Here is a 71,612-nt window from a genome sequence, read left to right on the forward strand (position 1 = left end):
CACAAACCGTTTATGACTTCAATGATCCCGACGTCACATCAGGAGAGTGACGGGGAAGCACGGCTGTCACTCAGTTCCCGTGTCTGTATGTATTTTTGTTTTTGCTAAATAATCTATATTATTTAATTCAACTATATTATAAGCCCCCCCCCCTCCCATTTTTTCCTAACTGCTTTTAATGCCATTCAGAGTCGGAGGGCAAGCGCTCGAGGACCAGCTACACCCGCTACCAGACCCTGGAGCTGGAGAAGGAGTTCCACTTCAACCGCTACCTGAGCCGCCGCAGGCGCATCGAGATCGCGCACAGCCTGTGTCTGAACGAGCGGCAGATCAAGATCTGGTTCCAGAACAGGAGAATGAAGTGGAAGAAGGACTCGAAGATCAAAGTCAAGGAATAATTACATCATCAGCAACAACGACGACGACAACAAAAAGAAACAAAAAAACAAACAAACAGAAAACCGGTGCACCGAAAGTGGCGCAGCACGATTGCGCTGCGCACTGCTGAGCGCCGGAGAGCCGCGTGACCTCCGGTTGAACCGCGGGCAGCAGTGACATCATGACTCCGCTCCGCGCGCTTCATCACCAATTACGTGTCACTCGCTGCAGTTTTGGGGACCTCATTTATCGAATAGCGCTCACTGTGATCAATCGGTTTGCATTTCTAAATTAATTTGCTGCCCCGCGCGATGATAACCTCACTTTGCTGCAGGAAGGGGGCGCGAGGTGGTGGTGGTGGGATGGGGGGGGGGGGGGTCTGAGTCCTTGGAGCTGCAGAGCTTCGACCACGCGGTGCTGTGAGAGGCTGCAATGCGACTCATAATGTGGGCTTTTTAATTAGCGTAAGAGTAGCGGCGCCTGGCTGACCTCCTGCATCATCTCCAACTCTTCATATCATCATCATCGTCATCATCATCATCATCATCATCATCATCGTAGGTTAACGGGCTCGCGCAGCCATCCTCGCGCTCCCTGATCTCTCTCTTTCTTTTGAAGTATTTTACTGAGCAGACAAACTGCGTGGTGCGTTCAGTGTCTTTGTGCGTGAACCCCAGGAAGGCATCACCCACGCTGTCTGTGTTAACTTCTGTGTGTAAACCATTATGTATATTTCAGTGTGTGTGTGTGTGTGTGTGTGTGTGTGCGCGCGCGCGCGTGTGTGTTTGATAGTATTTTAATGTGCAATTAAGCCCCTTTTTTTGCCCCCCTTGTAAACATCAGGTGGTTTACACAGTAGCTGATCGGTGGCCTGTTTGTTGACTGTAACCAATAAAGACTCGTGATTAAAGGAAAGAAACTTCAGCTTCTTTGTCCGTACATTTTTCTTGACTGAATTAAACCGTTTAGAACCTGCTGGATTTATAAGTTTTCTTCTATTTCGCCTCGTTTGTAGCCTGACGGGCTCCGCAGTTTAAGGCCCTCATAAAACTTTATTGGCCTCTCTTCCACCAGCGTTTCCTGTTTTGTCAGGAAGGAAGGAAGAGACATCCTCGCCTGTGATAACAACACAACATGGATGCTCTGGTTTCCTGCGGTCGCGGGCTGACGCGCCACCTCCTCTGGTGCCATATGGCCACTCCAGGACTCCGCCGCGCTCCGGCCGCCTCGCGGTGTGGTTTCAACAACAATACCCGCCATCAGAGGCCCAGGCCAACCCGTGTCTGTGTGTCTGCTGCTGCAGTTGAAGAATTTCCACGACGCGCGATAGAAAATAAAAACACACTCACCTCGTAAACGGCTTCTAAAACTCTCCCCGGGCTCGCAGAGGCGGCCAGCGCGGCGTCCACTGCCCCTGCGCTCTCAGGGGCCTAAAATATACGTGGACAATGTATCGAATCCCTTTTTGTGTGTCTTTCTTTTAGGGTATTTTAAAGTTTACAAGGTTACATATGCCAATTGCCCCAAGCAGGGCCTGTGAATGGTGCTTAGGGAGCACGTGGTGTCATTTAAGTGGGTTTTATGGCCTGGAAGAGCTGACAAACCTTCGATATATACACATCATATATAATCTTAACTGTCCGGAATCGCAGCTGCTGGCTTCCCCTTATCTGGGGGAGGAAAGGGCTTTGTGGCAGTGACGGTGCAGTACCTTTCTCTGGACTCTGGAGTCGGCTGGTGCGGAGCTCTGGGAGCTGTGGCAGTAAGTTGCTTTAACTTTGCCCACTAACGGGCCCGCAACTGCGCCATTATTAGCGCTTTGGCAATGTCTCTTGATTTTGTCTGGATGGGACTCTGAGTGCATGTTGTCACGCTGGAATTAATTGTTTATCGACAAGAATATTCATTTAGCTCACAGCATTATTTTCAAATAAAATATCAGACAAATTTGGTTGTTTTGTTTGGGGTTTTTGTGTTATTTGATTCGTTCCGGGGGTTTTCGGCAGTGTCGAACATTCTTTCAGCTATTTTTTTTCATTCTTATATTTGTAGCCATTTTAAATGTCAGGAAACAACGTGAGGACTTTGTGTTTCGATGCCTCTCAACGCGTTTTCAACGGGGCAACAGCCGGTTTTGTTCCCGCAGGTTGTCGTGCTTGTTGCTCCTGTCGGTCGAGAAAATCACAAATTATGAGAAAGGAAAAGTGACTGTGAGGGAAACGCAGAGCCAGACAGAGAGATCAGAAATGAGACATTCACCCCACCTCCCTGCTCTTCTCTAACACACACACACACACACACACACACACACACACACACACACACACACACGTTTGTAAAGTTATTCACATTCTCAGTTTTAAAGTTTGCACCGTTGACTCGAATTCAGTAGGACGACGAAAGTGTTGAAAATTAAATATTTGTTCGGGGAGATGCACGTGTTGTCATGTGGGTTGAAATATGGCGCGCATCCATAAACTGGCTATAAAATACAAGCCCTCCTGATTTAAACGCTCCATCTCAGTGTTTCACCTTGACACGAGGCTGTGGTGCTGGTGCTGCTGGTGCTGCTGGTGCTGCTGGGATCGTGCCTGAGCTGAGCGACAGCTTTGATTCACAGGAACTTGATATTGACATCTCTTTCTCTCTCTCTCTCTCTCACACACAGACACAGACACAGACACACACACACACACACACACACACACACACACACACACACACACACACTCATATACAGAAGACAACGTGGACGCAGTTCAGAGGTGGAACTGTTTTTCTCCTCATTCCTCCGGCGAGCCCGCGTCCAAGCGACGTTTTTCACATTAATTCTCGGTCACGTTGTCCAGGTTCCACTGAGCTGCTGAGACGATTATCAGCTCACACGGGCGTTTTTATCTCTCAGGGAAGATTTCAGCTTGTAAATGCACCTCTGTTGTCATCAAGGTGCGCGGACCTCCAGGTCAACAATCGTGATCGTGCTCGGTTCATTGTCGCGGCTGCGGAGGTCAGAATTGGTGCAGTTTGAACTGCGCCATCTTGTCACCCCGGCACGTCCTTGCTCGGTGCCCTCCGAGCTCCCCGAGCTGCGTATTTGGGTTACAGCTACAGGTTTCAGGTGCATGCTGATCCATGATGCACCTCCAATAGGGGGCAGTGTGTAACACGCTCCTGTGGGGACGGCGCGTCCAGGCCCGGCCAGGATTTGTCCCCTTTTTTAATCTCACCTTTATATTTTATTTGTTCAGGATTTTTTTTTGTGTGTTTTTGAGCGTCTACATTTACCAGAGGGAGAAATCTGTCATCATAAATTCTGAGTACTGAGATTTTAAAAAAGCTCTCAAATGAGAGCTCTTGTTTTTCCTCTGCAAACGGACAAAAAAAAACCTACAATCCGTGCTGCGGCTGATGGGAAACTCACGGCTTCCTGGCTCTCATTACATTCATATTAATACGTTAGAGTGGCTGTGGAAAGTGTCAGCAGTGACGTCACTAACCACCTGAAAGTGAAAGAGTGCAATGATGCTTCTTCACTGCCATGTTGTTGTGCTCCTTTCTCTGACCTGTGACGCTGGCGGTCATCCCTCAACCTCCAGAGGTCATTTCCGGGTGAGCACAGACTTCCCTTTGTCTCAGCCCGAATAACAAGCACAAAGTCCAATTCCATCGTTTTCCAGCCGGATTTTATTGACAATGTGAAGACAAAGTCGTGATTTTTTTTTCGTGGTCTGTCTCTCTCCCCTCAGCCACCTTTAGCTCAGGGACTTCTATTCATAGAATATTTAGCCTGCAGGAAAAAACAAAACGCTCTCAGATTGAGTTTGGCTGTCTGAAACTGACCCGTCCTGGATGCGCGTCCTCGGTCCCAGGTCTGCTGGAGCCCCCACATGTCCACGCGTTTCTAGGACAATCTTCCCCCAATTAGCCGGATTCATCAGAGGAGGCGGGAGGGCAGAAGGAGCCGGCAGAAACGTTGGCATGGCCTCGACAACAACCGCAGACTTTCGATTTAGTTTTTTGTTTTTCACAGAATTTGTTGATGAATAATCTTGATTCATCTCTCTGTGTTTTTGTTAGTTGATTCAGAGCAGAGTTTAGTTCTCTGCCCGGCCGGAACCCTGTTTGTGGTGGGCTCTGCTGGTCTGGATCCTGCTGGCTGTTTCTGATATACCGCTTCTCTCACGGGTGTAAAACGGAGAGACCGAACTATTCGGAACCTCTCCCAGAACCCGCAGCGCTGGCAGCTAATCTGCAAAAAAATGAATTAAATTTAAAAAATAATTAAAAAAATAAACATAAAGTCCTGGTCCGTGAATTAAATTCTGTAAAAGTCATAAAACTGTTTCCTCTGTCAGCAGCGGAGTTTTTAGGAAATTCCTGCCGGAATCGTTGAGGCGTCACCAGACGAGCGGAAGCAGACAGAAACCAAAACCTCTGTTTCATTTCGAATGTTTCCGCTTTTATTACCGTTGAATACAAGAATAGTTTTAGAACATCGAATGATCTTAAACAAATGTAAACTGACGCCAGTCTGCACTTTATCTGTTGCTTCCATTCAAAAAAAAATATTAGTTGGATTATGAAGGCGATCATCGTTCATTTCAGGATTTTTGAAACTTTGAACTTTGGTGATTAAAAATCACTTCTTTGTCCTTTTTTCTTTTTCTACTGGAACCTTTTTTTTGCAGTTGTGGTAGAATATTTACTGGAGCGTGTGTGATCTATTGTGTCCTTCTTTTGTCTCTATTTTCCAGATGTGTCTTCCGTTGACGGGAACCGGGGGTCTCGTGGATATCCCCCCCCCCCCCCTCCCACGCGTATGCGAGCCTGAGGAGGGACACGGCAGACCAGCAGCTGGAACCACCTCTGGTACTGATGCACCCACTCACAGCCCAGCTGGTCCCCACTTCTGTCAAACTAGCATCAGGTTTAAGCCCCCAGTTGTCACTCACTGAACCCTGAAAAAACTACAACTGAACCCTAAAAAACTACAACAGAACTCCAAAAACTACAACTGGAGCCTATAAACTACAACTGAACCCTAAAAAAAACTACAACAGAACTCCAAAAACTAACAACTGGAGCCCCGAGCAGGATTTAGCTGCAGCTCCACCAGGAACTGGCCCGGATGTTCTCATCCACCAACCTGCCTGCACTTCATTATAACTTTTTATTTGAACTGGACGTTCCAGTTTAATGTTATGAGACTCTGGGGGGGGGGGGGGGGGGGCAGGCGATTATGTTAAGGGTTTGATTAAAAGCGCATCCTTTCATCAGGGAGCGCAGTTTTGCTCCATCCAGGTCAGGCCCCTCCTCATTTTTGCGCCAGATTTATCTTGTTTCCATGTTTGCGCGTGAACAGGTTTGTGCCGCTGCTTATCAATTCCTCAAATGAACAAATGAAACATCAAATTAATCCGCCGGAGGGCCTCATTTTTTTCACTCCTACATTATAACTAGTTATTGAACCGGGTCCGCGATCTGAAAGCCATTTGTGGGGAGGAAGAATTCATCGCTGTCGCTCCATCAATAATCCTGGCAGTGAACCATCAGCGGAACGCGAGGGGTGAACCGCGGGTCAGCCTGTCTAACTCCTATTAAAATGCGCAAGGCGCGAGAGGGAGGATGCGGCTGCTGCAACAACCGCTACATGGGTGCACAACAAATAGCGCATATTTAGATGAACGCGCCGCGTGACTTGGATTTTTCTGCGGCTGCTCGCTGGCGCGGGGCGCGAGGGCTGCTAACTGAATCTATCACCTTGATGCTGCATGCAGATCTGAAGACCCCCCCCACACACACACACACACACACACACACACACCCGCGCGCGTTTCCACTGTAATCAATTCCATTGATTCACAATCTGAGCGTGTTTGCTGGTTTTAATAACCCCCCCCCTCCAAAAAAAAAGGCGGTCACGTGTCTGATATTGCATTTTTCATCCCAGGCTTTTCTCATTAGCTTCCAGGGTGGCAGGAAGAAAGGTTACGGAGCGGTCAGTATGGTAATGGCGGGCAGGAGAAATGCTCGGGAACAATAGAAACTTATTTTTCATCAGCGCTGTCACGCCACCCCTTTGTGCCCCGCGTGTTTGTGACTGAATATTCATATAAGAGCCACCTCAAAGGCAGAGGCTGGGACCCTCTTTATTCTTTGCACAGTGTGTGTGTGTGTGTGTGTGTGTGTGTGTGTGTGTGTGTGTGTGTGTGTGTGTGTGTGTGTGTGTGTGTGTGTGTGCAGTCATACGCTCTCTGCGTAATTCTGAAGAAAGTAGAGCAGGATTTGTGTTTCGGTGACCTTGCATGCTTTGTATTTCCTCTCTGCTGCAACCTTCATATTTCCTCGTCCTCGGTGCCTCCTCACCATAACCTGCGTGCTAATGCCGAGAGATCCCTCCGCTGTCTAACCCAACGCCTTAGTTGTCTATATGTACCCTGTAGAACCGAATTTGTGTGAAGTACAAACAATCGCAAATCCGTCTCTACAGGAATACATGGGCAACTGAAATACCTCGCCAGCTCCTGGACCCCTGCTTCTCCTCCCCGCACGTCTCCGTGTAGCTCCTCCTGTCACCACACACACACACACACACACACACACACACACACACACACACACACACACACACACACACAAACACACACACACACACACACACACAAACACACACACGGCGGTGATATACACATCCAGGCTCTATGAAATAACATTGTCACAAAGTGTATTCATAGTTCAGACAGCCATATTGTGTGGGTAGGCCACAGAGAGCAATGTATGCAGAGTGTGGCCACTGTGTGTAAGACCCTGTAAAACACGTTAGGAACCAGCGGTCGTTTAAAAGTGACTGATTTACGGCTTTTATTGCTCTATAAAACGCTTCTAACATCCTCGCCAGGGGTAATAGAAATGTCATGCGCATTCTGTGCAAACAGGACAGCCAGAAATGTGCCATTTCACGGCTTTTTAAAGCACATTATGCAACTATTCTTAGAGTATAAAAATAACCATTATCATGATTATCATTAGTACTAGTAGTATTTGTATTAGTAGTAGTAGTATTACTGCAATTGATATATTTGATGATAATTACCCTGCAGATATCAGTGAGGAAATCATCTTTAAAAAAACAAACAAACCTCTATGTGAATTAAGACTAAACCCAAAGCAGCAGGCGTGAGGATGCAGGGAGGCCCCGGGCCACCAGGGACTCAGCCTCTCCCTGCACCCAGCTGATCCTCAGACAGGAGAGGAGAGTGAGCAGCGCATGACAAGTTCACACAGCCTGGCTGTGTCCCTCACCAGCAGACCTCAGGCAGGATCAGCCTGCAACCTCTGCAGGAGGGGCGGGACTCCCCAAAGGTAGCCAGGCCCAGGTTGGTGTTTGTCATCTCCTCCATGTGTTCTGAGTAGGTGGGAGAGAGTAGCTTGGAGTGCTGGAGCAGGTCTGTTTATTCATGTGCTCTTGGTTGCAGATGCTCCTCTCATCTGTGATTCCGACCGTTTGCATCGTGGCCATGTGCTTTTATTTTGGTCTTATTTGTGCCAAGAAAGGATTTTTCAAATGAGAAGAGTTCAACACTGATCTGAGCCAATAAAATAAGATGCTAAAAGCAAAGAATTTGATGCCCTGCAAATGCTTTTTTGTGTTTTTTTTATTGCTTTTTTCTTCTTGTGTGCGGCAGAAATGGGGAAATACTCATTTTTTAAAATAATTTCACTGTTCTAAAGACTTTTATCCTTTAATCGTCTTTGCATGAGCACAAATTCAGTGATTCAACTTTTAAAGTAACCTGCGCTCACGCCAGCAGACAAACTTTGCCTCTGCATCAGTGAGTGGCTCTTTGTTGGCCAGTACACAAGCAGGTTCTGTCTGCTGATGCGTCCAGTCAACCAGCACGTCAGTATACACAGGCTTGTGTTCGTTGTTGGCTCTGGCGTTTGTGGTTGTTTGGGACATGCGTGAGGGAGCAGCCGCTGACACCTCCACCTGAGTCAAACATCTCAGTGCCCCAATAGCAGAAGAGTTCTGCTTCTGTTCCGTAACGCAGCTGTGGACTCTGATGTGACCTCACTAGTTCCACCGCCGCCTGCTCTGTGACTTCATCGTGATGCTAACCTGCGCAGTCCTCAGGCTAGTGACACCTCAGCTTGCTGGCCTGTGACATCATAGTTTTGTCTGTTCAGCTGGTCACAACAGAATCAGCAGACGCTGTTTGCTCGGTGATGTCACAAGGCTCACGCAACTGGAGGACACATTAAGAAGCTTGAGTGTTTTGTACACTGGAGTACTGCAGTTTTGTTTTCCTGCCTGATGCTGAATTAAAAAAAGCTTTTAAGGGAAGTCCAGAGCAAACACAAGCTCAGGCGAGTCACAGATCTCATCAGTCAGGGAGAGCAGGCAGCTGGACTCTGGCTGTCAACCTTCCCCCAACGTTACTAATGATCAGGCCTGGTGTCACCACGCCACTCAAACACGCCATAAACCCTTAAGATATTTTTTTTTAAAATCCGCTTTATTGGCGGAGTTTGTGTCAACGAAGAGACATGATGCTAAAAACTCAGGTGAGTAAATACAAATATGAGTAGAAGAAGCCAGGGCAACGATGTTGGGATGAATACTAGCAGGTACTGAGGCAGGCGGATGCGCGTGGAGAGTTTGTAGTATTTGTACCACGCCGCTGGCTGAGCCAAGGGTGGCGTCCTGAGAGGAGCTGCTCTGGAGTCTGTCTCTTTCAGCAGCAACACCAGCCCAAGCAGCTCTGAGTGTATTAATGGATTGTAATCTGAGGTGCTGCTGGTGAAGCCTGTGCCTTCATTAATTAGCTGATAGCCTTTACATGCAGGCTAGCAAAGTGATTGGTTTGCTATTGTTGCACCTTATCCTTGGCAAATCAGCTATTGTCCTTTTGAATAATTGAAACTGGGGGATTCTTCTTCTTTTTTTTTTGCCTGTTTTATTTCTTTTTCCTTGCTCAGCAACTAGCTACTAGTTTTGTCCCCAAGATCAATGGCTTTGGTAACACAACCAGAGAGAGAGAGAGAGAGAGAGAGAGGGAGGGAAGGAGGGAGAGAGAGGGTGAGTGAGTGAGTGAGTGAGAGAGTGAGAGAGAGAGAGAGTGAGAGAGAGAGAGAGAGAGAGAGAGAGAGAGAGAGAGAGATTGTGCCCACAATGGCGACTGTAGGTATTCTCAACACCTCTGGTTCCTTATCCGGGAACTACCTCTCCCTCTCCTATTGGACCATTGGGTCACGTGGTAAAAGTAACTTTACAGGGCTGCTCGCAAGTAGGAGGGCTTTATGGAGCAGAAAAACGACAAAGCTAGAAAAATTATTTTCCACTCCAGAAATTAATGATCATGAGCTCGTATTTGATGGAGTCTAACTACATTGATCCGAAATTTCCTCCATGCGAGGAATATTCGCAAAACAACTACATCCCTGAGCACAGTCCAGAATATTACAGCCGCGCGAGGGACCCTGGCTACCAGCATCACCATCAGGAGTTATATCCACCGCGGGCGAGCTACCAGGAGCGCCAGTATAACTGTGCAAGCATCCCCGAACCCGACACACCGAGGGGACATGGAATATCCCACTCTGCGCACCTGCTGACAGGAAAAGGGCAACCTGCTTCATGTGAAACCCCTCAGTTGTCCATGTCCCCCGCCACCCCACCGGCCGCCACCTCCGCCTGCAACCAAGCCACCCCGGAGCATCCAAACAGCACAGCCTCCTCTAAGCAGCCCGTGGTGTATCCATGGATGAAGAAAATTCACGTCAGCACTGGTAGGCAACCTGTGTGTTTATGTTCCTGCACTCCTCATGCTCCTCTCTTCCTTTCCCTCCCTTTATCAGTCCCTCTGACTCCCATCTCGTTGCCAGCCCCTGCTCCGATTGCAGGGAAGCCTTTGAAATGGCACAATTGAGGCGGATTTACGACTCGGCATTGGTAATTACACCCACCATAAATTTTATAGCCGAGGTATACTCAGGGCAGCCGTATCACCATGTGGCTTCTGCTGTTATGTATTGCGCGATAGAGAGAGAGAGAGAGGGGGAGAGAGAGAGAGAGAGAGAGAGAGAGGGGGGAGAAATGAATAAGAAAAAAAGAGCTTTGTAATCTTGCATTAATAATTTAGCTCATAGTTGGGTGTGAGTGTCCTCTCATTACGCGGAGAAGTTCTTAAGTTCCCATTTGAATTTCTCCAACAGCTAAACATTCATATGACATAAATCTTCCCAGCCATACCAGGCCATTCTTGTTTACCCCTCCTTTTCCTCCTTCTCTGTCTGCCTTTCTCTCCACTTCTTTTTTTTTTCCTCCCCAGTGAACTCGGGTTACAATGGGACGGAGCCCAAGCGGTCTAGGACAGCATACACCCGCCAGCAAGTCTTAGAATTGGAGAAGGAATTCCACTATAACCGGTATTTAACTCGGCGGAGGCGCATCGAGATCGCCCACACCCTGGTGCTCTCCGAGCGACAGATTAAAATCTGGTTTCAGAACCGCAGGATGAAATGGAAAAAGGATCACAGGCTCCCGAACACCAAAGTGAGATCCTCATCCTCCGGGTCAAACACAAGCTCGGCGGCCGGCGCTGTAGCCGCTGCCTCGGCCACTAACAATGGGGCCCCCGACGAACTCACCGGAGCACAACATGGCGAGGATATTACCAGGTTATAAGCCAGCGAGCGAGACTGGGGTAGACAAAGAACTGGTTATTTATAGAACAATTATATATTTTGTTTTGGTAGCTATTGTGCGGGTTCCTTTCAGTCCAAAGTTATATAAAATGCATGTTATATAGCATGGATTACTGCGAATACCGATGAATTATTTTTACGTGACACAGGGTTTAATTTATTTGAAGCTCAATTAAAATAATGTTTTTTCTTAATTAAAAAAGGTTTTAATGAAGGAAAAAAGTAGAAAAAAAATATACATTTTATCAAAATGTTATTGTGGGCCTTTCTTTTTGCCCTGCTGGTGAAATGCACAATCTATTTATTTCAAACAACACTGGAAGGAAATCACTATAATAATAATAATAATAATAATAATAATAATAATAATGATAATAATTATTTTTGGTATTAAAAAAACCTGCAACACACCTTTGATCTTGAACTTGTATGTTTAGGATAATAATGTGTGGATTACCTCGTGTATTTCAGAATCAGATTCTTTCTCTTTTTAATTTACAGTTTTTAGTTTTGTGGTGTTGATGTTGTGTTTTAGGCCGTTAAAAAGCAGATTATTGTGAAATGCAATAAACGGAGTTTAGTGTACTTGTGCTAATCATATTGGTCAATAAAACAGTGAGTGTCTACTAGTTTTACACGCGCTTGGTCGAGCTTCATTACAGCTAAAATAAGGTTTGCTGCTGTGTATTTGGCCACGTGGAGGGAAAAAAAACACACGCGTGAATATTTGAACGTTTGATTGAAGCAACAAGAACCAGTGTGTTTTTAGGCTTCTTAAAAAAAACACAATCCTGCAGTTTATTCCCGCTTCTTTAATTATCTCCCTGTGTGTGTGTGTGTGTGTGTGTGTGTGTGTGTGTGTGTGTGTGTGTGTGTGTGTGTGTGTGTGTGTGTGTGTGTGTATGTGTTAAAGCCCCCCTCATAATAGACTGAAGTCATTTCTAGAAGCTGAGGTGTCGCGGGTCGCGCCGTGGTGGGTTTCAATGACGCTGCTGCGGCGGAGCCACGAGGCCTGCGACGCCACGGCCGCGTGCGTGTTGCTCATTGTTGAGAAAAATAGTCTTTGCCATTTCTATAATATTCGTCGTGTTAACTTGGTCCTCGCTACACCCCCCCCCCCCCACACACACACACACAGACACACAATTGTAGATGAAAGAGATAAACTGAAGGCGTGGGTTGCAGGTTCGAATGCCGTGGCGCGTCACGTGGGGTCAGCAGCAGCTCGCGGGCCTTTGCTGGAGTTTTTCACTCATTTGGGGGTTGAAACTTGCATCTTTGGGCGATTTGCCTGCAGAGTGCAGCAGCTCTCGAGAAAACAACCACAGTTTCAATAAATAAATAAATAGATAAATAAAAGGGGGCTAAACTCCTCAATGCAACGTCATCGTGCGCGTGTTTCTGTCTGAGAGGACCAACCGTGGACCTGCTGGGGCTCAAACCCTGGCTGCCGCTCCCAGAGATGCTCGTCTCCCTCTGTGGAGGACAGAAGGACTCACCCAAAGACACGCAAGAATTTGATAGATTATTGGAGGTGTGACATGAATAGAATATCAAATGCCTCGCGTCGTGGGGGGGCGAGGGGGCCACAAAGAGAAGAGGTATTCTCCCCCATCCATCTTTCAGTGCCCAGCTTTGTGTCGGGCTCTGCTCACAGCTCCGGCAACAGACAGTTTTGACAACAAATATTATGTAGCAGACCAGATCATATTCCACTCTTACGGACGTGTGCGTGCGTGCGCGTGTGTGCTCGAGTGAGTGAGCCGCTCAAATTAGAGCAAAAAACGGTTGGAGGTGCATCTGGCGGAGGCTTCAGGGTGCTGAATGGTGAGACGGCGCTGAGAAATGAATCCGCGGCCCTTTATGTCTCCGGACAGGTTGGAGAAATTAATGTCCTCGCCGGAGTCGCAGCGTCCCTCCGCGCGCTTTCTCGGCCCTGTCGCCTCCATGTCGCGAGGCTGAAAAGGTACTTTATTGAAGTTTGGGGGGGCGAGGTGGGAGAAGGCCGAGTTCACCTCGAGGACACATTTTCTGTCCCATTAGGCTCATTTCAGTCTGGATGGCCTGGACCCCTCCAACCCTGTGACCCGTCTCTCTCTGTCTCTCTCTGTCTCTGTCTCTGTCTGTCTCTCTCTCTCTCTCTCTCTCTCTCTCTCTCTCTCTCTCCCCCCCCCCCCAAGTGTCCCCTTGGCCTCGGGCTTCTTTGTGGTTCTTTTTTGTTTTTTTCCCTGCGTGTGCTGCGCCCTTTGTGACCCGGGACAGTGTTGGACTCTCGCCCCGTCGCCTCCTCTACCCACAGGACGTAGAAACGCTGCGTCTCTGCGTGTTGAGGTGGCCAAACTGAAATGAGTGGCAATTTCCGGTTGATTGAGGCAGTGACGGTGTTGTGTGACGGCTCTGGGTCCGAGGAGTTATTATTTTTAAACGAATTCGTGTATTTTTGTTCATCTGGTCTGTGAAAACAGCTGTACTTCCAACTGTTTACGTCCGTAAAAGTGCTGGGTTGCATTCGTCCTACTGCGCCATGAGGCGCTGTAAACAGTGCAGTCACGTGACCTGTGTTAGACTCGGCCTCGGGCAGCGTTCCCAGTCAGAGGTAAGGTGCCCAGTCAGCACTGGTCCGGTCGGTTTCGGACACGCAGGGAAACCCCGGAAACGTTTTTGTAAAACTTAAAGCCACAGCCCACTTCCCCTCCCAGGACGAGTCCTGCTGCCGCCCTCAGTTGGATGAAGGAATTCTTGGTACAGAAACAAAGAATCATTTTTTTGATTAAAAAAAAAAGGCCATAATGAGAGCGAGGTTCCCGCCTGGAACCCAGGTGAGCGTCCCCTCTGGTTGAGTTCTACCAACTGAAAAGTTTGGAGAACTCAAAAGATCCACGGTTTATGTTGCCCCCCCCCCCCCCGTAACGCCACACTGCGTTCATTAAAGCAGGTGGGATTGAGTTAATATAAATTAGCTTTAAGAGGTGATTTGACCTCAGCTAATGGGGGGTACACCGGAAACGTAACAAACAATGAAGGGTTTTTGATGTGGTGACGTCACCTCAGCTAACAGCCACGAAATCCAGACTTGGGATCAGCTCTTACCTGTCGGGGGGGGGGTCAACACAGAGCTTCCGTGACTAACAGCTCCTCCAATCAGTCCCTGGAGTTCCACACGGACTGTTTGGAGCTCCCGCTGCTCCCTGAGAGCTCCTGGCTGAGGCTCTGGTGGCTCCGAACCCGGCTTCTATCTGACACTCGCAGTTGCTTCTCTGTTTGAATTCCTCAGCTCAACTGGTTCTTCTGAGGAGTGGATCACGCACGACTTTCCGTTCACATTGCTGCGTGTGATTTATGAGCACCTCAGGCAAGAACTCTTGCTAAATATACATATACATATATATATATATATATATATATATATATATATATATATATATATATGTACACACACACACACACACACACACACACACACACACACACACACACACACACACGTAATCGATTCAGAAAACAGCCGTTCACATGCTTGAACAGGAGCAGGAGAGGCACCAGCCGCTCAGGTTCTAGTTTGGTGACACACTCAGCTCAGGGCTCAGGTGAGTCCTCGTCAACCGGTGTGTGATGAAAGCTGCGGGGCCGGGACATTGTTCTCATGCGGTGTGTGTGTGTGTGTGGAAGTGTGTAAACGGCAGCCGTGGCAGCTGCCTAGAGGCTGAGAGTTGAATCAGGGGTCACGCTGCTATTTTCCAGCGACACACAGGCTCGCTCCCCTCGCATTGACCAGCAGTGGGTGTGTCATAAATCCGTAAATCTCTCTGCCGTCCGCTCACTCTGGGGAGCAGATGCACCATGTCTTTTCTTCTTCTTTTTCTTTCTGTGACTCGTGTGTGTGTGTGTGTGTGTGTGTGTGTGTGTGTGTGTGTGTGTGTGTGTGTGTGTGTGTGTTTGTGTGTGTGTGAGAGAGAGAGTCAAATTAATTTGCATAAAACTAGATTTTAAAACTCCATCAGACGCGTTCAACAGATTTACTGTCAGCGCTGGCAAACATTTGAATCAGAGCAGCTCCAACACACAGATGTCCCAGTGCACTTCAACATCTCATCACGCAGGAAATGATAGCCCGGATAAACTTCCCGGGAATATAATGTCACCATAACACCGCAATGACAAATATTTAATTAGTCTGTTGGCTGCGTTTGAGAGGACACATGAAATTCCAGTCGCTGTGCTGCTGGAGGTGTCACCGGGGGTGCGCGCAGCTCCTGGTTCTTCACTTTTCATTCGTAAAACTGGTGTGATTATCGGAGGCTGGATCCACCAGGAAGTCGTCTGTTTTCGTGGATGGGATTCTTGTAATTATTTGTGTTTCGGGCAGTCGCTGCTGCTGCTGAAAGAGCCAAGATCCTGGAGGAACCTGAGAGGTTCTTGGCTGAACCCGGGCAGGAACCTCTGATCCTGGAGGAACCTGAGAGGTTCTTGGCTGAACCCGGGCAGGAACCTCTGATCCTGGAGGAACCTGAGAGGTTCTTGATTGAACTCGGGCAGGAACCTCTGATCCTGGAGGAACCTGAGAGGTTCTTGGCTGAACCCGAGCAGGACACTCTGATCCTGGAGGAACCTAAGAGTTTCTTGGCTGAACCCGAGCAGGAACCTCTGATCCTGGAGGAACCTGAGAGGTTCTTGGCTGAACCCGAGCAGGACACTCTGATCCTGGAGGAACCTGAGAGGTTCTTGGCTGAACCCGAGCAGGAACCTCTGATGTTGTTGCTTGTGTTGAGCTTCCAAACGTCTTTGGTTCCCTTTCATCCCGTTTCAGATCAGCGAGCTTCATCACTCAGAGGTTCTCCGGGAACTTTTCATGCCCTCTTGTTGTCGGAGGCTTCAGTGTTTCTGAGGGTCGAACTTCTGCAGCACCATAGAAGTTCTTCAGCTCCTCACAGTGGCTTTGAGACGTCATCGGCCAACGCAACCTTCTTCTAATATCTAGCCTGAATAGAATCATTTCTCTAAATATTAATGTTGATATTTAGCAATAATGAACAATATTACATTTACCTCTGATACCCAACACGCCAGTATCTTACACCTGATCTGGCTCACATCTGACGTGATGCATCCAAACGAGTTTATTCAATATCCTTTTTTTTCTAAACTCTTGTAAACATAGTGAATTTGATAAAGTTTGCAAAAAAAAAAAGTACATTTTTGTGGGAAAGCTGATGAATACCATCATAGTTACCACATTAAGAGAAGACATTTGAGTGATGATAATTTAACAAGCATCTGCAGTTCTGCATTCACACTCGTATTTCATGATTTAGTCAAAATCCACGCGTGTGAACAGTAAACTCACGGAATAAACACGCTTTTTTTGTTTCCTGAGCAACAAATTTCACAAAAATTCACCAAAAAAGTGAAGGAGGTGTGTTGGAATCTTTGGATTCAGTTGATCAAAAACAACAACAACAACAACTTGTCTTTGTTAGAATTATTCCTTTTTTTCTCTTCCCACTTTGAGAACCTGAATTTTTTTATTTCCATTCGACATGTAAGAGAGTAAATTAATGATTCTCCTCGCCATTTCTCCCCCCTCTTTTGTTTTTTTTTTTTTTTTACATTGAAATCATGTTTCCATGCTGCTAAATGACGCGCAGCCATCCTGACAAAAAATATTTCCCTCTGGTAAAAAGAAAAAAACAAAAAAAACAAAAGTGAGCGTCAACTCCAAATTGTGTTCTGGTGGCTGACGACGCTGCGGCTCGCAGCTGCGGGATTTATGCTCGTCGGTTCCGTGCGGGCAGATTTACAGCGGGCTGCGGGTTCAGCGGGCCCGAATTAATACTCCATGTTAACGCACGCGCTCGTGCAAAAGTCAAGACTTGTTTGGGGGGGGGGGTGACAACGTGCGTCTCTTCCTCGCTCATGAAGTGCAGTCTGCAAACTCCAGTCCTTTCATTTCACTCTGCATTGTTTACAGCAATATAAGGCTCCGGGCCCATAAATCTTCTGCCTGCTCTGCCAAGACAGCGCCATTTGTATGCAGCGTTTTAACCGACAGCATCCTCTGCCCATTACCATCCCTCTCTCAGTCTGCTCTTATCTGGCCGCCTCTCGTCCCCCTGCAAACACACTCGCTCGTCCGTGAGTTCTCTGCAAACCAGTGAGCTTTAATGTCATTTGCAAGGAGGGAGGAAGAGGGGTAAGCACACATATACATATATATATTTATATACGTGTGTATGTATATACACATATATAAATATATAAATACATCCAAGAGTTGTGTTGCATTTCATAGGTTTGCGCCTCCCGACTCTCCAAGTTATTGCCATGAAACATAAAAGTTTATCGACGATTTCCTCGGTTGTTGGTGTCAGCAGGCGAGAGAGCGCAGAAGGTAAGGAGGAGTTGTAAAAGGCTTGACACCCAGAGCGACCGGCGCGCTTTTGTGTGTGTGAGAGAGAGAAAAATGATTTATTGCCAGCGAGGCGGTTCAAACAGAGTTCACGGAGAATTGTGGTGGAGGCGCGGAGGAGCTAAATTATGGTGGTGGGGAGCTTGTACATCATAGATCCATATCTCCAACCCGGGGAGTGCGTTCAAGGGTGCGAGGGGAGGGAAACAAAGGGATTTAATAATTCCCCCCCATTCCAGGCAGTGAAGATGTAAATAACAACAACAGTAACAATATTAATAATATCGATAGACCGGCAGAACAAATGATGAATGCTATTGGCCCTGCTTTCACATCACATAACCTGACACACTACCTTCAAGTGGAAAAAATCAAACCTGCAGAGCCTAAAAAAAAATCAAGCCTTCATAAACGTAGGTCAATGTTTTTACATAATAATAATAATAATAATAATAATAATAATGATAATAATAATAATAATAATAATAATGATAATAATAATAATAATAATAATAATAATAATAGTAATAATAATAACAATAATAGCAATAGTGGTGGGCTGGCCGTGCGTGGAGAGTTTGTAGTGGTTTTGTGGTTTCATCTTGAACACCGTTTTTTAATTTACTTTTTTCAAAGAAAAGGGACAAATCTCAAGCCCAAGTGAACCCTGGAGGTTCAGGTAAAACCTCCTCAGTGGCGGGCGACGGGTGTGTGTGTGTGTGGGGGGGTGGGGGGGGATGGGGGGGTCTCCTCTTCGCTATGCAAGCCTGAGTGCATAATCCATCACTGCTGAGAGACGTCTAAAGAGGCTTTTCTCGACAGCTTTGTTGTACTGAAACACCAGAAGGAACTTATATCTAAAGACTAAGAACTAAGATTGATACTGGCACGGAATCTGTTAACACGAGCGTCTCGTCTCCGGTTTGAAATATTTAACTTTTCTTTCTTTTCCCGAGCGTCGTGAATCTGCTTGTTTATCCACTTCGCGTTCTGTGCTGAAATTAAGGTTTTCTGATGCAAAGGCCACATTAATGGAGCTGCTACCCCCCCCCCCCTCCTCTTCAAAAATAAAAAAAATCTTTTTAAAATTATAAGTTTATAATTAAAAAAAAAAAAAAAACGTTTTATTTGCTGCTGTTTGGTTTTTGTCCGTGGTTCAACCAAAGCGCACGTGGGTGCTCCTGGACGTCTCTTTGTCCACGCGGCGAGGCGGCGGCTCTCGTCCCACTGTTGGACTCCACAGGGCGGGAGGCTCGCTGCTCTACACCGCTGCCTGATTAACCCAAAGACGTTGCATCGTTCCAACAGAAGAAGAAAAAAGAAAGAAGGAAAGAAAGAAAGAAAAAACATCTCTGCCGATTCCCTCCTTTGTCTTGGTGACTGTCAAGCCTTTGTGTGACCACTCCCAGGGAAGCCTATTAATCCACGGCCAGACGGTTGCAAACATATGCTGCCATTTCAGGGAGAGAACAAACCGCCGATTTGAATATTGGGCAGTAGAATTTAGTTTGATTTATTTATTTATTTATTTATTTTTACAAAAAATTAATCAGATCAATTTCGTGGTAAAATGCAGTTCGAAGAGACAGGACAGCAGATTTCATTGAACAGTTTATTTTATTATTCATCTGTTTGTCGTTGATTCATTGGAGCCTTTAAAAAAACATGACTTTTTTTCTTTTCTCGTCTGTTTTGTTGTTGTTTTGTTTTGTGGGGTTTTTTTTGGTTTGTTTTTTACGGAACCTCGCTCCAAACTATCTGTGCTCGATATGACCTCTTCTTATCCACGGGTCTCCAGCTCTTAGACGGAGCCCGCGGTTCAACCTACCAGCGGAGAGCTCCTGATGATCAAATCTTCCTGCGTGTGAACTGATTTAACAAAAAATCATCAGTAATGAGACTTAGACTTAGGACACACACACACACACACACACACACACACACACACACACACACACACACACACACACACACACGTCCTGCCTCACTTATAGACTGATGTCTATTAATATTCCCATGTATTTTTTTTAATCTCCAGGTGAGGAGTCGCGGCTCGCTCCTCGACGCCACGTCTGGACAAACATCGCCGGAGCCTCTTCACGCTCCTCAATAAGTTGCCAGCGGATTTGTAACTCCGGAGCTCGCCCATTGGTGGACCCGCGCACGTGACCACGGCACCCTTCTGGTAAATATTATTCAAATGTTCCACATGGTTTTTCCTGGTGCTCTTCGCCGCGTGCTTTTATACTTTCAGCTTAATTGTGGGCGCATATTGGCGTCCCAGGTTTTACTGCAGCTGTGGGACTCCTGGTTTTATTTGATGAGCCGGGTCCAACATGGACCCCCATCAGTCCGCCCTCCCGCTGCAGCTGCATGGCAACAGTTTTGCTATGAGCTCTGGACTACAGCCAAAACTAAGCGCCGAGTACAATGAAGGAGGAGGAGGAGGAGGAGGTGGTGGAGGAGGAGGCCAAGAAGCAGAACTTCACCAGGGGAACACCACCTCCTCTGCTTGTGTCAGTTCCAGGTCGAACCCGGGTGAGGCGTCCCGGTGCCCGCCGGAGCCCCCGGGTCACTGCCACGCCAAAGGCGAGCTGGACAAGAGGAGCAGGAACTGCGGTCTTCTCACCATCTGCCGCTCAGGTGTCGTCTTTCCCTGGATGAGTCCGCGGACTTCCGACCCGCGGAGACCCGGTAAGCGTCTTCTGTCCGTCACATCTTCAAAATGACTTTTACGCCTCAGTACTTTGGTTCAAGAGTCCAAGCGTGATGAGCGTTTCACCTGAGTAGCCATCACATGACTCTGATGCAGAGGATGGATTCCTGTCAAGATGCACTGCTGAAGGATTTTTTTTTATAGGAAATTCCAAAAACAAATAATTACCTGAATAATTATTAGGGAGGGGAAAGAGTGGATTTGAAGGATTTATCTGTTAGCAGGTTCACATGAAGGTGTCAGTGAGTGCTGCCAGTCACTGTCACTGGTGTTTGTTTTCCCAGTTCTGTGGATGGAATGGAAAAACTAAGATACACAAAATCCTCCTGTTAAATGTGGAAATCTGATTTCCAAAATCAGCTCACCTGCTGGGGAAGATCAGAAATAAAACTTGACGGTGTGTGAGGAGTTTGACTCCCAGGGCTTTGTTTCTGTGCTAGTTTGTGATTGGACAATCAGGTCCACCACCACGTCTCCAGTCACAAGCTTGCTCTCCTCTCACCAGTCGTTACGACTGTAAATCTGCATTGTCACTAAGATAACGAGGCCCATACTGGCTCGGATGCTGCTCTCGCTCAGGCTGGTGGCTGGTTGAAGACGCTGTCTCTCTGAGGTCACTCCAGGCTGTATTAAGTATCCATTAACCCCTGTGTGTTATGTTGTTGTCAACAGGGCGCTGGGATGGCTCATATACATGTCAAATGGAATCTCTAATGATGGTTATTCTCTGCGGTGGTCCCAAGGTACCTTTTAAGTGACTGAGATGGGGATTTGACAGGTCTGCTTCCGAGTGTAGCGGTGATTAATGTGGCCTGTCAGGCAGCCATAGTGGCGTCACTCGTTTCCCCTAGACTGTTTCTCCAGGAGATAACTTTCCACCAAACACATGACACAACAGACAGACGCTTTTGCACGGCATCTCAAGCACGAGTGAACACGCGGGAAGAGCTGAGGGCCCTACGTCAGGCTGATTGGATGAGGATGGGCTTCCATGTTGAGGTGATGTGTAACACCTTCTGTTTTTCTCTTCTCCTCGCCCAGGCAGCCGCAGCGGCAGGCGGAGGGAGAGGACGGCCTTCACCGACAGCCAGCTGCTGGAGCTGGAGAAGGAGTTCCACTTCAGCCCTTACCTGCGGCGCCCGCGGAGGCTGGAAATGGCCGCAGGGCTGCGCCTCACCGATCACCAGGTCAAGATCTGGTTCCAGAACCGCAGGATGAAGTACAAGAAGGAGTGTGGAAAAGTAGCGGGCCCGTCCTGGTGCAGCTCCTCCAGCAGCTCCAGCTCCTGCACGGACTACCTGAGTCTCTCAGGTCCGTTCATTGTCAGAACCAAGTCCCCCTCCTCAGAACCGGCCTTGGTGGACTGTGCCATGTCGCCCCCGCCACCCTCCCTTAGCTCGCTCAGTGACAACAACAGCGTTCAGATCCTACCTCACTTGAACTGCATCTTCCCATCTGGTGTGGGGGGTCTGCCGGCCTCCTGTACAGGCCCAGACAGTCATCACCTTGCTGGCATCTCAAACTGACTCTAGGGCCCATTAACGGACATCAAAACCTCAATGATGCCTCTGCTTTCACCTCCTTATGAAAGATTAGCGTGCCGGGGCTGGAATCCCTGCAGCACACAAGAAACATTTTAATTAAACCATATGAACATGTCTTAATTAAAGAAGAGCTACAGTGTCTACAGACTGCAGCGCTTCAAACTTGCTGCTCATGTTTTATGTAAAAAGCATGCAAAAAAAAAAAAAACAGCCAGCTGAGCCATTAATAAAGATGTTTACTGTATTTCCGTCGCATGTTTTGTGCTTGTATGGTTTCAAACTGTGAGTTTTCTGTTTCCCTCTGTCGACAGATAATAGCTAAGTGGTTGTCACGTTGTAGAAGTGTCACATTAGACCTCTTTTTTTTATTAATTACTGTAAATAAATTTCAGGTTATTTGTGTAGGAGGTTTGAATGTGAAGCAGAATAATGAACGATGTTATATTTTTGTTAAAGCCATTAAACTACAGCCAGTCTTTGATACTGTTCTTGATTAATTGAGATGTCACGCTTAATAAATGCATTTGGGAAAACTGTAGCTGTTGTGTAATGTTTACCTGATTCAATTACATTTATTCCCGTATATTTCATGATTAAAGATTACTGAATTGCTTCCCAAAATGAGACTCTGTAATCAAATTAAGGCATGCTTTAAAATTCATTGAAACGTCTTCACCATTGTGCATTCAAGTTGCACAATCTCGCCTCTCCCCTCTCTCCTGCCTCTGAGTTACCCGCCATTAATCACCCAGACGTTGCCGGCTTCCCAGCTCTTCAACCGCAAGCCCCAAACCCGCTGGGCACCATGACAAGATCTCTTGCCTCCTCCTTCACAACTTTCAAAAGCCAAATTGTAATTGTGCAAGTTGTGCTGGCCTCCCTCTCAGGGGTCATGTTAGCGTGGAGCTTCTTAGACCCTCCAGCAGCAAACCACAACAAATCGGCGAGGGTCACTCACTAATGAAACCACCTCATCAGAGGGAGCACTGAGGGTACTTTGTTTTAAACTGGCATCCACGGTGGATTCCCAACTATGAGATTTACCTCTCGCTATTTCTGATTTTAATATTTCCGAGCTAAATTGTGCACACTGGGCATTATGTGTGTGTTTGACAGAAGTGGGTCACGGCTCCTCCTGGGTCTCCTTACACATCAAGATAGACAGCTACTCTCCAGGCCATGATGAAGGAGCCAACCTTCTGTTACACTTGATAATGCGGGCTCCAGTATCAACATTATAAACAAAACTGCCCACAATTTTTGCTCTTGCTGACAGTTTTATATCAGTGGCCTTACTGTAAATGAGCTGTCACAGAGGACTACTGACAGCTATGAGATGAGGGAAGTAATGAAGAAGCTGATCCCCTCGTGGTCCCGCATAGAAAGACTTCCCTCTCCTAATTTATTACCTGATCAGACGCTGGATCAGCTGTCATTTGGAAAATATTTGACACCAATTGCTGCAGGTCTCAGAGAGCGTCAGGGGAGCAATATAGGTGTTATAACTCTGGAAAATATGAATAAAATAAAGTGAGGTCTGCGCTACACGTGCATTAAAGAGGGGGTGACAGCTGGATTATTTAAGAGGAGAAGTAATAAAGGGCAGGAGAGGGAGAACAGGGAGCGAGGTGAGGTCCTCCCAAGCAAATATGTTCGCTTACAAAGGGAGAGAAAGAGGGGGGATTGTGGGGAAGAAGCAGACAGTGTTGGATTCCTGAGATTCTTACATATGCTGGGTGATTTATGGTGTCAGTGGTGCTGAGGCTCAATAGCAGCTTTACCTCTGGTTCCTCACCACATTCTCCTTCAGGACACTAAAACCAGGAGAACCCGCATACTGGAGTGCAGTAATTCTGTGGATAGGGTCAAAGGGGGATCCCTAGGGGTCAGGGAAAGCCCCCAGAGGACCTCACTGCAAGGGGGGGGGGGGGCACTCGACTCTCATTTCAACATTAAGTTAGCCGCTTGCTCCCAGTTAGCGAGTCATTATGCCCTCTTTACTAACTTGACACCCCATTTGATGACATCTGTTTCAACCAAGGAGGCCAACAATCCCTGCATGCTTTCCTCTCTTAATTCCAGGCTTCGTTCAGGCTGGAGAGACACATTAAGTGGCTCTTTGAGGTGGAAACTGATGCCAGCCGTGTTGCCACAAAACCAGGTTTGGTTACACTCCATCATTAACTTGAAATTTTTGCATCCGCTCCATTGATGGATGCTCCACTGTCCCATGTGCAGCTGTTGTAATCTTGGGGTTACAATTGAAAATGTGTCTTAAAGGAGCACGCCAACTTTTTAGGATGTACGCTTATTTGCCATCCTCCCCAGAGCCAGACAAGAAGATAGATGAGACCCAGAGAGACCAGCTGACCGCTAGTTAGCTTAGCACAATGAATGGTTGTGGCTGGGAAGCGTCAGCATGCCTTCTTCTGTCTGCATTTAAGTAACAACAGTTGTGGATAATATTCCTCCTGAAACAGAAATGAGAAATCGTGAGATATTGTTATTCTGGAGTCAGACTCCTTGTCGGAACTGCTTTCCTGACTTGGCGTAGCAATTTTACACAGCAGCCACTAATAAAACACGCAGCATATTGAAGACTAGATGAGCGACTGCTGCTGCACATCATGGACGACTTTCTGAAGAGCAGACGAGGAGGATTACTTATGAAGAAAAAAAGATCCTGATCCTTATCAGTGTGATGACAAATGAACAAGGTATGCTAATACCTCCCACCCACTACTATTAAGCTAACTAGCGGCCAGCTGGTCTCTGTGGGTCTCAGCTCACAGGGAGCAGAGGAGGGTCTCTATCTTCCCGTCTGGCTCTGGGGAGGATGGTCAATAAATGTGTTTCCCCAAAACTTGTTGTTCTTCTTTAAAATGGCCTTGAAAACAAAACCGCTGTGCGCGTAACAAAGACTTTACATAACATTTGAAGCTCAGTAAACTGCTGCCACGAAGCTGTAATTCCATTCAATATACACTGATTAAAGTCACAAGGAATAAATGACATAGTGTGTGTGTGTGTGTGTGTGTGTGTGTGACAGTTTCAGCTCCGATCAGAAGTTTCCAGTGCCAGTTTCTCCCCCCGGAGGGTCAGGATCCGTAATGATCAGAGGGGCTAAAATTATCTGCACCCTCAGTCTTTGCATTAAGGTTTTGTTTGCATGTTTACATTTTCTAACAGACTCCAATCACACTTCGCAGCATTCTCCTAAATAGATGACTACACTCCAAAAGCTCCAAAACGTCTGAGAGTGGTAATCATCGTCCTTTTATGATGACTAAGAATCATCCTCAAGTGTGTTGAGGAGATAATAACTTCAATTACCACATGTGCAATAGACGGCGCTCATTGAAGGAAAACAAATGTTGACATCATCCCACTCTGGAGAGTCGGGACGGTGACTGCGGCTGATCATGGTTGTCGTGGCCCGGTTAGAGGGCCGTGCTACTCTACACAATAACACAGAAACACGAAGACCACCATTGACACACAGCGTTCAGTTTTAGACACACACAATTTCTGGTCTCCCGGTAAGAAGGTGAATCACAAAACCAGTCATCAAGAAGGAAAACAATCACGCGAGCAGGAATCAAACCTCAGCACAGAGTCAGTTTTGGATTTTATTTTGCCATGAAACAACATCGTTACAGCCCACTCACAAAATTTCACAGAAAATGTTTTTTGGAGAGAAGGTATGAGGACGAATCAAGCTTCTGTGAACACGATAAACTGCATGGTTTCCTCAGAGGTCAAAACCTGCCGACCCTCATTCGGGCTGCAGTGTGTGACGGCGCGAACACTTAAGAGCTCTCATTTGACAGAGTAATCCATCAAATTATTGTGATTTTATTGTCATTTGATTAAACCTCAGAAGCCTCGCTTTCAAAAAAACAACTGTCACAAACGTAATATTGATAGATTTGGGACGGGTTTTCAGTTTGATTTCTAAACGATTAGCAACTCCAGGATAACGCTGCTCCTAAAACCCACAGCAGGAGCGACTGCTGGCAGGAGCAGTCTGGGCCACAGTGGAGCAAAACCCTGAACTTTAATGCTCGGCCTTTAGGAGGATTTGTTCTTTTTATGACCTGCTAACCTTCTCTGCCCCCCCCCCCCCCCCCCCCCCGCAGTTACTGCTGCCCACCAGCCTCTCCAGGTGCTTGTTGCTCAAGATGATTGTTAAGTATCAATTTCTTGTGTCACCTTTATGGGTTTTATTTATTTGTCTGCTCCTTCGTGTGGAACAGAGCTGGAGCATCAGTCAGGTAGATGGATTATAACTCAACTGCTACGACTCATCAATCTTGGAAATTTGACTCTCTGAATCTCATACAACTGTTACTGTCATATTACAGCGCGGCATTATCAAGATCAATGACATTTTAAATGCTTCCCAGTTAAGGATGATCGGTGACAATAAAAGGTAAGTTGGTGATGAAAATGTCTCCGTGCCTGCTGGAGCTCACTTCTCCCTCGGAGGAAGGCTGGTGAAATGAATGAACTTGTAATCACAACAGTCGCCCTGCTAAATGTCACATGTTGACCGTTATCGATCACCCAGGAATTATTCAATACCCAATGGCTTTATCACACAGAATCAATGCCCGCTACCTTTCTGCTGCTCCCACAGCGAAGACGATGACACCTGCAGCCTCACAATAGTGACAATACGTCCATGGAAACTTCTAGAACTGCTCAGCAAACATATTCAGCTGTGTTCATCACCTTCTGACCGGATGGCATTTGTTGAAATTAGAATTGGTATTAAATGCACTTTTACATGAACAGGGTTTCAGGAATCAGCTGCAGAAGTAAAGACAACTTCTCTCTCTCTTCGGCCGTGCGGCCTGATTAATCACAAGATGCTTCATAGCTGACAAAAGTTGAAGACTTTAAATATAATAATAATAATAATAATAATAATAATGCTAATAATAATAATGCTAATAATAATGATACAAATAAAAAAAATAATAATACAATTTTGTGTGCAGGAAAGAAGCAGACATCTATAAAATGTATCATTGGACAATGCGAAGCTCACAAATGGCTCCAGGTGCTTATTTGGACACTTTAGAGCTCAGACACAAGAGGAGTGGTTGTTTATTTGGTCTGAGCAGGAACATACAACACGTGTAAGATCCTGCATGCTGCTGGGGACTAACACGGATGTAACAGGTCTCAACCAGCGTTCTCTCTGGCCAGGCAGACGGCACGTGTTCTGGTGAAAGTGACGCATCAGCTCCGGCATGTTCCTGCATCAATGTCACCCTGGGTCTGCATGGGTGGGGGTGCCAATCATGGACATTCCATCATCACGCCAAGAATAACACTTATGAATGAAAGTACACGGCAGCAGGTGGTTGTGCACTGTCCCAGACCACATCAAAGCTGCCAGCTGGTCATGTGAGCAGTACCAGTATCCTGTTTCTCCCAGTATGAAGCCAAATATTAGGGTAAGTTATTGAAAATGACCCCTGCTCTCTTCCTCTGCCTCCATCATTCGCCTCCATTGCTGACCAAGACACCTGACGCGTCACCTGCACGTCCAGCTCGCTGGCTCTGATTCCTCAGCCAACACATTAGTCAGACAGGTTTAGCTTGTCTTGTTAAATGAGTGTCGCGTTTGAACGGTGATGTTTTCCAATAAAAACAGATATATTGAAGCCTTCAGCAAAGTGTCGCATGATTTCCACAAAACAAGTGTTTTGGAAATGTGGAATGAGCTGAGAGTGTGAGTGTGGCTCATTACAACACAAGACGGCCTACAATCACTCCGCCACAAGTGTCTGCTTTTGTCTCTTAGCAAATGCAAAAAGCAGTATTTCATATTTGATGGTGGATCATTAAACTCCTGCTGTGCTGCCAAACATCGTACAAACCAAACTTATTTCATACTCTGGCGGGCAACTTGACGTTTCTAAAAATACCTACTGCATTTAGGGGGACTATTTATCAGATGGCGCTTGAGACGCTGTTCAGCGTCAGGCTGGATGTTTTGTGTCTGTTAGCTGTTGCTCTCTGACTGACTGAGTTGCTCTTGGAGACGTGACTCTCGTCCACCCTGCAGCAGCGTTGTTCTCCTCTCAGGCCTCTGACAGCGGCAGCGGGACAAGAGGGTTCTTTGATGGGACAAATTTGATCTCAGTTTTGGCACCAGTGTCCACCGACACTCAGTGATGGACTTGGAAGGTTTTGCTGGTCAAAGGTCAAAGCTCAACATCACGGTCAGCTGACATGAAGCAAATATCTCAGGAATGTGTGTAGAGGGGTTTTTGCTTAATTTTGACACAAAAGACCTCTGGGACTGGGTCAGAGGTCAAGGTCTTTGTGAGGAACACGACCACAGCGCTGTACTCCTCAGGAGCACGGACATTTTGAATCTTTTAGATCTCGTGTCGTATCCCTCTTAACGTTGCAGTGTCATAACCATAATTTTCCACTTACACATTTGAAGTCTTTGGTTTGAACATTTGACTTCATATCGGCTCAACAAGGGTTTCACAGTGGATGAAACACATAAACAACATTAAAGCTTTTTAAGAGGGTTCAAGTTAATGTTTGGTTATTTCAAACACCCAGGGATGCACCGATGTATCGGCTCTGCGTCTGTATCAGCAGATATTCGCACTATTTACTATCAGCCGATCAGCAAATAAGACGCATTGACGGATAGCAGCGGTGGGGGTTCGTGCACGTGTGTGAAAGGCTCTGCTCGTGTGCAGGATCAGATTTATCCTGGACGACGATGTGATGATGGACTGAAAGGCTTTGGAATTGTAGAGTTCTTTCTAATGAGGTGTTTTTGTTTACCTGACACAAATAAAGGATTAAAGAACAACATAAACCAAGAAAACACCCCGTCAGCACCTACGTCCACAGCGGCCCAGAATTTCCCGATCGGTGCATCCTGTAAACATCCATTACTCACTTTTTATATTTAAACTTGAGAAAAATGAATCATTTTTGGGTTTTTTTTTTGAGTGTGCAGGAATAATCCTGCAAGCGCTTCAATGATAAAACTGAGGCTTGAACAGGGCTGTCATCATTCTATCAGCATAATAACCATGTTTAGCATGCACGGTAGACTGCTGATCTGCACTGTGAACATGCAGGGGATGTTTAAGCAAAAAAGCCTAACAAACACAAACACTCCTTCTCTCTCCCTGCAGCGAAAAACAATGTGTGCTGCAATGATGAACATTTCCTCCTGTTTCATGTTTAACCCTGCTCATTTCCCACAGTAAGAACTCCGGAAGCGCACAAGTGTGTGCAGCAGCTCGGGGGGAACATGACTGATGGCTTGTTGTCATGATGTTTGGGATTCTGCCGACTCGAAGCCTCTCGGCTCACCGAAGCTGTGAAGCGCCCCGGTACCACTACAGGCTATCGCTGAGAAGTCCTGGTATTTGCTTCCCCACCACAATGCTGAGCCTGTGCAGAATGCAGTTATCTGTAATGTCCCCAACCATTTGCACAGTACTTGCTTTGGATTTATGATTATGGTTTATGCACTGTGACAGATTTCATACGATTCAACAACGAAGCAAAGACAATTATTAGAATTTCACACCCCGAGTGGATGACTTTTTTCTTCTGGGGTCCCTGGGTTGTGTGTGGGCTAAGATGAACCTCACTTCCAACATCACGATTTGTCAAAAATGTCAATATTTGAAATACGCTGACATGCTCTATCAATCACATGGATGGCCTTCTTTCAACCGCTCCACACTTGAATATCAGCCTTCTCTATTTGTCCGCTCCTTGCTCTTGTTTTAGCTTCCTCCATCACAGCTTGATCATGATGGCTCCATAACCGCGCCTCGATGGCTGTCATCTTCCCCCGCTGGAACTGCATTAACAGCGGAGACCTCTCCGGCTGCTGGTGACCGTCGTCTGTCAACGCTGGTTAATTCCCAGTCTTGTGAGGGTCAAGAGCTGACACATAATGAAGCCTGACAATGTTTGAGGGCTGGCGAGGGTCTGATGTCACCAGCAGCCGGAGCATCATGTCAGCAGCAGCAGCAGCAGCAGGATGAGGGTTCAATTCAATCCACGGTGGTAATCCGAGCACGGCCGCGCTGATCCCGGGCCCTGAATGCCTATTGACACACATCAGAGCATGGACGCAAAACAAATTAGCATCAGTCAATATTCCCTCCCTCCTCCTGACACAGCCACCCAAGTGCTGCCATGTTTGCTTCACCTCCAGTCACAGCAGCAGCGGCGCCGGTGATGATGGAGATGGGGATGTTGTGGTGCTTGCGTGTGTAAATGGCTCCTAGATTTTGGTTGGAGGGAAATCAGACTGAGATCCGAGGATCCATTTCTGCTAAATTGTGTGAAAATTCTTCTTTCTGTCGCCGTCTCGGGTGAAATTTGTGGTTTAGGGGATGGAGGCAGTAAATGTGACAATCTAACTTCTGTTGTGTGAAGGTGCGGGGCAGCGATGTGGAACAACACTTCAGTATGCTAATCAAACACATGGCGCTCCAGGAGCACAGGGGCTGCTGCTGTTGTCCTACTACATAAAAAGGTTACTCGGTTTTAAATGTAATTTGAATGGGCTGTAATAGGCGGCTGTATTTTTTAAAATTAGTTTGCATATGGGTGAGCAGAGACGCTCACACCTGGATTCTCCCTCTCCCTCTCTCTCTCTCTCACTCCCTCTCCCCCCTCTTCTTGTCCCCTCTCTGCAACCCCTCCCTCCCTCTGCTGAAAGCCATTACAGAAATACAATTTCTAATACCTCCGCACAGGTCTTCGATCGACTGCAAACAAATTTATATTCAGGCGGTAAACAGAAAGCTGCAGAGATTTATTTATCGAGTGTGGAGGAGAGAAACAAGCCAGCGCGTGAACCCTGAGTAACCTCCGAGCTGACACCAAGATGGATCAGCGCGCCATGCAAATGCATGGAGGGAAGGGAGATATTGCACTCAGTCATTCAGCACATCGCTGCCTGTAGAATCCCATTAAGTCCCGCAGCTGGGACCATATTTCTGTGCTGTAAGAACGCAGTTAGAAGTTGTTCATTACGCTGAATTATTCTGTAATTACTGCGGACTTAAAAGACACAGGAAATAGTGTTAAAATAAAAACGAGAGGGCGGAAACGGGGTTTGTTAGAGGTGTGAGGATAAAAACTGCAACCTTACTGATGAAAAATCATTTTAATTGTAAAACTGTGTTAAAAACTAAACGTAGAACTTCCTGGTAGTGAGGAAATTATTAGTCATAAATTACCATTTTATTATTAAGTCATTATCACTTACAATTATGTAATTATATTTTATAGCATTTCCATTTTTCACGGCTGCAGTTTTTACGAGTTTGATTGTGTGAATTACATTTATTCTGCGGGTTATTGATCAAAGCAGCAACCAATTAATTCAAAATAATAAATAATTAAATGTGTGACGTGATCTGTGTTTTCTTCCACCACCTGAGCCGCTGACAGCAAATATGAGGTTTGGCTTAAAAACAGGCGAATTCTACTTTTATTTCCTCGTTCATTTCTTTTATTTATTTTCGACCTTCTGGACGCTGAGATTAGACCCGGGATTAATTCACCATCGCCATGAATGGAAGTCCCGCTACTTGATCCAGCTGCAGTCTTCGTGTGTGTTTTAAAGTTGTGTTTTCCCTCCCCCCGGAGCGAAGCCTCTGAGCTGGTTTGGGATCAGCAGCAGGAGGCTGCGCGGCTGCGTCCTCCTCTCGTTGGGCCTACAACTTCTTGATCTCCGCTGGGTTTTTTTCTTTTTCTTTTTTCTTTTTGTATTTGTTCGAGGCTAATTAGAAATCTGCTGCCACTGAACTTCTAAATACCAGCTGCCATGACCTCTGAACCCATTAAGTGTGCCTTTCACATGACCTCCGCCCTCCGCTAAAGAGCTCCTCGCTTTTTCAAGGAGCCTCGGCAGATTTGCATAATCCATTAGCCGCATCAATGTGGCTCTGTATTATGCAAATGAAACGTGGAAGAAAAATCACCGTTGCCGTGAAAAATAGGCACCACCAGCATTTCTCAAAGCTTCTCTCAAAGTCCCAGACGTGTGACGTCACAACCTACCTGTGCGAGAGGCCCATTACGGCCCTCCGCGCTGAATGATGGCGGTCGGAAAGTTGGCGGTTGGTCGCCACGGCCTGCACGGAGGTGTCCACCTGCCTCGAGTTCCACAACTTCAGCTTCGTCCTCCCCGGTGAAAGAGATGTCCAGCTATTGGCCGAGACCGGGAGGGCACGTCATCTCCATCAATCAGGGACGGCTGTTTCTCCTCTGAGGAATGTCCCCACGCTCGTCCAGCCGCCCGGCCGTGCATGAGAGGCCGGGCATGAGGTGAGACCCCGTCCAATGATTATGCAGGGAAGAGGTGATAATGACTTCCTATCAAGAGTTAACGGCCGGCGGGGAGAGTAGCCCTCTGTTGACGGGCTGCCGCCGAGCTAAAGAGGTCAGAAACCCGCACCATCCTGAACTCTGCAGTCGCGAGGAGGAGGAAGTTGCCTCCGGATTTGGTTCTCCGCGTCCTCACGGTTCAACTCTCCCTCGCTGCTCCTCGGACTGTCCTCCACGGAGCCTCGGGGGCTCCTCCACACCGGCCTACTACCTCAACTCGTCCCGGCTCCCCTGGCGGTGCAGGGCGCAGGGGCCGAGCTCAACAGACCTCCCCGGCCAGACGCGGCACTCCGGTTTCGGGTCACTGACGGAGCAAATTCAGATCCTTTCACGAGACGGAGCAGAGATTCACGCGAGTTGTAGCGGCTCGGACAGCAGCGGAGCGGATGGGGATGAAAGGAGTAAAACTTTTGAGTGGATGAAAGTGAGGAGAAGTCCGCACCGGGCGGGTGAGTTTGCGCCACAACAAAGTTTGGACGGATTAAGTGGCGCTGGTGCGCATGTGCAGGAAATCAGAGATTCCGTGTTTTGACGTGAGTTAACTTTCGATAATAGCACGGAAAGTTTTTGCTCGAAGTTTGTTGTTTTCCCGACATGTTGAAAGTGGGTCTGACGTGTGCTATGACGTGTCGCCCTCCCAGCAAACACGTTCCTCAACCATTTCTTCTTTTTTTAAACGCTTATCGAAGCGTTTGCACGCCCGCTGCTCCGCGTAAGCGACGTCACAGCTGAAGCTGCAGAGCTCGAGCCTCTGTTTCCACGTCCATGTTGGACTCCGGCGATGTTCAACATGTTTGCTCCACCTACTGTTGCAACAGGGACCTCGCCTGCTCACGCAGTCAAAGGCCTGCTGAGCCTCACTGTACATTCAAGCCTGAAAATGATCAATTATTTAGCCTTAACCATTAGCCTGTGAACAATGCATCACGGCACTGGATTGCATCGCCACAGGAAGTTGAGTAAAACTTACTCTTGTAAGCTGGAGTGCTCCCTGACTATTGATTAGTTGTCTGTTTGTAATGAAAGCCTTTGTGTATTGATTTCAGTTTGCAGCACCTTTATATGTGTCCACCTTTTTAACATAATTGCTGTCACAGATCATCATCCCCTGACTGATGAGTTCTGGGCAGAGAGCCCACCGAATAAAACACAAACCCCTGCAGGGTTTAAAAAACACCAATAATCTGATCATACGAAAATGCCTATCAGTCGTCAATTTTGTTTGAGTTATTGTATCTCATAGATCATTGGGCTGATCAATAGTCTGAGGACCGGCTGGCCTTGGGGCTGCGGCTGGGTTCCGGTGCTGCTGCAGCAGAGCTTCAGTGAGTGTGCTGCTGCTGGCCCGGGTCGCTCGGGCCTGCATCCGCCTCCCAACGCAGCTCAGAACTGGTGCAGGGGAACAGAGGAGCGGGTCCGGTCATGTGGACGTGTTATCTGGAGCTCGTCCGCGTGCCAAGCGGCTTCACGCGTGATTTGGGGTGATGAGCCAGACCACAATGTGCTGATTAGCATGCAGGGTTCGTTTTGGTGTGTAAACTCATTTCTGAGGATGCCAGCGAGGGGGAGGACAGGTGCCAACAACATCCGCACTTTTAATCTTGCAAATGTGGCCAGAGATGGGAACGATACAATTTTATCAGTTATTGACTTTGCCTACAACACAAACACACACCTTCTTGATCCCCTTATCAGATCCTGATCAGTGTTAAGTGAGGAAAAAGTCAGCCTGCACAGATTTCCCTCTGTTTTCCTCATAAAATCGATGCGTGTCTGCCAGTAAGATCTGAACATGTCCAGATTCATTTTATTGCTCCTTTTCTTTTCCCTTTCAATGCGTACACGCATGACATCATCGTCCTGAAAGAAGCAACTGTCAGGGAAAAAAAAAAAGAAACACGCCGTCATTTTTAAAGCTTAGCGGCGGGTTTTTGATTCGGGTCCCTGAATATGGAGCAGCAGGAAATGACGTGATCCTGCTGTAACGCTCCTGTGATGGTGCCAGTGAGAGGGAAGCAAGCAGCGACATTCCCACTTATCTGATCCAAATCTTTATTTCCTCATGTCCAACACATACACACACACACACACACACACACACCTACGCAGTAGAATCTCTGCACTCTCTCTGAGGGGGATCCTAGTGCGAGTAACTCATTAGCGCTACTGTGTAACTTGTAAAAGAGTAATTAGTAAAAGTATGCCTTCCTCTAGAGGTTGTATTGGTTTTGGCACAAAAACAAGGTCTTCTTGCGTATCCTTCCATGTTGAAAGGCCTCAGACGTGCTGTAACCTGATCTCCTTGCTCAGTGTATATACTCCCAGTGCGTCATTCTTCAATTATGCTTTGACAGCACCTGAATTACTGTGGGCTGGATGCCCAGATGACTGAGGCAATGCGTATCGATCTATCCCCTTTCTTCTTCCCTCTGCGTGGCTTGGAGGGCCCTTTCTTTCCCTTTGCTGGCTGGCTATTTTTAAGCATGCAAGTCATTTCTCAAATATTTGGTTTGATTCTTTGACGCGTCCTGGCCGGCATCACTTCTATTATCTTTGCAGCCATTCGTCAGAATGTGCATGTGATTTGCACCCTTAAAAGCTCAAGTTCTTAATTGCCTTCTCTGTGTTGGTTCTTCTCGTCCGCCGCCCTCTAATCCTCAGCCACCTTGACATTCATTTTCTTAAAACACAGATGTCGACATTTATCCTATAACTGACCTTTCCATCTGCTATGCTTTTCCAAGTGGCTGGAGGCCTGTTAACCTTCCTGTCTGTGAATTGTGGTGGGAGACATCACGCTACACCTCCAACACTGACTCCATTATGCAGCAGCAGCACGTTTCCTCGGAGGCAAAGACACACTGACGACTACCACAGAGTCAGCAATGAAAAAAATCAAGATTAAGCTGCGCTTCCTGTCATTCATTGCACATAAGTAGCACAGATGATACTTTAATGTGTAACCCAGAAACCTCAGAGGAAAAAATGGAGACATTTGTCATTAATGCAGTGTTTGAAAGGATTTGTAAACTGTTAAACTGTCGTTGACACACAGAGGCCTCCAGGCAAATTATTAATGATTCAGATGAACGCAGTTAATACCAAACATTTCTACTTTTCAACACACAGCAACACACTCTTTCTCTACAATTAGGATTTGTCACTCTTCCACCTCCACTGCGTTCCAGAAATAAACCTGAAAATCTTCATAGAGCCAGAGGTGTCCATTCCCATCTCTGCTAGTTTTACAGATTGTGATTTGTTTGCTTCGGATTACAAGGAGATCTTTCTGTTGTTGCGTCCAAGCAGGCAGTAAAAACACAATCCCCTCGACACCTGTTTTACAGCACCAAACGATTTTGCAGTGCACCTGTAGGCTGTTGTTAAAATTGGTCACTCAGTAAAATACATCTTTATTTTACAGCCAGAAAAAAAAATGGCTCCTGGATGAAGAGTTTAAATCAAGATACTGGCTCAGGCAACATTTTACAAAATCACTCTCTTGGAATTAATTTTATTGATTTTTTTTTTTTGTCACTGTTTTGTTCCACTAATATCTTCAGTATGAAACGAAGCTGTGAATATTCATTCATATTTTTCATCATTACAAAACAGGCCATCAGATAAAAACACATGTAGTGTTGAATCTCTACAAATTAGGAGTTGTGACCATCCATAACTGACATGGATCAATTAATTATATTAGAAATGTGCTTCAACTGGGGGATTATTGTTCATCTTGAATATGGGCGTGGATACTTTTATCCCTCTACTTAACTGATCTGGCTGATGGCCGTCTTCGTGTCCTCTGTCCCCAGCCAGGGCGCACATGACCGGCGGCTTCAGCATCGTTGGCCTCTGCGCGGTGGAAGCTGGAAGTAGCAGCAGCCCCTTCGCGGATGGCCGTCCCACCGCTCACGGGCCCCCGAGGACCAGCTTCAGCAACAAACAGCTGACCGAGCTGGAGAAGGAGTTCCACTTCAACAAGTACGTGACTCGCGCCAGGCGGGTGGAGGTGGCCGGAGCCCTGCAGCTCAGCGAGACGCAGGTGAAAGTTTGGTTTCAGAACAGACGCATGAAGCAGAAGAAATTGCAGAGAGACGGACTGCTGTGTGAGCCGTCTGGCCCCGCGGCTGCGCACTCGCACGCCGGCACCCTGGACACCTGCCCCTCTGCTGGACTGTCCTCACCCACCAAACCCCTGAACTCCTGAGCCGCAGCATCGTGCATCATCATCATCATCATCATCATCATCAGCATCATCGTCATCCCGCAGATGTTTTGATCTACGTTTGCGTGCGGGCCACGTTGGATGCTTTTGCGAGAGGAGCAAAGGCAAGTTTGATGCAAGAACGGGTCAGAAAGTTTAGTCCTGCTTTTACGTGAATATTAAAATTCAAGACAAATCTCTGTTCTCTGAAGGACGATACAGAATTATATTGAAACTTCTGGCAACTAGTTATTTATTTTTTACAATTTATTCAGAGACTGACTTGATTTTAATATATTTATTAAACGAGACGTGCTTAGTTTTGTTTAAAGTCACGTAAATTATTTTATTTATTAATAGTTTGAATGTATTTATTTTACTGGCACAAGATAAAACTTTTTAAGGCTTTTTATTTTATTATTGGATATTAGAATTATTATACTGATCCGTACTCAATCAATTCTGCTGCAGGATTGTGGAAATGTAACAACTGTAAAATCATTAACAGATAAAAGTCACTGAAAACACCTCCTTAATATTTTATGTGGGCTGATAATTATTTGGCTGGTTTGTTCCTGATTATTTTAGACGTCTTTCTGTTTTAAGGTTTTTATTATCCTGCTTTCACGCGAAGATTAAAATGCCATAATTGACACATAGATTTATTGGCCGCTGGTATGAGGAGTATTGATCCGTGCTGATCCTTCCTTCTCAGCCACAAATCTGTGAGCTTTTGCATGCATCTGTAACTGCATGTTAATAGAAAGTCGAAACATGACGATCGGGCTCTTTTATTGCCCCCAAACATGCACCCGAAAATGATAATTTAGCTGGAACACTCATGCGGGAGAGCAGACAATAAAACGCCGTCTGAGCTGTTTTGCAGATCAGCCAATAAATCGTGAGGCTGCAGCACTTTTCCAGCTTCATCTCATACAAAGTAAATGATAGTAAACCCGCCTCTTAAACACCGTTATGTTCGCAGTAAATGCAATGTCTTTCTATCACGTTAATGTCTAATTTAATATCAAGATATGGGCCATCAGGCTCATTCACTCCATGTAATGGGATATTTTTGTTTGGCTCTGGTATGAGGGTTAGTGCTAACAGACACCACTGATAACAAAGGAATTAAACTTGAGTGGTTACCATAGAAATAAAAAGCTAAAATCATCTGTTTAACGGGAGTCCTCACGGCGTACGAACTCCAGAATTCATACTAGCTGGACGCCTTCAGAGGGCTGCCAGCTAATATATGCAGTTAAACCAGAGTTCACCTCTCACCTCTTGACCTTCGTCTTGCCTCAGGACCAGCGTGACCCGGTCAACGGGAAAGATGCACCATTAATTTAGGTGACCCCTAAGTCTGAGCTTTTTCTTTCTTCAGTTTTCTCCATTTTTAGCCTCCAACATGGCCGCTTTTGTTCTTTCTATTCTAATATTTCATGCAGCTGGATAGCAAGGCGAGCAGGCCGTATGATAATTATTAGAATCCCACGCGAGGCCGGATCATGCATTTTCCTACACCTCCAGCTAACCCGATTCTTGCTCTAGCTCTTATTTTAATAAGGCAAAAAAAAATGTTTTTTAAATGCGGTAGCTCACTTTATAAACTCTTGATTGAATGATCTTCTTTTTTAATTGAAGCTACTTCTAAAAGCAAAGTTGACAAATGAAAGTTAGTTGAGAATACTTCACACTTCCTATGATTCCACATCAGAGCCTGTAAACACGTTTAGAGCGACTATTCATTTCATGTCCAGCGCTCATATATTTCCCCCATATCTGCTTGAATAATTCTCTGAATGTTCAGACACTCATCCGCCTCCTTAAAGTCTTCATTAATACCAACTGAAAGCTGCAGAGAAATACTTCGGCAGAGTCGCTTTTGATTTAGATGTTTTATTTGTAATTGATAAAAATAAATTTGCAAGCAAGACAAAGTAAAACTGTGTCGTAAACAATTTATTTTATTTGCATTGGCAAAAATGCTCTCATCATGGCTGACTCTCTCTAAACAAAACGGCATCAAGAGGAGCGATAAATCAAATGTGTCCCTCACTTTTACTGCAAAAAAACAAAAAGCCTGACGGTTGTTGGTGGTGAAACAATGTGGAGAAGAAGTCTGTGACTACAGAAATGCCCTCCGCTCCCTCTGAGGAGTGTGTTAGCTTGACCTTATTAGAGACACTTTCATCATCTTGCCACGGGGCTCCAAGTTACAGGTTGCTCATGAGAATCTTTGCAGCAGGTGTGAGCTCAAACTTACTTCATCACGTTTGCCTCTGAATAATAGATTGGAAATACACAATTTAAAAGACAAGCAAGTGTGTGAAGGCAAAAAAGTGAATGTGAATCATAAGAATGAGGTGAAGACGAAAAGAGGAGCTGCTTTATTTTTGGGTGAACTATCACTTTAATTTCATTCCCTGGCAGCTGCAGCATTTGCCTCTCAATTGATGAAAGGGGAACGGCATTGTTTGTTCAGACCTGACATTTAGTGGGGAAGCATTTGAGTGTGACTCTGCTCTGATGAATTTGTGCTCTTCTGTAATTCCTTCCTGAAGATGTACGGTTGGATCACGAGACTGACAGCTGTGTCGTCGAGTGAACACGTGGTAAATGGAAGGCAAAGGAAAGCAAAATAACTCAGCTTAAAATGTGTCCCTGCCACTGGTGGCAACAACAGCGTGCAGCAACTCTGAATTGTCTGTCTTTTGTCCTAACACATTTTCATAATTGTATTGCCACCAAACCATGTAATATAAAATATTCATTGAAATCAATAGGTGAGATATTTTTGATTATGTCCAACAGTCCAAACGTAATTTGTTGAAGTGCTGCTGCTACGATTCCAACACCATCAGCTGGCACTCGTGATGAATGCGTCTCTGTTGTCCTCTACTGTCAGTTACAATTCTCTGTTGAATGGCATTGAAGAACACATGCAGCTCACTTTACATTTTATATGAACCAATATTACCGGGGATCTTCTCAACTTATTATAATTAATGCTAAGTTGACCTAAAATTTACTTGATGCTTAATATGCATGTGATCGCTCGCTGGTGCGCAGGGGAATGAAATCAATTGATCACGATAATCTCAGATGTAATTACAGAATGTTTTTCTGCTCTTCTGACTTTACTGTTTTTCTTTATTTGCAAAGACTTTCATGCGCTATTAATCTTACTGATCGCTCTCATCCACGTATTTGACTACCAAACCATTTATGCATCAACAAGGTTCAAATGAGATGTGTGTGTGTGTGTGTGTGTGTGTGTGTGTGTGTGTGTGTGTGTGTGCGCGCGCACGCGCGCGCATAAACACAAATATACGTTTTGTTTCTAGTGGGGACCAAAAATGCACCTATTTGAATAATTGTTCACTCATATTTAACAAATTGTGGCATTGCCACACCAACAACATGCACAGGAATCCAGTCCTTGCCTCCCCTCGCCTGCTCCACTCCAGGGAGCAGATGTTTGGGGACAGTTTACAGCCTCAGCGAATTTCTGTGTACAAAGCAAACAGCAGCCCTCAGCACTTCTGGCTGCAAAGGGAAATTTGCTCTTGAAAAGGGGGGAGGGGAGGCCTTTGAGTAAGGTATCATGAGGATGGGAGGCGAGGGGAAAAAGAAGGGGTGCACGCAGAGGTGAAAGTGTGTCAAGGTTGTGTCTTGTTGCATTGGAATATTCCCCATTTCCTGAGACATCTGGAGGCGTGTGTGTCAGAGTGGTGCGGGCAGCGTCGTGCGCAGCAGATATCTCCCCGTGGCATCGTGCAGCATCAACCAAGGTGGCCCTGATACGGATCTGATTGCGAGGAGTCTCTCTGACCTCTCTGCCGCAGCTCTGTCTACTCACTAGTTTGGATTGGCCTTTCAAAAGTTGCAGACAAGCATAAAGCGAAGGAAAATGCAACACAATGCAATGAGCCTTTACAGAGTTTGCTGATCCTGCATCTGAGAGATCAGCTCTAAATGTATCAGAGCAGCTATGCTAATGATGCCACTGATATAATCCACTGGTTTAATGGCGCCAGGCCGGTGGAGGTATTCTCATTATGTGCTTACATCAATGAAAACTGCACTACAACATTAAAAAAAGATCATTCAATAATCTTGTACTAATATTTGAGAATATTATATATATTTTGATCACTGAAATACGTACTTGTTGCCTTTTTTCCTCACTAGAGTGCAGCTTTATTGCTGCAACATGTCAAACGCAAATGAGCCCAAACCCACAAACGTGTGTGCAAACGTGAGGGAACAGACATTCTGACCTCTCAGTGTATTATAATACCTAAACAAACTGTCATAAATGAGCCCTGTGATGCTTATTCCTCTGAAGGAAAGCAACCCCCCCCCTCCTCCTCCGCCTGCGGGGCGAGGTTGCCATAGTGACAGATTCACAGACATATGGAGAGAGAAGAGAAGGGGAGCTGGGCTGAAGAGGGGTGGGGTTGCAGAGGGGACGGAGGGGAGGGGGATAAGTTTGAGGACGCTGGAGCTCTGTCTTTCAGATGTGTCGTTCGTGTGTCATCTGTCATTCAACCATCCGTGTCGGCCTGCGAGGGAACAGTTCAGGAACTTTTCTCAATCAAATCTCTGTCAGCCGCCATCTTGCCTGTATATACTGAAGCAAAGGATTGATTGTCAGGCATTTCATTCTACGGGATGTAAAGGAGCAAATATGTATAATTAAACAGAGCTGGAGGGCTGAGTTCAGCGCCGGCCATGTTGTTGTTTACACTGCTCGTCATTGCATAACACAAATACAGATATTTTAGCTCCTTGCTCATAAAATTCAGGTGATGTAATCATCCTTTCAGCCAACCTGAGGAGAGCGTGATAACGGATGGAAAGGAAGTGAAACGGACAGTGTGTCGCGGAAAACTTGCTGTTAGAATAAACATCTTTTTTAAACCAAAGATTTATGCAAAGAGGGAAGGAACAAGTGCTCAATCAAACATCAGACTTACAGTTTTATTTTTCATCCTCCTGCACAAACCTTCTGTGTGTCTTCTCTCCGGCCACACACCATCCTTCTCCTCCTCTTCCCCTTCGTCATATCATTTGTCTTCCCTCCTCTGTCCTTCCCTTCCTTCTCACTGCCTGCTCTCCGGCTGATAGGAGCGGGTGACCCTCAGGCCCTCGGGGGTCAAGTGATACAAGGTCATTGGCAGGTCATCTCCGCTGACTGGCTGACCTCAGAAAGGACTTCTGTAAGGAGCCAATCAGGTCTCACTCCTTCCCCCCTAAGGCGGGTCCCCCCCTCCCCAGCTCATCAGCAGCCAGTGTCACATGACCAGGGCGAGGCGTCAGAGGGAGGATGATTAATGATGCTTTTAGTACCTGTTTAGAATGAAGCTGTCCACACCGCACTGTAATTACCCACTCCCAGGCGGCAGCTGCCCAACATAATTGCTTTTTGTTTGTTGACCTGGTTTATTGCAGAGAAAGATGCCTTTGCTAGCAGGTACAGTATCCATAGATGAGCACGTATGTTCAAAATTGGGGTGACAGCGTGTGTTTGTGGTGCCTGTTGGCAAAAAGGGTGCATGCACAGAGAGGGGTGATACAAGTGGCAGGGGAGAGAAAGGTGTGTCAGTCGTGCTACACATCTTAAACCATAGCAGTTAAGACGTGTAGCCATAACATCTCAGTCAGAGCAGAGAGACTTACAACCCTCCCTCACCAGATCAAAGACAACCGCAGCGCTAATGTGCAGGTTACAGCATACACACCACCATAATATGTCATGCACAGTCACCAACGTGTCTTCCGTCACGCATAATTTATGAAGCAGGAGGGCCGTGTTGCTCTGAAACATCAAAACTAAGTTCAGAAGATCAGTGGAGAACCTCACCCAGAAAGTCCTCCTCCTCCTGAGGATCTTTGGCTACACGCAGCCAAATATGAAAATTTCAGTGCCTGCGGCATAGTGCCACGAGGACAGTGACAATGAAACCCAGATAAACAGCCCCTCATTTGACCTATGGAGAGCATAAATTTACCACCCATAAATCCTTGAATGTTTCAGCTCCGTTTGGCGTGTTTGCTGTGCTACTCTACCCAGACAGAGAGAGGCAAGTGTCGGATATCAGTGCTGCTGTATGAGCAGCTTTCATCCTGGTCCTAGTTCTCACATAACTCAGTCCTGCAGCCTTTATCACCGGCTCATAAATAACGAGGCTATCGCCTGATAATGCCCACTTAATGCTTAGTCAATAAAGCCCACAGTAAGAGGGGCCTTTTTTAGCCTCTCTCCTGTACATAAATATAAACAGTATAGTAGATTGATGTGATGGGCAGGCTCTTTCTACTCTGGGACAAAAAGAGGCGGCGTGTGGGCCCGCGAGCTGAAGGTGGGCTGTGGGGCTGCAGGTGTTTAGAGGAGATAGTGGGCTGTAATGAGGGGGCTGCAAGGGAAGGGCTGAGTGGATAGCCTTGACTGATCACCTGTGAAAGGCACATGCACACACAAATGATAGCACACGGACACTGACGCACAAAAGCACATAGGCACACTCATTCACACACACCCCCACACACTAATGCCATCATTAGTTAACCCATTGGTATGGATGTCTGCTGCACAAAAGCTCATCCTCCCTATTTGAAGGACATTAGAGCATTATCATAAACCGACTCCCAAACGAGCTACTTTTCTATCTTGTTAGCATCTTTTCTTAATCTATTGACACCTTTGCAAAACAGGCTGCTACCACAGAATTATGTCCGGGGATGCAAGTTTCATTGTTCTTGTGTACATCGAAAGGAGAGTTATCGACAATTCACGCTAGTCATCAAACTGTCCAATTGCAATGCGGCGCCAGGGGCAGCTGTAGTCAGTGTGATGGCTGGAATGGGATCAGACTGATCCCCGGGGAGGCAGGAGAAACTGACGGGGATGTTGCCGGGTTGAACAAGGGGGCTGATTGTGATCCATGAGTTAGTCATAGCAGCAGCACCTGGGCTTAGAGCAGCAGCTGGGAGAGACGGTGACACAGAGCAGGTTCAAAATGAGAGGGATGAGCCAATCAGCTTATATTGACATGCTCAGCGGGGTGATGTTGGTGGTATGATTGTAATATGAGCATTTACTCTGCACACATTTTGTCAGACCAGTTTTAGCCTCCACATTGGGCAGCTCACCAGGTGGAGCAGATATTTCTGCTAATTTATATTCCAATAGCGTGCCACAGGGGTGACATATTTTTCCAGGCCAAGGAAGTTAGCACCACCAAGGGTTCCCTCAACCAAAAACCAATGGGATTTTTACTTTAATTTGATATCATTGCAGCTCTGTGTCAAAAATATGGGACTTCGGCATTTTGTTTAGCAAGATAATCTTCACCAATGAACCCCTTTATGATTTCTGACATGTAAATGCATTTGCTTGAGTTAAAAAGCTAACATACGGCTTTAAACAAACCACAAAATGCGCTGAGAACTTCAACTACACCCCAGTTGAATTGTGCTTGTCTTCTTCTATGTGTTTAGTGTGATGACAATTAATGTCCTAGACAACCTCTGTAGTATTGATCGGTCACTTCTTAGCAATTTAAGACACATGAAATCTTCAAAATTCCTGGTGTTACTTTATGTTGTAGACCAAAACATGAACTATCTCAAGCTTGATAGCGGCCTGGGAGAAGGGTCCCTGCTCTGCGTCTCTCCCTGATGTTCCTGCCTGTTTTGACGCTGTTGAAGGTTTTTATTTAAGGAAGTTTTGTTCTGATGGAGGCTCTCAAGACTGAGGATGGTGCAATGTGCACAGATTGTAAAGCCCCTTGAGGCAAGTTGCAATTTGTGCTTTATAAAAAAAACAAAAAAAACAAAACCTGATTGATGGCTGATTGGCCACAGACGTTAATCAGATACGAACAAAAACAACAACAAACAACAACTTCGCCACAAAGGAACTGGAAGTTCAACGATGCTAAATTATTTATAGGGTTAGGGTTTCTGTGCCACTCTGTCAAATCTTTTTGTGAAGTCAAGTTTTTTTATGGATCTGTTTTGGAATCATTTGAAACTTTATTTTTGTGTTTTTACTGGCGCTTTCATGATCAACAAATGAGCACAAGGGAGCTAGTGTGGGACCTCCCTGTCACTTCATCACGGGAATCTTGCCAAACCCACTCTGGCAGCATCCAGCTGCATTTAACTGAACTAAATACCAATAAATCTACACTGAAACTCTGCAAATAAATGATTTTCATTAAACTGAAAGTTTGGGTATTTCAGTTTTACTCATTCATCTATTCTCTTTCCCTATGGAAGCATCAAACTTTACACAGGATAGTAATTTTGCAAAAAGGAATTAACTCGCAGAGTTCGACGTATGTCACAACTCTGACTCTCACGATGCAACATAAGACTCAAAACAAGACTGCGAGGGTCCAAAATATGGGTTCATTATGATAAGACTTCATAAAGCTGAGAGAAAAAGACCCAAGCAGATGTCAGAAAAGCTGGACTTCAATTGGATCCGTTACAAAAACAAGCTGAAAAAGATATTGTAATATTGCATATTATATTCTGGTGTTGTCAAGTTAAAACACGTCTTTATGCCATCATTCTATTTTCACGCTAAAGATAAATAAATAAAAGGAACAAAACAACCATGACGTAGTCTAGAAATATAATGAATACATAATTCATGCACAACACGTAAGGCGATGTAACACAAATTAATGATTTAGCAGCCAACCTTGAAGTTGCTGGAAGGACTGTTTCCGTGCTGAAGCGATGCCCGATGCTCTCACAGTCGCAGCATTGTAACAGTGATTTTTCAGCAGAATGCAAAGAGATGGGACTGTTACAGATGAGCGTGTCTGACTCTGGGTAATACAATAAACTTATTTGATAAAATGTTTGGTGTACTTAAACGCATTGCTGAGCGTGTCTACAAGAGCATTGCTGTTGTCTGTTGCTGGTTCTGGATCCAATTTATCAACATTTGGCTCAGTGATTTGCACTCTGACATGCTGAAACACTTCTACCTCTATTTATGTTTGCGTATTTGAGTTTAAGAATTGCGCAGATTATTGCGGTCATGCACTGTCCTATGCCACTTGAACTAGACGAACTTACAGCCTCAGGTTGCTGCTTTTATGGCTAGCAGCTGCTGCACTAACATGGGAGGTGGACCTGAGGGTGAGGTGAGGCAGGGGCCAGATTTAGGAGGAACGTGAGTTTGGGGAGCTGCCCACAAACTAGTAAAGGCTCCGAACACTGCGGCAAATGATTCTCCAGGTTAATGGAGACAAAACTATTGCAAAATTAGGAGAGACATTAACTGGGGTATCAATAAATAAACCTCTAATTAGGAAAAAAGAAGCGGAGCGGAGCAGCAGCAGCACTGGGGGAGAATATCAATGGCACACCCACATCTGTATGCAGGCACATCTCTCTGCTGAGGGGCTGGGCGTCAGGGGGGGGCTTCACCAATGGCAATAGCTTACCCATCCATTCCCGATCTGCCCTAGTGGTGAGTGTGCCCACTCTTTGACTGTGCAGTGAACCCAGCACCCCCCCCCCCCTCTAAGCCTACCGCCAAGTTCTGCCTCTCTGCTTCTTCTCTTCTCTTCTCTTCTCTTCTCTTCTCTTCTCTTCTCTTCTTTTCTCCTCTCCTAACCAGCTTATCTGTGCCCTGAGTGTGCCGTTGTGCTCTGTGACTTCACCATGATTGATTGTGGTGGGGGTCCTCCACTCCCTCACTCTCTCACTCCCTCGGTGAGAGAGAAAATGGAGGAGGGAAAATAGGAGAGAGGGGAATGGGCAAAGCAGAGAGAGCGAGAGCCTATGATGAGTAAAATGAAATGGAGTTAGTGTTGGTGTATGTATGTCACCCTCTATTGGTATACATGATGAAACTGAGTAAGTAAAATGTGGAGATTATGTGCAGGCTGCATGAGTCCTATAAGGATCCAGTTACAGTGTGTAGCAGTGATTTGGATGTCTGTGCAGGGGAATATGGAGGTGCTACCTGGGTATTGAGGCTGGGGGTGGAGGGGTGCGTGGCACTGACCGCTCCCTGCCTTTCCCCCTCTGTTCCCTGGAGGGTAATAAAGACTGATGACACTGATGCTGTGCCATCCGGCTCCACAGTCTCCACTGCACAACCATTTGTACCATCATTTATCCCGCTCCCCCCTCCCCGCTCTAATTCTGCTTTAATAACCGCCAGCTCCATTCATCAGTGTATTGACGGGCATGACAGGCGGTGCAGCACACACTAACTCCCTGCCCTTTACTCGCTCACAGCCGGGGTCATCGAGAGGTCACACAGTCAATAATCACAACACACCTCACTGTCACCTTGGAGTGACTGCATACCCTGCATGTCTATGCTCACGCATGCCCAAAGCCCTTCTGGAACACAGTCCCCAGTGCAGGTTATGGTCTCACAAGTTAGGAGATGGGAGTGGAGCATTATCAGAAGAAACACACACAAGAACACAAAGGAAGTGCTCATTGCTCCAACCGCTAACATGCTAATACAGACTGAGAGGACTCGGTTCCATTAAAGTGGATTATTCCAGTCCAGCAATGTCAAAGATAAGTTCCACATGAGGAGTGAATTCCTTCAGCACATTGAAAGTGAGTCTGTCTCACACAGAATCATATTGACACTCACCACTCAGTTGTTTTGAGGCGGGGGGGGGGGGGGGGGCTGCACCTGTAACAGATGACAGCCCCCCCCCCCCCGGCATTCACCTCTTCATATGCAAAACATGTCCCGCTGTCCTCCGGCTCCAGAACAGTTTGCTGCCATGACACATTTTTTCTTCGTTTCAGCTTGACAGTGACATTTATGTTCATTTGTCTGTGCAATCGTGAGGCATCTGGAGAGGCTTTTTCTCCTCACCTTTTTCCTTTTTTTCATCCCTCCTGATGTAGATTTGCATGCCACAGCCGCGATGAGCAGTTGCATTTTTGGAAAAAGGAATGAACACCCCTGCAATTACACACTGCAAGAATTACAGTGAGGTGTGTGAGGGAGCATACATTTTCTAGATATAAACTTCAGGGTGCGGGAAGATTTGCCATGATGAGTGGCACTGGGAACCAGCACCAGTCCATGAATCTTACTAAGTACAATAGTGCTGGGAGCACTGGGGAGCTGAACATGATGCACGCTGAGTTGGGCCAGGTGGAACACACCTTTCTTCCTCAGTCACACGCTTCATCCTGGAACTGTCACAGTCACTGTCGCTTCTGCTCAGACACGCAACCATAACACAGGGACCAGAACAAGTAGCCCAGTGTGGCATCCACACATGTTAGGAAAACTGGCAAGCAGCATTTCATACTGACTGTAAAACACATACTGTAAATCCAACAGCTCCCAACCCCCAACCCGCATCTCTTCTCCCAGCCAGGCAGCAGCAGTAGCCAGGGGTGTGGGTGCTGAGGGCTCTAATCCGTGGAGCAGGGCCCATCGGCAAGGATCATTGAGCTAATTAATAACGTGGCACAGAGAGGGATGGCAGTCATTAAGGAGCCGGGTGCTGAGATGCTGTGGGCTTCTGCATGGGAGTTGAAAAGTGTGTGTGTGTGTGTGTGTGTGTGTGTGTGTGTGTATGTGTGTGTATGTGTGTGTGTGTGTGTGTATGTGTGTGTGTATGTGTGTGTGTGTGTGTGTTAGGGGAGGCTTTCAGAGGAGGATTGCAGACAAAAAGAGACTCACGCTGGCATTTTTGATTCATAAGTCAGAGGCCAAGCAAACATCTAATCACACTTGCACTGCCAGATATGCAAACACGCATGCGGCAAACACACGTAGACACCACATGACTGAGTTAAATGTGTGTAAGGGTCACCAACAGTGCTGCTGAGCAGGATTTCTCTCAGTATCATTGAAGACAACTCCATGTGGCACTCCAATCAGACAAAGTTGTAACTCAGACACAAGCAGAACAGCTCAGTGCTCCACAGGGCTCTGTATAAAGCTCTCTACTGCACCAGCAGAGCCTATCATTTTCTGTTTGCAGCCATATGTGTGGAAGCGCTGTATACATAGACAATATTTACTATAGGCTAGGGGACCAGAAGGCTAAGAGCACTTAGTTGTGCGAGGCAGCCCAATAGCTCAGCCTGGGCTAATGAAAGGAAACAACAGGAGCAATTAGCAGTGTAAACAAACAGCTCGCTGAGGCCCCTGTCTCCTGCCTCCCCCCTGACAGCGAAGGGACTGGCAGCCTGGAGTAGGAGGTAATTGGGAGCTAGGAGCCGAGACAAAATCAATGGCAACGCATGCACAGACACAGCACGATTACTCACCACCCTGCGACGCAGCCCCAGGGACTCGAACACGACAAGGTATTGTAGCAGGTTTGACCCTGCAGAGCTTACACTCACCTGGGGATATGCTGCAGTGGCGTTTGAGTGTAAACACGCCAACAGCCACGGTAAGAATTAATATCTGTACATGGACAAATACTCAAACACACAGACAAGCACTCACACCGGCAGCTGACACAATATTGCACTTTGACCACTGGCCAAACAGGGGCCTAACAACCTTCCTCCCAGTCTAATTGATCCCATCTCAGTGCCATTTATGTGTCTGGCTGTACACTAATGTCTCCTGCTCACTCACTAATTGGGAGGCATCAGCGTCTACAGTGCGACCATGTGGCTGCGGCCTGCAGACAGCCGTGAAGAAGCCTTGGCCATGCATGTCTCCTCCCTCTGCCTGAGTGGAGCCGTGGGGCAAACCGGTCTCGCTAATGCAGGAGGCTGGCGCGGACTTCCTCTCTGCAGGGCACATTCTGCCGCAGGCATGGAGCTCCTGCTGTCTGAGTGCTGGCCAGGACGACAATCAGCAAGAGTAACTTTCCTGTCAAGGTTTATAAAACATAATGGGTTGTTTTACAGGTCCATCTGAACCAGGACGTGTATCATCCTTTCTCAAGCATGGGGCTCATTGTAATGACTGAGGAATGATTCACATCCTTAAAGTAGAAGTGATGCCACAGTATCTCTTTGTCTTTCAGTTCATACATCTCCAGACAGAGAGCAAAATTCTAATACAATCAGTGTTAAAGACTGTGGTGGATCATCATAACCATCATTATTATCATCATCATCTTCAACAATGACATCATCCGTCTTCATCCTTGTGGGTCCTCGGATCATACAGCTGGTTCTGTGCACTGTGGACAGGCATGAGTGGGGTTTCTTTTGATGGTTTTGGGGGAGGGCTCCTCCTCCGTGAGCACGGCGGATATAGTCACAGCAAATTTATTCATGTAGTGCAGCTACTTAACTTTTCTCCAAGAAGTGTTGAAGTCTTTGTGACCCTTTTTATTGTTTGTTTTAGTATTGTCTGTACCGGGAGCGCTGGGAGGAGCTGGGAATAGAGAACTTGTTATGAGAGGTGAGAGTCAGGCTCGTAAGGATGACATAAGCGATCCATCACCGCTGGTGTTGGGTGATGATGGTGGGGTGTAAGCCTCCGTTAGACTGTCCTCCCAGCTAAACAGCCGCTGCAATGACCCTGCATAATGTTTTCTAATCTGGGGTTCTATGGCAGGTCCAGAGCCCACCCTCTAATGGGATGGAAAGAAACCTAAATGGCAGCTAATCCAAGATGCAGAGTACTGCATGTAAATGAGTTTAAGTTCGGTGTCATGCTAGCTAGCTAACGTAAGGCTGACATTGATTGATTGATTGATTGCAATGGGCCAGCGACATATATATATATATATATATATATATATATATATATATATATATATATATATATATATATATATATATATATATATACTGCATGTATCTATGTGTGTATGTGTGTGTATATATAAATGTACATTTATATACATATCTATGTATATACATACGCATATAGTACATACATATAAATATGTTTTATATATACATATTTACATACATTCATACAAATACATATAAATATATATATATGTACTTGTGCAGAGGAACAAGTTGTACTCCGTGTGTAATTTTCAAGTACTACAGTAAAAAAAGCAGAACGGTTGACATAAATGATGACTGAGTGATCGCTGTGTAAAATGTTTCTTAGTTGTGATCTAATAAACAGGTTTTTTTTCATGTTGTCATGTCAGTTCTGAGAAAACATTTTTACAGTGTACAAATACAGCTGATGTGTAATCTGCATAGTAGGAGGAACGAGGAGGAAAAACACCTAAGAGAATATATTCAGTAACCTTGGGTATGATGGATTACATGTACTTATACATTCTCATCATACATTGACCTATATTTAGATTGAGAGGACTTGCAGTAAGATTTGCATATAACATTACAATCCTGAAAATACCTTGAAAATATGTGGGTATCGATTTGAAGTTTGGTGACACCCAAATGTCTACTAGACGGGTGTAAACTTGTGACTATTTACTGTTTATGTTGAGGACTTTAACACATCTGATCTTTGTATTGATGTCAAAGTCTCTGCGAGATCAACATGTAAAGGGGCGCATGTGGCAACTAGGACACAACATAAAAGGTGTACATGCACAGTACAGCTGAGTGAAACTAAAAGAAACAAACAGAAATTAGACAAATAGAATCTAAATTTATGGAATATCTATTTAATTTTTTTGTTTCTTTTCTGTATGCAGACATTTTCAAACCCAAATGATTAAATGATGAGTTAAGAAAAAAAAACGGCCGATTTAGTGGTGATGGAAATAGTTTTTAGCTGCAGCCCTGAAGGTGCAAATTCCCTGATTGGACTGCATGGGTTTGAGCCTCGTGTCTTTAGTGGCACCGAAGTGAATCCTTCCATTGATACCACAGAAAAGAAAATGTTTAGGAGGAGAAAAGTGAGATAAGATCATTATTATTCCGTCATTACTGTCTGATAGCAAGAAGAAGTGGGACATTGTCTTGTACTGCTCTTAGCACTTACGAGTTGTACGACTTAAGAACATCAGCAAAATGCAAAATTGAGGCAAAATGAAAGACTCTTTCAAAAGAGTTTCCATGTGAACTCCATTTTGAGCTCAAAATGGATCTTAATCTGGATGCAAGAGAATTATTCCATCTTTTATGATTCAGAAAATTGGGGGATGGGGGCATTACATTCATCACCTTCCTCAGCTACATTTCTGATTTAGTGGTCAAATGGATGGATATTGCCTCTATTAGTCCTCATTATTACTGTAAATTCTCCAATACTGCCAGGTCGTCTGGGTGAGGATTATGGACCATTATGAGCAGAGTGGAGACAGAGATACCTTCTCCGTCAGATGCACTGCAGGCAGAGTGGGGAGGCTGGGAAGTGGAATGCGGCCGGCGAGGCTCCATATAATGATAATACAGGAGACAGAACTCCGACTGGGATCCAACACACTTCCATTCATCTAACAACATCCTCCATAACAGAATCCCTCAGTTCGGAGAGCCAAATATCTGGATCACACACACACACACACACACACACACACACACACTCTCTCTCTCTCTCTCTCTTTCTCTTTCTGCCTGCCCTCCACATACCAGTACATTACTGCCATGGCGCTCATTGACAGAGCTGCCACTCACCATGAAGACGAATGCTCCTCCTGGGATGATTTCAAACCTCCTTCATTGACTAATTTGTTTTGCTGATCTAACTACCTTTGAACACAAGGCTGTGTTCACTGCTGAGGCGTGTGTGTGTGTGTGTGTGTGTGTGTGTGTGTGTGTGTGTGTGTGTGTGTGTGTGTGTGTGTTTGTGTGTGCTCGTGAGCAGTGACCACTGTTCACATGCCACTGGTAAAACACAGTCATTGGGACGGCTAACAGCCTACAGCATCATCCAATCACTTCCTCCTTTAGCTTTAAACTACAACTGATGCTCGCCCTCATGAGAAGCTCCTCAAATATGTTCATTTATGCACGTTTCGTTCCAAGTTCCTTGATTAAAAACATGTAAATGACTGGTTTAAGTTCCCAGCTTCTCTGTGCATCATATTGACCCAAATAAGCCTTTGAAATTTACATTTTTATTTGATTCAAGGAGGCTCCAGCAACCTGCAGCCACCAGTCTCTACTCCAGCTCACACCACAAAAACATCTTTATCTCCTATCGGTCTGCCATTGGAGTGTGTCACAACCGTGGACTACACACACATGTCGGCAGGCAGCCCTGCATTCATCACACACTCCCGGGTTGTCAATAGTCTCCAGGCCGAGCAGGCTCATAATGAATTTGAAGAGGTGCACACCTATCGCAAAGTCATTTACTTTATCAGTCCGATAAAGGGAAAGATAGTGGCTTGGCACTGTAAGAGTATCAGCCTCACTCCGCTATTCATCTCACCAAGATCTACAAATAGCAAAGCTCATCCTTCATGGCAGCCTCACCGAGCCTTTATCTACAGGATTTAAAGAATGGCTAACATCTCATAAGAATGTGTGTTTATGAAATCCTTCATTTCCATATTATTATTATCAAGCCGAGTGTCTGAGCGGCATCCTAAGAGGCTTCTCTGTGCATCCACTCTGCTTCTGGTTCAGCTCCTGCTGCAAGAATCCAGGTGCAAATATGATTTGGACCTATTCCTCTTATGAAGTTGACCTCCTGTAATTGACACAGACACACTGGCAATTTGATTAGCTCTTGCTGCTGCTTGAGGGCATTTGTCCATAGCAAGCTCATTGCCTGTTTCATGTAAATAGCTCCACCTATTGGTGGAGTCCAAGAACAGCATGTAGATCAGAATATACCTGAGGTCTCTGACAGTGAGTTTGGAATGAAGCCACTTTCAGAGAGCTGAGCCACGACTGACTCACGCGTCTGAGACGCGGATGTCTTGAGGAGCAAAGCTAAACAAGCTTTTAAGATGTTTGGGTTTGCTCTTACGTTCCGTCGTAAATCAATAAACATTATTTTCAATTTCCTTTGATATTCATTCTCTAGATGTTAGTAACTGTGTGTGTGTGTGTGTGTGTGTGTGTGTGTGTGCGAGCTCAGACTTGCAGACGTATTCATATATGACATTCACATCCGTATGTGAGTGAGCAACAGCGTGTCCACCAGCCAGCCAGCCTGCCTGTGAGTGTATATGTGTGTGTGTGTGTGTGTGTGTGTGTGTGTGTGTGTGTGAGCGAGTGTGTATGTGCCTCTAAAAGTATTTCATCCCGTTATTACAAAGAAAACTGATAAGAGCCTCTTGAAACACTTGAGATAAGCTTGCTGGCTTAAGTGCCCTGACACTGCCACCAAACATGAGAGGCGTAAGGAATGCAAGTCAAGAAAAATGGGGAAAACAAAAAAAAAAAACCTTCAATGGTAGTTTCTTTGAACACACGGCGCAAGAATGCGCTCAATGGCAAAACCGTGTGTCACATGACGTGAAAATTACTGTACATCGATTCATCAAGATATATCATTAGAGCTGTCAAACATCAAAGGCTGTCTGATCACAGATCATTCTTCAGAGAGACACCAATAGCCTCATTTATCATATTTGTTTGAGCAATGAGAGACAGAGTGAGGCAAGACAAGACAGCGAGAGGAAGAGGCAGAGGAGTAAAAGTCAGGCGACGTGAATGAAGTCACTGTTTAAAGTTGTGAAAGTAGAGAAGTGGAATAGAGGAAAGCATGTAACAACATGAAAGAGAAGAAGGAAAACTAATATGGAGAGGAAGACGAGCGGTGAGTAAATGCATTGGAGTCATATGAGTGTTAATTAATAGCAACAGTTTTCTAACCTCTCTGTTTGTAGTGGGACACCACCTGGACTCAGCCCTCACCCCCCAAGGCTATCCTGGCTAAGCATGCTGGCTCAGAGCTTTACACACCTGCACGCGGCAAAAAATGTGCACAAAACACTATCTCCCCCTCCATCGTATTATTTTATTATCTTCACCGCTCAATCTCACCTTTATTTGACCTCCAGCGACTTCCAGCACATCACTCACTTCAGAGCAGATTTATGGTCATTCATCATTTTATTAACATGGGAAACATTTTGGGGGGGGAGATTGTGGTGCTGATTTCTATCCAAATAATGCTTGTAAGAGGACATCTTTAAAGTTTATGCAGCTCATGATCAAATGGTTCTCATATATCCCCAGGCTCTTGTAGTCTCCAAATTGCTTCAATAAATAACTTGTAAGTCTAATTATGCAGCAATTAATTGCAGCCAACATGGAATGCCCATCAATCTTGCAACTTGAAAAAGTCTTTCCAGCACAGTCTGGTAGTCCAAACAAGAAATTTGATTAGATTCTGCACACACATATGAGATTGTGTGTGTGTGTGTGTGTGTGTGTGTGTGTGTGTGTGTGTGTGTGTGCGCCAGTATTTGAGTGTGTGTGTGTGCCAGTATTTGAGTGTGTGTGTGTGTGTGTGTGTGTGTGTGTGTGTGTGTGTGTGTGTGTGTGTGTGTGTGTGCATGCGTGATTGTGTGCAAGTGCCCGTGGAGGTTACAGCCAGACCACAGAAGAGAATGCTCCATCCCGGTGGTTCTTTGCAGTCTGCTCCCTCTGACGTCTCGTCCAGTTGCTATGGCAGCAGCAGTGAAGGCTGTATCCATGGCCAAAGGAGGAAGCTGGCATCCCCCAATAACAGACCTCACACCCCTCCTCTCTCCCCGTCTCCCCCCCCCCCCAGGCTTCTGACCCGCTGGTGAACCTGCATGGGGGTCAGAGGTCAATGGCTCAGAGCTGCCGAGTGACAGTGAGGGATGATGAGGGAGAGAATGAGAAAGAGAGGAGTTACACCACACAGATGGGGAGGAGAGATGAGAAAATGAAAAGATGAGACCAAATTTGATTACTATCAAGAGGTGGGGTGTGGGTGGGGGTGGGGGTGATGGTCGGTGGAGTCTACAGTTTACAAAATGGCTGCTGTTTTGTCTTTAAAATGGAGGTGGAATGTGGATTTATTATTTTACATTGGATTTTTTTTGTTCAGCATCATTTTATTTTTATATTTGTATGTTTGTGTGTTTGCTGAGCCAGGGAGGAAGGGGAGTGGACAAGGAAAGGGAAGGGCAGTCAGTGATGGCGGTGTGTGTGTGTGTGTGAGTGTGTGTGTGTGTGTGTGTGTGTGTGTGTGTGTGTGTGTGTGTGTGTGTGTGTGTGTGTGTGTGTGTGTGTGTGTGTGTGTGTGAGTGTGTGTAGGGGGTCCTTCAATCACTTTTCTTGTTTATTGATTCTGTGTGTTGCAAGAGAAAGTCTTCCTCCTTGACTGTGTACAACCCGTCTGGAGAGTGTAAAGGTATGTGTGAAGGGAGTTATCTGTGTGTTTAGCATGTAGTCAAAGGGGTTGATATGGTTGAGCAGGGGTCAAGTGAGTTGACCTCTGACCTCTCTGCTTCTGAGGTCAGACAGTCTTAGGTTAGCTCAGAATGCCACTTCCTCACCTTGAAGATTTGTGTGCTGTTATACCTAGGGGCCTTTAGAAATATGCAGTTGTTCATCAGCATTTGTCAGTCGCAATTTCCCAAAGCAAAGATTTGCTGACTTCCTTCTACATTTTTCCACTCAAGAATGAAATGTGGCTTTAATTTAGTTGAGCTTACCTGAACTTGAGTGTGGAAGAAATATTGTGAAATATCATTCCAGTTGTGAGTGCTTTCACAATTGTTTTTGTGATCAAGACAGGAAGATCCAGAGGGAATGTGGAGCCAGGAGGGAGCTAGAGAGGAGACACCCCCCCAACACACACACACACACACACACACACACACAATCACTTCCACCAGCAGCATGTGATAATACATCCTCATCAAGCCTGCTGCCAATATCAACCAGGAAATCAGCCATACTGCCACTGACTAGTACTACACTTTCTTCTGTGGCTCCTCTAAATACTGTGAGGATAACAGTACCCCCTAGTGGCTAATATTTGCAACTGCAGCCTGAACCTCATGGATATGAGTGAACGTCAACAGCCAGCCATACAATCAATCTCCATCCTTAACACTCTGAGGTCCATACAGTAGCCAAGGAAGAGAGACTGTAACACTCACGCTATACGTCAGCACCTCCAGACAGAACATTCCTGATCATGTCTGTCATTATTACTGGCTGGTGGAGGGTTGTCACACACACGCACACACACACACACACACACACACACACACACACACACACACACACACACACACACACACACACACACAGTGGGTATGTTTGCTTAGAGTGCTATGCGGACACTTTATGCAGCCCCTCTCACTGCTGCATTCTTTTTCCTCTTCATGTGCTTTAGATGTCGTGTCCTCTTCGTCACCCCGTTTCTTCGCTCCGCTCTGCTCGGTTCCCCCCCACCCCGCCCAGAGACTTGTCACAGCCCCTAACCGCATCAGGAGCGCTGCTAGATTGGATGTACATGATCTGTCCATCCATCAATGGGGAGAGGGAGAGAGGGAGAAAGAAAGAGAGATGGTTGTCTGTCTGTGAGGAAGGAGAGAGAGAGAGATGCGAGGAGAAGGAGACAAAGTGGGGTGGAGTGTCATTTGCAAGCATAAACACTTTTCTCTTTGTGTTGTTTACGTTTGTATTATAAGAAAAATAATGATTAAGATGTTATTCGCACATGCAAACCTGCAGCTTTTCGAGCTCACAGCACGTTTTACATGAATATAAATCTGTCTTTCTGCTTGGATGCATGTTCCTTTTCACTGTCGTTGGCCAGTAATATGATCAGTGATGATGTGGCTCTGTGGAAAAATGTACTGGCCAGTAGGCTTGGCAGATCTGTGTTACCACTGAATGCTGAGCACACTCTTGCCTGGGAACAGTTTCAGACTTCCTCTGCTTGTCTCAAGTCCCTCATCACCTGTCTCACACAAGCTGGAGATGCTGAATCACCTCTCCACATTAGTACTCTTCCACCATGTGACCTGAATGAGCAGAGGAATGTGTGGAATGGCCTTGTAAAATGTGTTACAACAAAGGCGCTCGTCCTCAGGAGCTCTGGGAGTCCAGCAAACATTTGGCTCTGCATATGTTTATCTGCAGATGTTCCAGTAAGGTTTTGCAGACTTTGTTCATCATGTAATGCCAGAGAGTCTGCACGGAGTGTTGAGCTGTGTGTGATATCTGTCTCAGGACGTACACTCGTGTCATTAAAAACACCTGTGCAATGTAAGCAGTCTACACCTCCATCATGACTTCTTCTTTTTCGAGGCTCATAACGTTTCAGTTGTTGACACTGCCAGAAAATGCATTTTTGAGGTCAGTTTATACGTAACGTTGTTTCTGATATTCTGTCTCGCGCATGAATCTTAATAGAGAGGCCAAAATATTAGAATTAGCTTTCATTTAATTTAAGAAATAATCAGCATAGCAGTTGTACATGCTAATATCATGCAGCTCGTTATATCAATAATAAACTAAAACCTCTGTGACAGTGGCAATCAAAAGTCGTGGTTTTTATGTTTCTAGAGCAAGAATTTGTGTCAAAGATGCAGTGTTGACTGTTACCACATTGGCCTCAACCGTGTTTTACATATCATGACAGCTGTAATCATGTTCAAGCTTTAATTTAATGTTCGATATTATATTTGATTGTCCCGTTAAGGATGTCAACGATCTTTAATGCCACCATGAGAACAATAATTCTGGAGATGCTACGGTTCCAACTGTAAGAGAGTGACTGGAAATGTCGAATAAATCTAACTGCAAAAAACAACATCTGACTGCAATAAAAACAACATAGCTCCCATCATTCCTACAGGAGGTGTTGCTTCGTGTACAGATGATGTGCTGGCATGCGTGTATGTGATGTTGAATCTACAGTATTTGGAGAGTTCAATCTCAGGTTGCCCTCACACTCCATCGTCTTATCTGCTGATATTCATGTGTCTGCACTTCTATCTTTTCCATACATTTCCAGGTGATTTGGTATCATGAGCACATCCCTTCGTTTCCTCACTTCGCTCTTCATCGTGCTCTCCTTCGCTCTCCTTGTGTTTTTCCTCCCCACCTTTACCTCTGCCTTCTCCTATCTTCCTTTCCATTTTCACACTGATGCCCCCCACGCCCCTCTCTCCCTCTATCCCTCTCTCCTTTTCTCTCTGTCCCCTCTCCTCTCTCTCTCTCTCTCTCTCTCTCTCTGTGCTCTGATGAATTGCCTTCCCCTCCCGGTGAACTCGACCGATAATCCTGGGGAAGCAGTAAAAGACCATCGATCAGCCCTGCAGACAGGCCCACAAGCCACAGCACAGGAACAACACGCTAACAACAAGCCACTGCACTTGGCTCTCAGTGTGCACACATACGTGCTTGTATGCACAAGCTTGCATGTTTGTGTGCATGTTTTTGTACACAGCCAGGCACGCAGCAACATTTGCACACTTAATGCATGTATAAGCGGGTGCAGCGTTCAGACACAGGGACGGTCACGTCGACTTTGCATGCTTGCTCCTTACATGAGCCACACATAATACATGTGTTTCAGGGAGTGTATCGCTGCAGGTGGCGTTTCACGGGCTATGTTTAGCTGCATGTGTCACTAACGTGCTTAGCACACACTGAAGAGTTCCCTCTGTGCTCATCCCGCTCCCTCACGTGATCTGATCCCTGCTGCGTGTCATCCACTTGGAATGTGTGTATATATGTACTAACGTGCATTTCAATCCATGTGTGTGTGTGTGTGTGTGTGTGTGTGTGTGTGTGTGTGGCTGCCTCACCGTCTGTGTGTCTTGGTTGGTATGCTTGTCAGCATGCGTGTATAGTATTTGTATATGTATGCAGCACACACAGGGGCCATAAATCATCTGGCGTTCTCCAGGCCCATCCTGAAGGAGAAGGCTACAGAATGCACAGGATCTTAGGCAAAGCTCGATGGCTATGAAATTGACCAACTGATTGATTGAAACAATTAATTTTGCACCATTCTTTCATGTATGAGAAGCCAAGCGATGATTAGTCAGCAGCAACTGAATTTCCAGAGAAACAAGCAAAGAGCAAAGAGCTAGCTAGCACTCCAGGCTAGGGCTAATGACAATTGACCAGCTATTGGTTTAAGTTATATGACGTGAAATGATCAGTTGGACTGTGGAAAGTCATGTATGAAATCCATTCATCTTCATCCTCCAATTTGCACACAAAAATAAGCCAGCTTGAGTGATTCAAGCACAAGGCAGCCGATGGTCATTATTCTATCCCCTTAAATATGACAAATGGAGGGATGCTTCTATTGAGTCCCATTCTTTACATGCCACATTACAACACACTGCAGTGTGGAGGAGCTTGACCATAAAAAGCCAGTTGCTCAGAAAATAAATCTCCACATTGACAATCGCCAAGCTGCTTTTCATTGAGGAGGTTCACCATTCATCCTTTATCTCCCGTTTTATTTTGGGAAGTGTTTGTGTGTTGTCCTTCAGTGCCTTTCTCTCTGCTGCCTTTGTTCCTAATGTACTGGCAAGGCGGACTTCATTAAGCTCTCTATGCTGCAAACACATTTATGTCCTATTTTCCCGTTTCCTATTTCATTTTGGTGTGATACACCACAGCACTGTCACCAAGGCGGAAAATAAAGCCCCTGTCAGGCTTGAAGTCAGATGCTGTTTGTGAGCAAGGTGACACCTTGTGGCTGAAGTGGAGAACCACAACAACAAAAATCCAACCAGCACTAAAGGGGGGGACCAGTTAATACACTGTCCAACTCCCACCAGAGAGCAAGAACAAGGCATGAACGCTACCCAGATATCTGAAAAGACACCTGCAGCAGGTATTTCAGTTATTTAACAAATATGAGAAGGCGTTTCGGGCCTGGATTCTTCCAATGCTTGGTAATGACTTAATAGGAGGGTGTGTGTGAGGGTGCGTGTGTGCTTTCCTGTGAGTGAAACAGCACCATAGACATTGACAGATCACAAGGGAATGTTCAATTGCAGGTTGTTGGGTCCTGCTGTCATTTGGCTCATCTGTCACAGGGGCAAGGTTAGCTGGGAGGCAGGAGGAGGCAAGAGTGAGGGACGTCACCCCCCCCCCCCCCCCCCAAAAGATGATGATCGCACCGGGGCTTCTGCCAAGCTGGCTGCTGGCCCTGTCTTGCTCCTGTGGTTCTTTGGAATCCTTCTCCTTCCCAGTCAACGAAAGCAATAATATCACAGCTTTGATCGAACACACTTCAGACAGCACCATGAAGCAGAGAGGGTTTTTCCCACTTGCAGTGCTCACTATCTCTCCATCTTTTGGCCAGGAGGTTGTGTTGACTGCAATTTGATGAAAATGACCTGGCAGCTTGTGGGATTCTTTTGGCCCAAAGATGAGACATTTCTCCCAATTGCCACACGCACAGATGTTTTGCTCAGAGATGAGTCAAATCCCAGCCCTGCAGGAGCATAACTGATCTGACCTGCTTTGCCTCTCCCTGCAGCTTCACGTTACCCGACTTGTCCTCCACTATCCTCCCTTGAGTCTTTCCCACGTCTACATTACTTCCTTTTTCCTGGGTCTCTTCTTCTTCGTCTAAATCTCTTGTCATCCAGGCAAAAGGCGTCACCTTCACATGTGCACCCTCTACTGTCAAAGCCAGGAAGTGTTTTTGTTGTTACATGAGAATAGACACAAACAGGAAGGCCAATTACAGCGCAGCAGTCATCTATCTGTCAACCATTTGACAGGAACATAGCACAGCCAAATATATTGCTCCCTCATAAATCACAGCATCTCACTCTAACTAGCCTGTCTTGTGTGAGTAATTAGTAGTATCATGAAGAAGCATTTCATTGTCCCAAAATACCATTAGATCATTTTACTTTTGATTTTCAGTCACTTTTCTCCAAAACCCACACACTCAAATAGCCAAATGTTCCTGAAAATTATATGCATAAAGCTGATTTAGGAGGCACTCAGGAAATCGATCATGCAACCGGATCGTTTAATGTTTAAAGAAGGGCCTTATGATTTGTGGATGTTGAAACAGAGTTCATATTCCACATTTAAAGATTAAAAGGAGGACCTTGTATTTTCACAGAGAGCCTTAACCGCCTCATACCCCCTTGCAGCAGTCCCACCCCGAGAGCTCCGTTGCTATTGCAGATACTTTATGACGGGCAATTTAGCTTCAGCTGCTATCTGAGCCATCTCAGGAATGGACACGCTGAGAATCAAGTGCAATAAAGCAGAGAGGGAAGTGGAGAGAAAAAGAAGGGGGAAGAGAAATAAAAAGGGACAACAAGCTCGTCTGGACGACAAAAGGCTTGGGGGGTAGGGTCTCCCGCGGACACACACAAACACAAACACAAACAGCAGCTCCCTGGAACAGGAAGAGGATTGCCTGTTTGTTTTCACAGGAGCTTCCAAGCACAGCTCATTACGTGTTAGTATGCACACATGCTGGCGTACTCAAAACATATAGTGGACATTACTGGATATATGACACTATATTTATATATGAAATCTGACAGATCGATCTCCCTGAAAAATAACAAGGGAGAGCAATTTTTTAAAAAGGAAATAACTATTCTTTGGCTTAGTAGCAGGAGTAGTTTTAGTAAAAGAAACCTAAAAGTTGTAGTTTTTAAGAAAAATCCTCTTACTGGATCTTTTTTTTATTATTTTAGTTCAGATAAACTTTATTTGTGGGGTCTGAAAACCAGGCGCCCACTAAAGTTGTGGGGTCAATGGCTGTGCTAGTTGTGATGGTTAGGGTGAGGGGCTGAGGCCTGCATATCAATGAATGAATGTCAATGACGAGCCTGCACGGAAACAGTACCGTCCACTTTGTGTGTGTGTGTGTGTGTGTGTGTGTGTGTGTGTGTGTGTGTGTGTGTGTGTGTTGGGTTTAATACTTAAGACACTTTTGGGGACATAAACCAGACAAGGTCAGTGGATTGAAGAGGATGTCAGGGACAAAAACAGTGTTCCTGATGGTAAAATGCTTATTTCTAGGTTAGTGATTCAGGTTAGATTAAAGATAAGAGTTTAGGCAAAGACAAGTAGTGGTTAGTCTCCAGGAAAGTAACTTAACGCCCTCTCCAGTCAAAAATGTGTTTTTCTACTTGCTCCAAAGGTTCACTGTGTAGAATAATTTATGTGCAGCGTCTGACAATGGAAGGCTGTTTCCACAGTCACTGGGGAAAGCAAAAGCTTTCTCTGGGCTCATTAAATTCTACCATTAATTCAACGAGCATAATATGTAACAATGCTAATATTTTAATTCTGGTGAAAAATGTCACATTTAAGTATGATTAAAAAAAATTGAAGCATGTGAGATTTGGGAGAGGATAGACAGAGAAGTAGGACACATCTTGTTTCCAGCAGTGAAAGGTGGAAAGACAAATACTAAAATATTCTAGATTTTATAATCAGGGAGAAGAGACGGTAATATTTCAAAGGAGCCATATTTGTAATTTGGAAAAAAAATTCTGTACAAACAGTGAAACAATGTCAGACACACGATAGAATTCTTAATTCTATATGTGGACGTGTGAAGGAGTTCTTTAAGTAAACGTGAGTTTGTGTGTGTGCACATATGTGTGCGTGTGCGTGTGTGCGTGTGTGTGTGTGTGTGTGTGTGTGTGTGTGTGTGTGTGTGTGTGTGTGTGTGTGTGTGTGTGTGTGTGTGTGAAATATTTAGTCCTCCACACCGGCTAGGCTTTGTTGAGTCTGCTGAGCTCCAGGAAATCTCCAGAGACGGGGGCGACTGATTTACACCCTTCCCCCTGGAGAGGGCTTTACAGCCTGGGAGCCAGCAGAGCAATGGAAGGGCCAAGAGCACTGAGCAAAGAGCAGGGTGATGAGACAGAGAGAGTGAGAGAGGCAGAGAGGAAAGGAGGGATGGATAAAAGTAGAGAGGAGGGATGAAATATGGCAGAGATCGGGAGGAGGGAATTGTGATATCGATGGAATGCAACATGGCCGCTATTTGCTTGCTGCCCTTCACCTCCACTCACACACTCTCTCCCTGCTGTAACTTGTGTCTCTCACTCTCAATTTATCCCTTCTGCTCCTACACACACACACACACACACACACACACACACACACACAGATGCACAAAGAGAGGCCGTAAATCTGCCAGTGAGTGCTGCTGGGATAGAGATACCCAAGACAGGCCTACGCTGTGTTTGGAGAGAATGCAGATGTACCTGCCTCCAGCACATCATCCTCCGTCCTTCTTCCTCCTCTCCTCTCTTTTCCTCTCCGCCCCTTAATTTTATCCTCTCTATCTCTCTCTGGAGTTTTCTGTCTCATGTTCTTAACCCCTTTCAACCTCATCTCTCCACTTCACTCCATTCTCCCTTTGGCCACTTTGGACTGACGCTCTCCCACTTAGAGAGAACAAAACGCTCCAGCTGAGTCCAACGGTATTGTCAAGCTGAGACAGGCAGGGGACGGACAATAGGGCCAGCAGAAAGGGAGACATGGCTCACACTATAGGCGGCACCTTGTGGGGAATAATGCAACAAATACAGGTCTATGTCACCTGTTTGAGAGCTGGTATCCATCATTCATTGACAGGTCTAACTACCTGCTGAGTGATATCTGATGTCCTCAGATGGGCTACATTCACGGCCGTGCACCTCCACATGATATGTCTGGGACACAGAGACACCGGGACATCACAAAAGAAACAGGAAAAGTCTTGAGTAAGTTTCATATTTGTCCATGATGTAGAATGGTGGCAGCAGGTGTAGGTACTAAAGGGTTCTATAAAAAGCATCTTTGATAGCCTGACAGCATAATGGCTATAGCTAACGTTTCAACCTGTCTGTATGAGCCATGATGGCCTCTAGACAAAACAGACCTACAAACGTCGCCTCACATTCAGTACAAAGCATTAACACCTATGCCTTGACATCAATACGAGCCGGCCTGGCCTCGTCTCCCAGCAAAAACAAAGCCTAAAATGCAGACACACACATGTAAACACACAGCGTTCAAACAGACGTGGCCCGTATGACCTGATTTACAGCAAAGTAAACGGTTTAAGCTGCACATCTCACTCCAACACCTAAACACCTGACAGGCTTCTCATAAATAAGGCTGGCAGGAGACTCCCACATAATTTACACCTTGGCTATCTCCTAAGCTAACATGTAACAGGTCTCCACTCCATATTTCACCACCCAGAGCTCTCCAGTCACTGGAAAAGATAGACGTGCAAAAGTTAGTCCAGAAGAAGGGGGCAGGGGGAACTTCAAAAGCTTAAGAAGTAGGTTTGGATTTTCTGATGTGGTGTGAGGATTGAAGGTATCTGGGCCTGGAGTAATGAGTGTGCACGTGAGTGTGTGCGTGAGTGTGTGTGAATGACCCTGGCCCGGGGGCGTAGCCTCGCCTAGCTTAGCCACAGCTCGGCTCAGATCAAGGCCCACAGCCAGAAGTTCCACTTCTACTTCTGCCATAAATCGTCCTGCCTTTGTCTGATCTCTCTTTCACTGGCTGAAACTTATCCTCTTCCATTAAGAGTGATGGATCAGCAGCTCTCAGGGCGTAAGAGACTCTGGGGTTACAGGTCCTTGCAAAGATTGTACTTTACACTGAAAATGTGAAAGAAATATGCAGACAGGCATACATCCACGTGCACGCCTCCACCCCTACCCCCCACACTCCCACATGAAATGTGCGGGGGTGTGCAAAGAAGAAAAAATTACGTCGTTTGATGTTGACGTTATTTCATATCAGCTGATATGATCTACATTTTTTTAATGCACATGTAGGAACCATAGTGTATTTTTGTTTCTGCAGCCTGATGGTTTGTAGCTGTGAGGGTGCATTAAACAGCTCAAGTGCTCCCTCTGGTGGCTGCTTCCTGATACAGTCCTCTGATGACTCAACGTTCATTCATACACAGGGAGACACTAAATAACTCTGTGGTGATCTTGTTGATAAAGCCTAATAAGTCAAAAGTCTGTGTCAGTCACAGGCCTGCATGTAACATCACATTAAAAGCTGGTGTCATTAGAATTTGCAATAATTTGGGTGTAAATAACTCTGATCCAAGATTACAGACAACTGTCAAAAGAACAAGCATTATTCACCCACAAAGGCAGGTAAACAGAGAGCCTGCCAAGAGCCGTTTATCAGCTGCAGGAGCGGGTTGCATGGGTCTGTTTTTCTCTCAGCATGCGAGAGATAATAGTTTGGCAAGAGATGTTACAAAACGCCTCCACATGTTACAACAATGACCACAATTCAGCAGAAGGCTGTGAGTATGCATGGGTGTGTTTACTTTGAAAAAGTGTAGTGACAACATTTGAAGTGTGTTTTTTGCTATGTTTGCAAGTGTTAAAATATGGATCAACTAAACAGATTAACAGCTTTTATATCACCGGGGACTATTTAAAATGTCACAAATCCATGATTTATGTCAGACGATTCCATCATAAAAGCAAACCAGACCCAGCCCAGATCTGAGGCTCCTGGAGAAATGCCATGTTTGTGGCAAACTTAGGAAATTGCAGTACTTAATTTTATCTGCATGCACATGCAGAGACAGTAAATTAATTCTAAATGTTGTAATCACCGAGTAAACAGCAGATCAAGCAGCAGAGCCAGAGAATACAGTAAGATTCTTATTTGAGGAGTGCTGTAGAGTCAGGCTGCAGCTGCAGGCCACCTGACTGATGTTGCCCTCAGGTGGTGGGAGTGGAACACAGCACAAGCGAGTGTGAAGACCATCAGCCAGCTGAAAGATTCACAACTGATGCTTTCATCTGGCCGCTTGTATAGTGCCCCATTTGTGTTTGAATGAATCGTGTATTTGATTTAGATTGTGCGTGCGCGCGTGTGTGTGTGTTTGTGTGTGTGGGGTTGTCCAGTGCGCAGGCGCAGTCATGAGCCGTGAGCGGTGGCCTTTGTCTTGGAATGTTGGCCTTGTGCGCTTGCGCGTTGCTCTGCCGGACAGCGGAGGCACATAAAGCCTGGTAAATTGCACCAGGGCAATAAAATGGCCATAAAATGACAACAACAGTGCATTAATCCATCACCAGGGAGCGCTGAAGGTACTGTAAGGAGCTCTGTCTGGAATCAGGAATGATTTCTAGGTTTTATCAGCTCAGCGGCTGCAGCGCTCATTCAGCATGCCAGGGGGCGGTGAGGAGCCCAGACTCGCCCTCCCACTGGAATAGGCTTATATTAATAACAGGCAAGAAGGAGACGGTAATAAAAAGATGCTGCAACTTTATAATGAATGGCCCAGCTTCTTCTAATGAGAAAACAAAATTAATAATAAGAAAATCCGCAGCTGTAGACCTGCAGGCCGTTGCTGCAAACCTCCAGCTCTCTGCCTCCCTGAACATAGGAGCGTTTTCCATGACATGTTTCCACAAGGAGGCAGAGCTTCACTGCTGCAGAGGTGCAACCCCTTCAGAATGCAACCTCCCCTCCGGCTTCCTGTGGCTCCTGGAGAAAGAGAGCTTTATTCAACAGCACCTGGATTTATGTGGGGGAACCAGAAGCAGCAGGTGATGGAAACTGCTGCTGCCCAGTAGGCTGGCTGTGGCCAGGGGGTTCTGGCAAACTAGTAAGTGGGCCCAGTGGGTCACACTGTCATTTCCTGTTTCTCTGCCCCTTTACTTGTTTTTTACCGTCCTTCTATCGCAGCCGGCCTTCATCTACTGCCCCAGCCTTCCTGCCAGAATCACTTCCCCCAATAGGAAACAGATGAGTAGTCTGTGGTGGCCATACTTTGGCCTTCTCATCATCAAGGAAACACATCTGACATACATTTTCACATAGTTGGGGGAAAAGTATGCCTTTAAACATTGTCATTTTTAAGTAGAGCCAACAAAACCTATCAACGGATATTTATCTTGGCCAGTTACCATAAACAAGAAACATTCTCGAAAAGCCGGTGCCTACAGGTGAAAACACGTCCTACTCAGATTTCAAGCTGGTTGGGCACCGGCTGCCATGCTCACCACTCACAACAAGTCTTTATTTTGTGGCTGCATCTGGATGTTGCCTGCTGCTGACATAACAACAACTTTCAGAGCACATGCAGGATAAACTCTGAGAGTGAGTCTGTGGTTTAAGCATTTAGAACTCTCCCACTCCCCAGATGAAACCACTCGCTGGTTTACGCCACAGAAACGGCGTTCTAAACTGAACCAGGTGTGTACATGCCGCAGAGAAGAGGTCAAAAGTGGAAACACATGATCCACTCTTTCTTCTTCTTCCTGCTCTTCTTCCTCTAATAACCGCTGCCTGGTTTTAAGGGAAAAATAAGAAGCCGTGTGCTAAACAGCTCATGGTAAACAGGTTCCAAACCAGGGCAACATTCGTGCAGTGAAATTAGAGGGGATCAGAGAGAGAGAGAGTGTGTGTGTGTGTGTGTGTGTGTGTGTGTGTGTGTGTGTGTGTGTGTGTGTGTGTGTGTGTGTTTGGGGGGGTAAGATCCACATGCAGTCAAGTAAACTAGGGGATGGACAACAAACAGCAGAGGGATAGAAGGATGCAAGTTGCTCTACTCTACTTTCCAGATTCTCTCACGTTTACTGGACGGCAGCCACACTGCTCCATCGCCTGGATTTATTTCTGGCCAACAGTTGAGATGAAGGACTGAATGTTTAGACACGAGCTGGTTGGATAAATTGGCTCGTATGTGCTACAGATCCTGCGTGTAAAGCCCTGTATCACTCCTGTGCCCTCAGAAGTATGACACTGAAGACACGTTATATTTCACCAGGATTCTACCATGAGTCAGTGCGCAGACCGTCCTCTTCTGGTTCTCAGAGTTTTATTACAAATGTGTTTACTGCTAATCAGCGTAATGGACTAGACTGTGGGCACTTGAATGGTTGTTTAACGTATATATCCTGTGAGCCTCGGGAGATGACAGGCCCCTCGCAAGGGTGGTGGTTGTAATGTTGAATTATAAAACCTATTCAAGAACCTGTCAAGAGCCCCTTTATCCTTTGTAGAGTTGCAGCAATGCTGTCTTTATGTGCTAGATTTGTTATGCAACATGGCTTTATAAAGTATTTATCAAGGCTTTATAAGCCACTAAGATTATAATCAGTGTAGGAGCTACCTAAAGCAGCAGAGCAGCCCGTGTTGTTGGACGCTCTCTATTCTGAGGCTTGGACAAGCCTGCAGCACTCCAAGTGCAGCCAGAAGTATTCCTTGTGGATCCCTTAATACGAACCTCAACATCTCCTGTTGAAATAAATACCACCACAGAAAATCCGGGGGATTTAATGGCCTCTTTCAACTCTAATCCTTGATGGAAATAGAAGGGACTGAAACTTTATGTTCATTTGACATCGAATGATTAAAATTCACTGTAAGATGTGTGGAGTTTTACAGTGGACAGATGTGATTTTTCCCTCCTCTGCCAAGATGAGGCTGTGGCAGCTGGGCTTTTCTAATTTGGTTATAAGCCCTGCATATTAGACCTGGAATATATAATACTTCACATTCATGTACAGTGTAACATTAGATGGTTTATGGCGTTGCATTATGTGGAGGCTGGCGATGGCTGGGAGCAGAGGCAGGAGAATGTTGTGGTCCCTGATGGGTCAAAGACTGTCAGGGCTCAGGACTGGCAAGGAGCCAGCCTCCCTACGTGTCTGCTCTGAATGTTAATGGATTAACGCTCGCCACACATACAGCTACACAGGGAAACTCAAGATGACTTTTAACGTGAAAGGCCGCCAATAAGTCGCCATCATAAATTCAGGGACACATGCTGTCTGTGGCAGCGAAGGCAGTCAGGCGTGTTTCCTCCGGGAGGCCAGGGCTGAGGGGCTGTGATGGAGAATGGGGGAGCAGGTGGGCCCTGCGTTGGCTGACCTTGCCTCTCAAACCCCACAAGATATGATCAGAGTATGCTGGCAGCTGTGGCCTCGCTCGATAACGCCCAAGGTATCGTGTAGAGCAGGTACACCAGTCCGCTCCTCCACCAAGACTCGGCCGTCTACACTGTCACAGCATCTTGTAGTCTGGAGTATTTTAAACTCAGACCCTGCTGATTTAGCATTTTCCACCACAAGAGAAACCCACTCTGTTGCATCATTTTCTCTTAATTAGGTTACGTGAGTAACTTGAGCTTGTCTAATGTAAAATTCCACATGGCAAAGAGAACAGCAGTGCTCAGACACTGTGCAGCGACAGCCTGGATCCCCGACTATTTGGCAGCAGGGGTACAATGAGCTAATCTTGCAGGAGAGCATGTGCTCTCAATTTAAAATCAATCAACATGAATTTGTTTTTTTAGGACCTCTTCTTGAGCTTTGTGGTAAATAAGAGTTAGCTTAGTAGCGCACAATTGTTGCCTGCCTGCCTGCGTGTGTGTGTGTGTGTGGGGGGGTGACTTTAAATCCACTGATGGATTCACAGAACATTTCTCTGCAAAGTTTCACACACATTTTGACACTAATATGCCCCATTTTTCCTAATCATTGTGCTGCTGCACCGCTAGTAATTAGCTATAATTATGTCAGAGGATGATTTCTCGACATTTATTGAAGAACTGACTTACAAGCAATCATTAGCGGAGGGATGGTTTTAAATATGTGAAAGAAAAACAAGTGACACTTGCAGGAACAGAAAAGTTATGGTGTTAGAATTTGTAATCCAATTATCTTATTCTGCTGAATAAAACATTGCGCTGTGGTTTCCTATGATTGCATGTCTCTAACCACAGAGAACTTACTTAATGCTCTCAATCTTTTTTGCTCGCTCTCTTCTCTGCAAATTAATTTATGGTCTAATTACAGGACAAGCCTCCAGATATGAAGGAACACAAATCACCGGCCCTTACCAGATGGCAGAAAAATGGCATGGGATAATTGAAAATCTAGAAGTGGATCAATATTTAGAAGCCCAAGGTTACACGATGTGTGACATTACTATTAAGATGGAAATATGATGCATTACGTCCACAGGCAAATTGGCTTCTGTTATTTGAGGGTGAATGAGGACTGACTGAAATGCTTCTACAAAAGGCACCGCACGCTGTGATCCTGTCCCCACCACACACCCTGATACACCCCTCGTGTATCAAATATCTCAGCCACGCACCTTTAGATGCTCACTAAGCATCCAGACGTTGTTGGCTAGCGGCGTGTGGACCAGGTCTGGAGGGGTTCTCTCTCTGAAGCTTCAGACTTCCTCCGGCCTACCCCACCCTTCTCAAGCATTTACCTCTGGCCTGTTAAAAATGATATCAGCTCATGGAGGGCAAGCATTAGCATTTGCATTTTATTGGAAGCACAGAGATTTAGAGCAGAGGATATATCAGCTCTGAGCAGGCAGAATTAGTTAACAATGCATTACCTGCCTTTTATGGCAGCTATAACTCTTTCCCCTGGTGGGGAGAGGAGATGAAGGGAGGAGTGTGTGTGTGTGTGTGTGTGTGTGTGTGTGTGTGTGTGTGTGTGTGTGTGTGTGTGTGTGTGTGTGTGTGCGCGCGCGTGTGTGTGTGTGTGTCTGAGTGGGGGGTGAAGGGGAAACAGCCAGCAGAGGGTTGGCGGCGAGAGCCATGGTGCAGTGAGGGGGGGGGGCATTTAGAAGGAAGGAGCTTTGTTTCTGGTGCTTTACTGCACATTAAGTGTGATAGACACCCAAATTAGAGCATCACATCGCAATCACCTTCACACAGACTGCTGCACTGCGCTGGGAGACGCTGCACCAGTCATCGCTGCAAAGCTTTATATCTGGTTGCTACAAGATAATGGGGACACAGCTGTTGGGCAGCTGTGCCTACATGATCCCAGCACAAGAAAGGCCACATCAAATTACACCGGCCTCTGCGATACTCTTGACTAACAACACTTTCACAGTTTCACCGCGGCTCTAACTGCACCCTATGAATCCTTTTATTCCCCCTTTTATACACAAAGTGCAGCATTGTGCCGTGTGTTTGTGGGATCTGTAAAAGCGGAGCGTGTTGTTGTGTATTTGTGCGATGTGTAGGAGCGAGCGTTGATTTGTTTGTTGCTCTGGCGATATCCTTGAACAAGCCGGGGTAACACTGATGAGGCCCACTGCAGCACTCTGCTCGCCACAGCTGCACAGTAGCTCCCCCAGCACTCATTTGCTGTAATGTGCTGCAAGAAGACCCACCTCTGCTGTGGGCAATACCCTGTGGAACTCATTTGGACTGTAGGTTAGGGGCACAGGAGGGAGGGTGTTTGAAGTGCTGAGGCTGCTGTGAAATCTCATATAATGCAGGAGGCATCTGTAGGTGTGTCTGTGTACGTTCCTCACTAACTAAGATTTTAGGCATGCGGGCTAATAGCCCTTCCACAGGGCTGACCTCTGAGGTCATTATCTTAAAAAAATGTCTTTAACGAGAAGAACACCACGAAGCCCTGTGAAAGATTTTTGTATGTTATGCTA

General features: G+C 45.8%; 4 protein-coding genes across 6 annotated transcripts in view; all 4 read left to right on the forward strand.

The window, feature by feature from the left end:
- hoxc5a (homeobox C5a) overlaps positions 1–631 on the forward strand; it is a 2,069-nt gene extending 1,438 nt beyond the window's left edge. Inside the window, exon 2 of the mRNA XM_086212807.1 lies at positions 190–631. Within this exon, the coding sequence (XP_086068933.1) occupies positions 190–398 (209 nt within the window). The 3' untranslated portion in view covers positions 399–631. The remainder of the gene's footprint in view (positions 1–189) is intronic.
- Positions 632–5,128: 4,497 nt separating this feature from the next.
- On the forward strand, positions 5,129–22,184 carry LOC147256650 (uncharacterized). 3 transcript variants are annotated; one of them, XM_086212810.1, is made up of 4 exons: positions 5,129–5,247; positions 19,530–19,676; positions 20,013–20,185; positions 21,249–22,184. In XM_086212810.1, the coding sequence occupies exons 3-4, from the start codon at positions 20,152–20,154 to the stop codon at positions 21,731–21,733; spliced, it is 519 nt and encodes a 172-aa protein (XP_086068936.1). In that variant the 5' UTR covers positions 5,129–5,247; positions 19,530–19,676; positions 20,013–20,151; the 3' UTR covers positions 21,734–22,184. The 3 variants fall into 3 exon arrangements, with proteins under 3 accessions (XP_086068936.1, XP_086068937.1, XP_086068935.1); XM_086212811.1 differs by lacking the exon at positions 5,129–5,247 and having other exon boundaries at positions 19,229–19,676; XM_086212809.1 differs by lacking the exons at positions 5,129–5,247; positions 19,530–19,676 and having other exon boundaries at positions 19,828–20,191.
- Positions 9,712–11,107, forward strand: hoxc4a (homeobox C4a). The gene is made up of 2 exons (XM_086212808.1): positions 9,712–10,167; positions 10,710–11,107. Exons 1-2 carry the CDS (start codon positions 9,732–9,734, stop codon positions 11,063–11,065), a joined length of 792 nt encoding a protein of 263 aa, XP_086068934.1. The 5' UTR covers positions 9,712–9,731; the 3' UTR covers positions 11,066–11,107.
- Positions 22,185–31,884: 9,700 nt separating the features above from the next.
- hoxc1a (homeobox C1a) lies at positions 31,885–36,893 on the forward strand. The gene is made up of 2 exons (XM_086214832.1): positions 31,885–32,607; positions 35,977–36,893. The coding sequence occupies exons 1-2, from the start codon at positions 32,139–32,141 to the stop codon at positions 36,369–36,371; spliced, it is 864 nt and encodes a 287-aa protein (XP_086070958.1). The 5' UTR covers positions 31,885–32,138; the 3' UTR covers positions 36,372–36,893.
- The last annotated feature ends 34,719 nt before the right edge of the window (positions 36,894–71,612 follow it).

This window comes from Aulostomus chinensis, chromosome 9 (genome assembly GCF_037954235.1).
Source record: "Aulostomus chinensis isolate RoL2024-O1b breed Wild chromosome 9, RoL_Achi_v1.0, whole genome shotgun sequence".
NCBI classification, from domain to species: Eukaryota; Metazoa; Chordata; class Actinopteri; order Syngnathiformes; family Aulostomidae; genus Aulostomus; species Aulostomus chinensis.

Excerpts from the sequence above, each read along its gene's own strand:
- hoxc4a (XM_086212808.1), top strand. The coding sequence starts at position 9,732 with ATGATCATGAGCTCGTATTTGATGGAGTCTAACTACATTGATCCGAAA. Across the intron at positions 10,168-10,709 it reads GAAAATTCACGTCAGCACTG|TGAACTCGGGTTACAATGGG; the intron begins GTAGGCAACCTG and ends TTTCCTCCCCAG.
- LOC147256650 (XM_086212809.1), top strand. The coding sequence starts at position 19,828 with ATGGACCCCCATCAGTCCGCCCTCCCGCTGCAGCTGCATGGCAACAGT. Across the intron at positions 20,192-21,248 it reads CCCGCGGAGACCCGGTAAGC|GCAGCCGCAGCGGCAGGCGG; the intron begins GTCTTCTGTCCG and ends CTCCTCGCCCAG.
- hoxc1a (XM_086214832.1), top strand. The coding sequence starts at position 32,139 with ATGACTTCCTATCAAGAGTTAACGGCCGGCGGGGAGAGTAGCCCTCTG. Across the intron at positions 32,608-35,976 it reads GAGAAGTCCGCACCGGGCGG|CCAGGGCGCACATGACCGGC; the intron begins GTGAGTTTGCGC and ends CTCTGTCCCCAG.